The sequence below is a fragment of the Impatiens glandulifera genome, chromosome 9, assembly GCF_907164915.1.
Source record: "Impatiens glandulifera chromosome 9, dImpGla2.1, whole genome shotgun sequence".
Classification (NCBI taxonomy): Eukaryota; Viridiplantae; Streptophyta; class Magnoliopsida; order Ericales; family Balsaminaceae; genus Impatiens; species Impatiens glandulifera.
The window spans coordinates 12,344,610-12,416,698 of NC_061870.1; positions in this window are offsets into that span (position 1 = coordinate 12,344,610).

Consider the following 72,089-nt stretch of genomic DNA (forward strand, 5'->3'; position numbering starts at 1 on the left):
CATGTCTTTCGATAGGCCCCCTATGCTAGAAGGTGATGACTTTGCCAACCTTGGATGATGAGATGGAGTTCATTCTGGCCGAAGGACCGATAATCATTGATAAGGACAGAAAGGAATGGACAGCTGAAGACAGGAAAAGAAACAACCTGGACAACCATGCTAGAAACCGGATCTCCAACAGTGTGGACATAAATACGTACTGCAAGATCATAGACTGCAAAATCGCAAAGGAAACATGGGACACAGTTATTCAGATCCATGAGAGAAATGAAAGAACCAAGGAAAACAAGGTAATGGTAGCTACTCAGAAGTTTGAAAGCATCAAGATGAAGCCGGGAGAAACAATGAGAGAATACAGTGACCGGTTCACTAGTGTGTTAGATGAGCTAGCAACTCTTTCCAAGAGATATGACAACAAGGAGGTTATCATGAAAGCATTAAGATCTCTTCTAAGTGCATGGGACATAAAGACAATGGTGATGAGGGAATCAAACTGCCTAAGAAAAATGAAGCTACACGATGTATTTGAAGATCTTAAGGCATATGAGTTTGAAATAAGATCTAGGACTGAAGAAGAAGTCTCGGCCTCAACCTCAACCAGAGCATTGATCACATCCACAGAACCGGTTGCACCTGCACCGATCAGAACCGCCGAACAGTTCACAGAGGATGCCATGGCAATGCTTGCACAGAAATTTGGGAGGTTCATGAAAAGAAGCCAACCAACAAACTACAACTATGGTGATAAATCCAATGTAAGGTGTTATAACTGTAACTGTTTGGGACATTTCAAGTGGGAATGCAGAAAACCGAGGAGGGATGACCGGAAACAGGAAAACCAAAATAACCGAAATAACTATCAACAAACCGGTGAAGGAAGTGAGGTTTAGAAAGCACTGATAGCCGATGATGGAGGAAGCCTATGGGCTCACAGTGACAGTGATGATGAACTCACATGCCTTATGGCAAATGAGGAACATGTATTTCACTCTCCTTGTGAAGAATTTACTAAAGATGAGTTATACAATGCATTGAATGATATGGTAGAAGAGTATAAGAACCTACTAGCCATGTTACCTAAGCAACTCAACTTTAGAACCGACCCTATAGTACCCATTCTGACAGAACCAGAAATACCCGTTATAACCGAACCAGAGATCATAGAACCTGATGAAACCCCTACCTTAGAAACCGAGTCAGAACCTGAACCACCACTTAAGACCGAACAGTCTAGTGAATCAGCTCGAGAACTGACCGAGGAAGAAAATGCTCGACTCAAGTATAAAATGGCCGCATATAAGAGATCTAGTGACATGGTAAAGAAGATGTGTAGCTATAAGAGACATCCTTTTTGCATGTTCGGTTTAGGATACAAAAAGGATAGATCCAAAGACCAAAAACCCGCAGAGAAAGTAAGGCTCTCAAAGAATGACCTTCCTTTCATAAGTTTCATTAGAAGTTCCTTAACCGCTGAAGAGGAATTGACCGCATACTATACAGCAGAAAAACTAACCTATGTAGGTCCAACCGACTCTGAGAAGTGGCTTGACCCTGAGAAAAGAAAAGCCGACCTGCTCAAAAATAGGAGAACCAATCCTCAACCGCGTAGGACAAACCACAAGTCACCCTCATTTAAAACCTTCGTAGGAAAACCGAAGTATCCAAGACCGAGTCCCAAAAGGACGGTTAAGACCCTAGCAAAGAAAGATGTCCGGTTTGTCAAGGTCTGGATGCCGAAGGGACTAACCGCATGTGGACCCAAGTGAATGTGGGTACCAAATAGTTGTAAATATGTACATTTTGCAGAATTTAAATAGACGGCTAGGAAATTCTGAATGGTACTTGGATAGTGGTTGCTCCAGGCATATGACCGGGAACAACAACCTGCTAACCGACATCAAAATAGAAACCGGTGCACTAATCACTTTCGGTGACAACTCAAAAGGTAGAACTGTGGGCAAGAGTAAGATTGTCCATGGTAACTTAACAATTGATAATGTACTTGTTAGGATCTAGGTCGCCGCTGGTGGACCGGGGGTTGGACCGGTTAGCGGTTCTTACTCGTAGGGTGGTGGTTAATCCGGTTAGAGATTAACACCGGGGTTTCAATACTACACAACCTGTCACAAACCCTTGAACTAGGTTCAAGCGCGGAAGAGGTTTGCTTTCAAGTTGAAGCGGTACACGTGTATGATAGGCAGAGTCGGTTTCGGATGATGGAGATTTGAAGAATGGTGGGTCGGTTTCGGTTATCTGGATATTCGGTATGGTCAGTATGGAGTCGGTTTGGAGCGGTATGGTTAAGTTAGTCGGTTATGTAATGAAGCCAACAGAAAGTAAATAACACAACAGATTTTATGGATGTTCGGAGATAAAACTCCTACGTCACCCCTTCCTCTCGAAACCGCGAGAAGGATATTCACTAAGGAATACAAGTACAATTCGATCGAGACTTATTTCCTGCTCGATAACACTCTTACAATTCACACCGAAATTGTAGCACACACTTAGAATTTAGCACTTAGGCTTTCTTAGAATACCACATTGTTATCACTTGTAGTAAATGCTCTCAACGCTTCACTTGTCTAGCTTAATGTCCCACATTTACTCTTCTGCAACTGCCTCCTTTTATAGGTGAAATATGCCAACGGTCATATTTCAAAGCCTTGAATCTGATTGGCTGATCAGAGGTGCAGTGATTCAGTGTCTCAGACCTGCGGTCGTCTCCTCAGACCTGACGGTCAATCTCAGACCTGGTATCCTGTTTCAGACCTGCCGGTCTGTAAAGCAAACCTGCTGGGTTTGTCTTTTACTCAATGTAGGCACTGTCTCTTTGGACAGTTGTCTGTACTTTGAAGATTTCCTTTCTGGCTTATCCCGAAGTAGAAGGATCCGGTAGTACTGTTTTCTGCAGCCTACAGTCTTTCCTCAGACTTGCATGGATATGGAAGTATTCAGTCTGTTCCTTTGGTATCATTCTCAACAGATACCCAAAGTGTCTTCTTGTACAGGTCGGCTGCTTGACTTGGCCGAGTGTCTTTTGGTAGTGAGGTAGTCGGACTTCTTCCGGTTATTCTTGTCTTGTGGATGATCGGCTGTTTGATGGTTCCGGTTTTGAGCTTTGGCCGATCCTTTGTGCGGTCACGTTCAGAATGCTTTTGATCGGTATAGTGACTTGACCGGTTCGGTTTCTTCAGTTGGTTTTCTTTTGTTCATCCGGTCCGGTTCCTTGTTCCTGCATGGGAAGTTTGTTTAAGTTAGGTTTATTTGAACCGGTATGAATTTATCTAACAATTTCTCCCTTTTTGATTATTTTATTTAAAATTATCAAAATCATGTAAGTTTGCAACCGTAGGCCGGTTGTTTTGTTTGGCCGGTTTTTGAAAAAGACTTAGAGAATTTTTCGAAAAATTTTGAGGGAGGAGTTTTGGAAGAATCTCTATCTTTTGTCTAACAATTTCTCCCTTTTTGATTATTTTATTTAAAATTATCAAAATCATGTAGAAATGCAAAATAAGGCCGGTATTCAAAAATAACTTTATATATATTTATAGATAACCGGAAAAGACAAAGCATAAATACTAAGGCAAATAAGAAAAGGAAGGATAGTCCCTATTCCGAGTCTGTGAATTCGTAGGCGCTCTTCTTTTTCTTCGGTTGCGGTGGCGGTTGCGGTTGCCTGGTCTGTTGGGAGGATCGTGGTCTTTTAGACCGGTACCGCAGCTGTTCTTCGTCTTCGTCCTCAACTGGGTCGGCTTGCTGCGAAGTACCCGCAGTGATCGGTTCAGAGATTTCATTGAACATCTCGGCAATCTGAACTTTCTTAGGAGTCGGCCTCTTTCTTTTTGTCGGTGCTGAAGCGGAGGCGGCCACCTTCTTCTTCTTCTCGTGTTCCTTTGCAAATCCGTCCAGCCTTCGTGATTCCCTTTCCAGTCGTTCGGCATCCGCTGCAGCCTGACTGGCCACTTTCTCAGCATACCCTGGATATAAGATCTCGGCCCTTCTTATTCTTTCGGCCTCTAATTCTGCTTCGGTCAGCTGAGACGATCGCGGCGCCTCTTTATCTTTGCTGGCTTCGGCGTTCAGCTCATCCTGGATCCTTTTTGCTACTTGGGCATCAGCTTCTAGAGCCGCGGCGTCCGCATTCTCCTTAGCTTTTAGGATTTCGGCCATCTGTGCAGTAAGTGCCTTTACCTCGGCCACGAGATCTTCGTTTTTCTTTTCCAGTACCGAGACCCGGTCGATTGTCTGGTCGACCCTTTCGAAGTCCTTCTTTAAGTCTGAGGTCATAGCCTCTAGAGCTGCGGTTCGCTGAACACAATTTTCGCGCTCACCGGCCTCGACCCACAGCCCGGTGCTGAGTTCTGCTAGGCGTGCTTGATGTTGATCCATAAGCTGTTTTGTCACATCGGCGAACTGCAGGGCCGAATCAAATATTTTATTGCAACAATCCTTGAGCGGTTGAAACTTGGATACTTCGTGTGCTTGAACGCGGTCATCGATCCGCTCTGAAGTGGATGCGTCAAGCTGCTGAAGCCGGTCTTCAATCTGCCCTGATATGGACATTTCAAACTTCTTAAGTTGGTCATCAATCCTCCCCGAAACAGATGCTTCAAACTTTTGGAGCCGGTCTTCAATTTGTTCTTTAGGAGGGACCGATGCGGTGGCTTCCGGTGGTGGAGAGGGAATTGATTGCTCGGTGGGATCAGGATCGGCTCTCTCACTGGAGTCCATCAGTGCAACATTCTCATTAGGGGGTTCTAATGTGACCGCATCCTCCAAGTTCGTTACCGCAGTTTCTGAGATTGGTACCTCGACATCTTCTAAGATTTGTACTTCAACAATTTTTGAAGTTGGTATCTCAACGTCTTCTTGCATCGGTGCCTCAATATCCCTTGGTGTCTCAACTTCCTCTCTTGAAGGTGTTGGGTAGTCGACTGGAAATTCTTCGATTACCGGAACAGTATAGATCGGTACTTGCTTTTGGTTGCATATTGCTTCCAGCCGCTCTATCTCTTGACGTATTTCCAGTTTGCCTTTTTCGAGCTTTGATAATACTCGCGGTGCTACGGTAGACACCGATCCCCCTTCGGTATATTCCTCTTTAATTTTTCGGATGCGCCTCCTTAGTTTCCGAAGATGACTTCTCGGTATCAGTAGACAAGTTCGGCATTGTACCTCCTGAATGGTATTGGATTTTGTGAGGCGTAAGATCATGTCCTCTACTTCCTCCAATCTGGCGATGCAGTCCTGTTGCGGGAAGTCCGGTAGGATATCTTTATACTTTGTACTGAACCGGTACTCATGCCACTCCAAATATAAGTCTATGACGTCCTCGTCTCGCTTGTTGATGCCGTGAAAGATATTCTGGGCTAGTCTTTCGGCCTCGGCTTCGTCGGCCTCTTCCCTGTTGAAGCCTTCATCATTGGCTCCTGTATCAACCCCGTCCTCACCCTCGGTGGTCTCAAGATTAGCGTTATGTTCGGCATCGTTCGGACTTCGAGCCGAATGATCGTCGTCATGGACCGTTCCATCAACGGTCCTCTCCGTGTCGGTTTCCTCAGGGTCCCACTCCTCATCCTCTGTTTGTTGTGGTGGTTCTTCGAAAGTTATCTTTTCTTTCCTCTTTCCTCCGGTCTTTGCGTTTGCTGAGGCATCTTTTTTGCGGCTTTCTTCTTTCGGCCACCTGTGGAACTGGAGGCCGACTGCGTTCTTGGAAGAAATTGCCTCGAACGAATGATGCAACGTTTTATTAGCCCAACACCGGGATCGACGTTGAGGTTCAAGTGTAGGAAGATCTTACCGAGTTGCACGGCATATCCCCACGACCGGGTTGAATCCGGTCTCACCATGTCCATGAGGTTGCCGAAAACTGCTCTTGCCCAGTTAACCTCTTTTCCTTCCAGCAGACCGATTATCATCTTGATTTTGTCTCTGGTGAGGTTGCTGAAGTTTCCTCCCCTTGCCAGTATCGCCCTGGCGAAAACGTCACATGCCGGGATATATTCCGGCTTCAGCATATTTTTACTTCCGGATGTCGTGATTGGCACAGTGGTTGCCGATAAGAAGAGGCACGCTGTCTCAAAGGTGTCATTGTCTATTTCTGCCTTTGCATCCTGGCCGGTAGTTGGGAGACGCAAGCTCTCGGCCACCACTGCTTCGGTGATCTCGATTTGGGAGCCGCAAACCGTTGCGATGATCCTATCGTAGGAGATGATTGCGGTTTTGAAGAACTCTTCGACCGCCTCTTTGTAAATTACGTGAGGACCGTCTAGGAAATATCCCAGACCGGTTTTAATCAGCTTATCAATAACGTCCTTTGCTTCGGTCGTCCCATTCTGCCGGATTTCCTCGAAATCCACTTGAGAGTATAGTTTGAACAACGCCGAATCACGACCCATGTTGAAGAGTTTGAGAATGAGAGAAATTGGCTTCAGAGAGTTTAAGAAGCTTAGAGAGAGAAAGTGAATTTGCGTGAGAATGAAAAGTATGACCGAAGGCCCCCTTTTATAGGCACGGTTTGGAAGCCCAACCGTCCCATCATGAATGGGCGGGAATTTTCCCTCCAAAGTGAAAAGACGCCAAACTATGGGCGGTAACGTGCGAAAAGGTGGGCGGCAACTTTGAGCGGGAGATTTCCCTCCAAAACCCTTTGCCTATGTCACGCATGACACATTCCTTTCTTTGTGACCGAATGATTGATCGGTTTCTAGTTCTATTCAGATATTTTGATTGATCGGTGTTTAACAGTTTTAAGTAGATGTTATGATACCGGATAAGAACGAGGTTAAGCCGGTTACTTAAAAATGCAAAGGATAGAAAGAAACGGTCATTAAAACTGAAACGATATTTTATTAGAATGAAAACCGAAAGATAGACATTTAAGCAGTAAACACCATTCTAGAATACTTTTCCACCACCGCATCCGTATCAAGGATGTTTGAGGGGGATGCCGGCGTGCCCGGTCCGAAATCTGGCCGGTACTTGAGAATCAACTTGCTGATGTGAGGTGCATAACCGAGACCTTTCTTGGTCCGCACCATATTCCTCAAGTTTTGAAAGAGGACCGCTGACCAATTGATGGGCGTATGGTGGTAGATGTGGGTCATGATGTTGTAGGTATTCTTTGAATACCGCTGATTTGGAGATTAGCACAGAATGGACCGAGTGACAATCTCAAGAAGTAGCTGAGTACTACGACCGAGGCGGGTTTTTAACCCATGGGTTTCCACCGGATCAATGGTTGTAGAGCAGCGTAACCCATAGTAGTATTCATCAGGTCCCTCCATGGCCGGAAAATCAGAGAACCCTTCTTTGGGCAGATTGAAGAGGGTGGCAAATTCGGCTTGATGTATGATTCCTTACAGTGGTGACAATGCGATCGCCCCAGTTGCAGGCATTTCTGAAGAATTCCTTGACATCCTCAATCAGTATGGGACCGGATTCGTCGAGGAAGGATTGAAGACCGGTAACAATAAGGCTTTCAAACATGTGTTTCTTTGGATGGTCATAGTCCCATTCGGCCAAACATGAGTTGAAATCGACACTTAGAAAGTTTCCCAAAGTTCGGCTTGGCATGATTATGGTATAGAGAGAGATTCAAGAGGAATACAAGTGATTTTGGATGTGATAAAATGAGAGGAGGATGGCTCCTTATATAGGATCGGTTTTGGAGGGAAAATCTGAGCATTGATGGTCAGTTTTGTTTTATTAAGGAAAATAATCTTTTCCTTTTCAAGGTGCATGGGGAAGCGGCGGTTTGCAAAGCCCGAGGTAAGTATTTGTTGGAGAGTAACTGGATTAGTTGGAAATTAAATGTGTGGGTGGTTGGGAGTTATCTCATTAATTGGGATTGTCTCATTAAATGCATTTAACACATAAACGATATTGATTAGATAGAGACCGAAGATGGTAGAGACAATGCCGAAAATGACATACAGAAATGATGAAGTTAAGAAAAACAAAAATAAAACCGAAATAGACATGGATGAAGCCGATATGATCAAAGTTGAATTCGTTAAGGATGCATCCGGTACATGCTGCAAAACGACCAGATGCAGGAAGGAGTGACTTAGCGAGCACGGGAATTAGCATCACGAGGGGAGTTGAAATTTCTCCTCCTCCATTCTCTTTTAAACCGATCGTAGAATGAGTCGATGACTTCTCTGGTGAACACCTGACCATGGTTTAAACCTTCACCGGGACACGTTGGAACTCCAAGTTCCTCAAAAAGTCGACTTATCTGGGGAACAAAGGCCACTGACCGGGTGCCGATTATCCAAATAAGGACGTCAAACAGTACCCTAGACCAGTTGACCGGCGTTCTGGTGATGATGGCCGCCATCATGTTGAACGTTGTCGCGCAGTATGTGTTGGTGACATCTTTTCCAAAGATGCCTCTTCCTATTATGTCATTGAGAAGCTGATACTCAGCCCTCAAAAGAGATTTAGAGCCATGGTCATCAACAGGCTCATCTGACCGGGCAAGGGAGAGAGAGACCTCGGCCTTAATATCGGCCGGAGGGTTTAGGTCTGTTAGCCCTTGTTTGGGCAGATCGAAGCACCGACCGAAGTCCTGCTCGGTGAAGTCAAAGAGAATACCCCCAACCTTTGATTGGATGTGGGTATCGAAGTGGGGTGTTCCCCGGTATACCCTGGCGTTGTAGTAAAATTCCAACACTGATTCAGGGTAGATTGTTTGCCTGACATCCAGAAAATGCTGGAGGCCGGTATCTTCCAGTTGTTTGATCATCCGATACACCTCATAATGATCGGTATCGGAGCAAGATTCAAAGTCGACTTGGAGAATGTTTGGGAAGAGAGACATTTTTGCCTTAGTGATAGAGATAGTGTTTTGTTTGTGAGTGTTTTGGTGAGTGAGTGCTTCCTTTAAATACTGGTTTTGGGGCTAACCTATTGTCCGGGCATTAAATGAGATGATATGTATTAACCGCAGGATAAGAAACTTTGCATGAAATAGGCAGTTTTGCAGATCTAGGTGTCGGTCATAGGCCTGGACTGTGAAAGATATCAAAAGATCTTCACGTCTTTTTAGGCGCGACCAGGTTTACTCTGAAAAGGCAATGATGCAGAACAGATACCTTTAACCTCTGATAACTATTCCTCTTCTGTTTGAAATTCAAATAATCTGGGGTAACGTGCTTCCGAGCCGGTCAGACATCAGTTGTTCATCCCGATGCGGTTATTTGGTGCATGCACCAAGTAGCCGGTCGGTTTACTTTCTCTGATAGACTGGGCGGTTCTTCCGCAAACACCCCGAAGATTCAAAGTTCAACTTCTTAGGAAGAATTATCGGTTTGTCTGTCTGAACCGATTTCCCTTTAATTATCCTTTGGAAGGATTTGGCTAATGTCGGTTAAGCCGAGAGTAAGTCTAAATTAAGAAAACTTAGCTTCCTGCAGTGGCTTCGTGAAGATATCGGCTACTTGTTGATCGGTTGGTACGTATTCCAGCCGGATATGCTTCAGCGTGACATGCTCTCTGATGAAGTGATGTCTGATGTCGATGTGCTTGGTTCTGGAGTGGAGAACCGGATTGTAGGTGATCGCAATGGCACTTGTGTTGTCACAGAAAATCGGGGACTCTTCGGCTATAATACCGAAGTCCTTCAGCTGCTGTTGGATCCAGAGGAGTTGAGAACATCAACTTCCGGCCGCCAAGTATTCAGCCTCTGCGGTTGATGTCGCCACCGATGTCTGCTTCTTGCTGTGCCATGACACCAGTCGGTCACCTAGGAACTGACATGTTCCACTGGTGCTTTTTCTGTCGATCTTGCACCCTGCATAGTCTGCGTCTGAGTAGCTTGTTAGATTAAAGGATGAGTCTTTTGGGTACCACAGACCGACATCAGGAGTGCCCTTTAGATACTTCAGTATCCTCTTTGCGGCTGTGTAGTGGGATTGCTTTGGATTTGCTTGGAATCTTCCACACACACCAACTGCAAACAGGATGTCCGGTCTACTCGCTGTTAGATATAGCAGGGAACCGATCATGCCTCGGTATGCAATCTGATCTACCGATTGGCCCTCATCATCTCTGTCCAGTTTAATGGATGAACTCATTGGGGTGGCCGCCGAGGAGCAGGTGTCCATGCCGAATTTCTTTAGCAGCTCCTTGGTATATTTAGGTTGACTGATGAATGTTCCTTCCTTGAGTTGTTTAACCTGAAGACCTAGGAAGAAACTTAATTCTCCCATCATACTCATTTCAAATTTGTCAGTCATCATTTTTGAGAACTTGTCACAGAGCTTTGGATCAGTGGAACCGAAAATAATATCATCTACATAAATTTGAACAAGTAGGATATGTTCCTTCTTTTCAAACTTAAACAATGTCTTATCCACCGAACCGATGGTGAAATCATGTTCTAATAAGAATGCGGTTAGCGTATCATACCAGGCTCTAGGTGCTTGCTTTAGACCGTATAAAGCTTTGTTCAGCCGGTATACATGGTTTGGAAATGTAGCATTTTTGAAGTTGGGTGGCTGTTCAACGTACACTTCTTCACGTAGATCACCGTTCAGAAATGCACTTTTAACATCCATTTGAAAGACTTTGAAGTTTTTGAAAGCAGCAAATGCAAGAAAAATCCTAATGGCTTCAATCCTGGCTACAGGAGCAAATGACTCTTCAAAGTCAATGCCTTCTTCCTGTTTGTAACCTTGAGCCACTAATCTGGCTTTGTTCCTCGTGACCAAACCGTCCTCATTGAGTTTGTTTCTGAATACCCATCTTGTTCCTATGACCGATTGATCTTTCGGTCTGGGAACTAAGTACCAGACTTTACTACTCTCGAACTGGTTTAGCTCTTCTTTCATTCCCAAGATCCAATCCGGATCTGACAATGCTTCATCTATTCTTTTCGGTTCAATCTGGGATATAAAAGCAGAGTTAAAATATCCTTCCAGAAGTTGACTCCTAGTTCGAACAGGTTCTGAAGGGTCACCTATAATTTGCTCAGGAGGATGTTTACTATTTCTTCTGAGATTCAGTTCAGGGGTGTCTACCAAATTACCGGTAACTTGACCAAGGCTAGACATGTCGGTAGGTTGACCGAGATTGTCAGACCGACCGACTTCCTCGGATTGGACCGAAGTGTCAGCTTCCTGTTGTGAAACAGCTTGATCCGGCTGGGTATCAATATTACCCATTAGGTCATGGACAAACCGCCTGAAGACCGGAGTCTCATCTTCACTATCGGAATGGATATCATTATTTTCCAATCTGTTGTGTAGATCAAAGCATGAAGTAGTATTGCTCTCAACCGATTCATCGAAAACAACATGAATTGTTTCCTCCATGGTTGCAGTTCTATTATTATATACTCTATATGCTTTACTTACTGACGAGTATCCTAGCATAATGCCGGTGTCGGTCTTTGCATCGAAAGCGGTGAGTTGGGTTTTACCATTTATGTGAATGTAACATTTGCAACCGAAAATCCTTAGGTACTTGAGTTTAGGAACTCTGTTAAAATAAACCTCATATGGTGTTTTGTTGTGAAATCTGTTTATCAAAGACCGGTTTTGTGTATGGCATGCAGTATTGATAGCCTCAGCCCAAAATTTCTGAGCAATGCCGGAATCGGCTATCATAGACCGTGCGGCTTCCTTGAGAGTCCGGTTTCTTCTCTCGGCCAGGCCATTTTGTTGAGGAGTCCTAGCGCTAGACAACTCGTGTCTAATGCCGGATTCATCAAGATATGCAGTTAATGTACTATTAGTAAATTCGGTACCTCGATCACTTCGAATGCTGTTGATACGAGTTGATTTTTCATTTTGCAACCGCTTAAGAAGTGTGATCAGGTTTGATACAGTTTCACGTTTAGATGGTAGAAATATCACCCATGTATATCTAGAATAATCATCAATAACTACCATGGTGTAAAGCATACCGCCTAGGCTAATGACCTGAATTGGTCCAAATAAATCCATGTGAAGAAGATCTAGACATCGGCTAGATTGAATATTTCCATTACTCTTAAAGGATGACCTAGTTTGTTTACCCATCTGGCATGCTGAGCAGACCTTATCCTGGTTAAACACTATATCAGGAATACCTTCAACTAGCTTTTTACCGCGAATATAGTTTAAGGTTTTCATGTTTAGATGGTTTAGTCTCTTATGCCATAGCCAGGTTTGATCAGTCTTAGCTATCATGCATATAGGATGTTCGACTCTTGTTTTCCAGTCTACCTTATAAATGTTTCCTATCCTATTTCCGGTTAGTAATACAATACCTTGAGAATCCTTAACTAAGCATGCATGTTTAAGAAATTCTACCGTGTATCCGGCATCACACATCTGACTAATACTAAGTAGATTAAAACGTAGGTTTTCAACTAAGAGTACATTATCAATAGTTAGGTTACCATGGACAATCTTACCCTTGCCCACAGTTTTACCCTTTGAGTTGTCACCGAAGGTAATTAGAGCACCGGTTACTGATCTGATGTCGATTAGCAAATTGCTATTTCCGGTCATGTGCCTGGAGCAACCGCTGTCCAAGAACCATTCTGAGTTTCCTAGCCGTTTCTTTGGATCCTGCAAAATGTACATATTTACAACTGTTTGGTACCCACGTTTACTTGGGTCCACATGCGATTAGTCCCTTAGGTATCCAAACCTTGATGAACCGGACAGTTTTCTTTGCTAGGGTTTTAACTGTCCTTTTGGCACTCGGTCTCGTGTATTTCGGTTTTCCTTCAGATGACCTAAATGGAGATGGTCTTTGATTCGGTGATCTATAGTTTGACCTACGTGGCTCAGGAAAATCTTTCTTATATTTGAGGATTTCTGCTTTCCTTTTCTCAAGGTCAAGCCATGAATCGGTTGGGCCAACATAATTGTATTTTAGCTTCTCTTCCCTATAATATGCGGTTTCCTCTTCTTCGGCTGTCCAGGTGCTCTTAAGAAATTTTATAAAGGGAAGGTTTCCTTTTGTAAGCATTGCTTTCTCTATGGGTTTTCGGTCTTTGGAGCTATTCCCTGTGTATCCTAGACCACGCTTACAACGGGGATGCCTATAGTGTTTATTCATATCCTTTACTATATCGCTAGATCTTTTATAGGCGGCCATCGTATATTGAAATCGGGCATTTTCTTCCTCGGTTAGTTCTCTAGTCGGTTCACTAGGTTGTTCGATTTTAAGATCTAACTCGGTTTCTAGGGTGTGGGTATCATCAGGTTGTATGACTTCCGGTTCGGTGATGATAGGTACCTCTGGTTCTATTGGGATAGGTACTATGGGATCGGTCTTGATGTTGAGGTGTTTAGGTAACATGGTCAATAGGTTCTTATATTCTTCTACCATGTCATTCAATGCTTCATATAATTCATCTTTAGTAAATTCATCATAGGGAGAGTCAAATACCTGTTCCTCATTGGCCATGAGGCACGTGAGTTCATCGTCACTGTCACTGCGAGCCCATAGACTTCCTCCATCATCGGCTATCAGTGCTTTCGGTACCTCACTTCCTTCACCGGCTTGTTGATAATTGTTTCTGTCATTTTGATATTCCGGTTTCTGGGTGTCCCTTCTTGGTTTCCTGCACTCCCACTTAAAGTGTCCCAAACAGTTACAATTATAGCATCTTATATTGGATTTGTCACCATAGTAGTTGTTTGTCGGCTGGCTCCTTTTCATGAACCTCCCAAACTTCTGTGCGAGCATGGCCATGGCGTCCTCAGTAAACTGTTCGGCTGTTCTGATAGGTGCAGGAGCCGGTATCGGGGCAGGTGTAGGTACAGGAGCAGGTACAGTCGGTTCTGTAGATGTGATTAGTGCTCTGGTTGATGTTGAGGCTGAGACTTCCTCTTTGGTTCTAGATTTCATTTCGAACTCGTATGCCTTTAGATCTTCGAATACATCGTATAGTTTCATCTTACGTAGGCTCTTTGATTCCCTCATTACCATTGTCTTTATATCCCAGGCACTTGGAAGAGATCTCAAGGCCTTCATAACTACCTCTTTGTTCTCATACTTCTTGCCCAGAGTTGCCAGTTCATCTAACACACCAGTGAACCGGTCACTGTATTCCTTCATAGTTTCTCCTGGTTTCATTTTGATGCTTTCGAACTTCTGTGTAGCCATCATTATTTTGTTCTCCCTTGTTCTTTCATTTCCTTCAAAGATCTGGATGACCGTGTTCCATGTCTCCTTCGCAGTTTTGCAATCTCTGATCTTGCAGTATGTGTTTCTGTCTACGCTGTTGGAGATCCGATTTCTTGCATGGTTATCCAGATTGTTCCTTCTCCTATCATCAGCCGTCCATTCTTTTCTGTCTTTATCAATGACTATCGGTCCTTCGGTTAGAACGGATTCCATTTCATCATCCAAGGTGACTAGATGCAGGTGCATGCGTGCCTTCCAGTTGGCAAAGTCATCACCTTCTAGCATTGGAGGCCTATCCTGATACATGTTTGCTTGAGTATTGAAACTAACTGCTCTGATACCAATTGTTAGGATCTAGGTCGCCGCTGGTGGACCGGGGGTTGGACCGGTTAGCGGTTCTTACTCGTAGGTTGGTGGTTAATCCGGTTAGAGATTAACACCGGGGTTTCAATACTACACAACCTGTCACAAACCCTTGAACTAGGTTCAAGCGCGGAAGAGGTTTGCTTTCAAGTTGAAGCGGTACACGTGTATGATAGGCAGAGTCGGTTTCGGATGATGGAGATTTGAAGAATGGTGGGTCGGTTTCGGTTATCTGGATATTCGGTATGGTCAGTATGGAGTCGGTTTGGAGCGGTATGGTTAAGTTAGTCGGTTATGTAGTGAAGCCAACAGAAAGTAAATAACACAACATATTTTATGGATGTTCGGAGATAAAACTCCTACGTCACCCCTTCCTCTCGAAACCGCGAGAAGGATATTCACTAAGGAATACAAGTACAATTCGATCGAGACTTATTTCCTGCTCGATAACACTCTTACAATTCACACCGAAATTGTAGCACACACTTAGAATTTAGCACTTAGGCTTTCTTAGAATACCACACTGTTATCACTTGTAGTAAATGCTCTCAACGCTTCACTTGTCTAGCTTAATGTCCCACATTTACTCTTCTGCAACTGCCTCCTTTTATAGGTGAAATATGCCAACGGTCATATTTCAAAGCCTTGAATCTGATTGGCTGATCAGAGGTGCAGTGATTCAGTGTCTCAGACCTGCGGTCGTCTCCTCAGACCTGGTATCCTGTTTCAGACCTGCCGGTCTGTAAAGCAAACCTGCTGGGTTTGTCTTTTACTCAATGTAGGCACTGTCTCTTTGGACAGTTGTCTGTACTTTGAAGATTTCCTTTCTGGCTTATCCCGAAGTAGAAGGATCCGGTAGTACTGTTTTCTGCAGCCTACAGTCTTTCCTCAGACTTGCATGGATAAGGAAGTATTCAGTCTGTTCCTTTGGTATCATTCTCAACAGATACCCAAAGTGTCTTCTTGTACAGGTCGGCTGCTTGACTTGGCCGAGTGTCTTTTGGTAGTGAGGTAGCCGGACTTCTTCCGGTTATTCTTGTCTTGTGGATGATCGGCTGTTTGATGGTTCCGGTTTTGAGCTTTGGCCGATCCTTTGTGCGGTCACGTTCAGAATGCTTTTGATCGGTATAGTGACTTGACCGGTTCGGTTTCTTCAGTTGGTTTTCTTTTGTTCATCCGGTCCGGTTCCTTGTTCCTGCATGGGAAGTTTGTTTAAGTTAGGTTTATTTGAACCGGTATGAATTTATCTAACAGTACTCCTAGTTGAAAACCTACGTTTTAACTTGCTAAGTATTAGTCAAATGTGTGATGCTGGATATACGGTAGAATTTCTCAAACATGCATGCTTAGTTAAGAACTCTCAAGGTATTATACTACTAACCGGAAATAGGCTAGGAAATATCTACAAGGTAGATTGGAAAACTAAGATAGAATATCCTGTATGCATGATAGCTAAGACTAATCAAACCTGGTTGTGGCATAAAAGACTAAACCATCTGAACATGAAAACCTTAAACTATATTCGCGGTAAAAAGTTAGTCGAAGGCATTCCTGACATAGTATTTAATAAGGCTAAGGTTTGTTCAGCATGTCAAATGGGTAAACAAACTAGGTCAACCTTTAAAAGTAAAGAAAACATCCAATCTAACCGATGCCTAGATCTCCTTCACATTGATTTATTTGGACCGATTCAGGTCATCAGCCTAGGAGGTATGCTTTACACCATGGTAGTTATTGATGATTACTCTAGATTCACATGGGTAATATTCTTACCATCCAAACGTGAAACCGCATCAAACTTGATCACACTGCTTAAACGTTTGCAAAACGAAAAATCAACTCGCATTAATAGCATTAGAAGTGATAGAGGTACCGAATTCACCAATAGTATCTTAACCACATTTCTTGATGAATCCGGTATTAGACACGAGTTGTCTAGTGCTAGGACTCCTCAACAAAATGGTCTGGCAGAGAGAAGAAACCGAACTCTCAAGGAAGTCGCACGGTCCATGATAGCCGATTCGGGTATTGCTCAAAAATTTTGGGCTGAGGCTATAAATACTGCATGTTATACACAAAATCGGTCTCTGATTAACAAGTTTCACAACAAAACACCGTATGCGATATACTTTAACAGGGTTCCCAACCTTAAATATCTCAAAATTTTCGGGTGTAAATGCTACATTCATATAAATGGTAAAACCTACCTTTCTGCTTTTGATGCAAAAACCGATACTGGAATCATGTTAGGTTACTCAGCAGTGAGTAAAGCATATAGAGTGTATAAAAATAGAACTTTAACCATGGAGGAATCACTTCACGTTGTTTTCGATGAATCGGTTGAAAGTAATACCGTATCATGCTTTGATCTACACAACAGATTGGAAAATAACAATATCCATTCTGATGGTGAAGATGAAATTCCGGTTTTCAGGCGGTTTGTCCATGACCAAATGGGTAATATTGAAACCCAGCCGGATCAAGCTGTCCCACGACAGGAAGCTGACACTTCGGTTCAAACCGAGGAAATCGGTCGGTCTGACAATCCTGTTCAGCCTACCGATATGTCTAGCTTTGATCAAGTAAACGGTAATTTGGTAGACATCCCTGAACCGAATTTCAAAAGAAACACTAAACATCCTCCTGAGCAAATTATAGGTGACTCTTCAGAACCTGTTCGAACTAGGCGTCAAATTCTGGAGGAATACTTTAATTCCGCCTTTATATCCCAGATTGAGCCGAAAAGAATAGATGAAGCACTGTCAGATCCGGATTGGATCTTGGGAATGCAAGAAGAATTAAACCAGTTCGAGAGTAATAAAGTCTGGTACCTAGTCCCTAGACCGAAAGATCAACCGGTCATAGGAATAAGATGGGTATTTAGAAATAAACTCAATGAAGAAGGTTTGGTCACGAATAACAAAGCCAGATTAGTGACACAAGGTTACAAACAGGAAGAAGGCATTGATTTTGAAGAATCATTTACCCCTGTAGCTAGGATTGAAGCTATTAGGATTTTTCTAGCCTTTGCTGCATTCAAAAACTTTAAGGTTTTCCAAATGGATGTTAAAAGTGCATTTTTGAATGGTGACCTACGTGAAGAGGTGTATGTTGAACAACCACCCGGTTTCAAAAGTGCTGAATTTCCAAACCATGTATACCGGTTAAACAAAGATTTATACGGTCTAAAACAAGCACCTAGAGCCTGGTATGACACACTAACCGCATTTATGTTAAAACACGATTTCACCATCGGTTCAGTAGATAAAACGTTATTTAAATTTGAGAAGAAGGAACATATCCTACTTGTTCAAATCTATGTAGATGATATCATTTTCGGTTCAACCGATCCTAAGTTATGTGATAAATTTTCAGCTTTGATGACTAACAAGTTTGAAATGAGTATGATGGGAGAATTAAGTTTCTTCCTAGGTCTTCAGGTTAAACAACTCGAAGAAGGAACGTTCATAAGCCAACCCAAGTACACCAAGGATCTTCTAAAGAAATTTGGGATGGACACATGCTCCTCAGCAGCTACTCCAATGAGCTCATAGGTTAAATTGGACAAAGATGATGAGGGTCAATCGGTAGACCAGATTGCTTACCGGGGCATCATCGGTTCTCTTCTATACCTGACAGTAAGTAGACCGGATATTCTATTTGCAGTCGGTGTATGTGGAAGATTTCAAGCCAATCTAAAACAATCCCACTACACAGCCGCAAAGCGAATATTGAAATATCTTAAGGGCACACCGGACGTCGGCCTGTGATATCCAAAGGATTCATCCTTTAACCTAACGAGTTATTCAGATGCAGACTATGCAGGTTGTAAGATTGATAGGAAAAGCACCAGCAGAACATGCCAATTCTTAGGTGACCGGCTTGTTTCATGGCATAGAAAGAAACAAACATCAGTGGCCACATCAACCGCAGAAGCTGAATACTTGGCGGCCGGAAGCTGTTGTTCGCAACTTCTTTGGATTCAACAACAACTGAAGGACTTCGGTGTCGTAGCCGAAGAGTCTTCGATCTTCTATGACAACACAAGTGCCAAAGCAATCACCTACAATCCGGTTCTACACTCCAGAACCTAGCACATTGACATAAGGCACCACTTCATTCGGGAACATGTCATGCTGAAGCATATCCGGCTGGAATACGTACCAACATATCAACAAGTAACCGATAACTTCAGCAAGCCTCTACAGGAAGCTAAGTTCTCTCAATTCAGACTTACACTCGGCTTAACCGACATTAGTCAGATCATCCTTAAAGATGCTTAAAAAGGGAAATCGGTTCGACAGACAAAACCGGTAGTTCCTCCTAAACAGTCGGACTTCAAATTTCCCAAGGTATCTATGGAAGAACGGTCTGGTCTATCAGACAGAGTAAACCGACCGGTTATTTAGTGCATGCACCAAATAACCGCATCGGGACGAACAACTGATAACTGACCGGTTCGGAAATAGGTTATCTTAGATTATTTGAACTTCAAACAAAAGTGGAATAATTATCTGTGTTTAAACTTATATGTTCTGAAACATTTCCTTTTCAAAGTAAAATGGTCGCACCTAAAAAGACGTGAAGATTTGATATCTTTCATGGTCCAGGTCTATGACCAACATCCTAGGCTGTAGACATGCTTATTTCATGCAAAACTTTTTATCCTATGGATAATATATACTATCACATGTGATACCTGGATAATAGGGTTCTCTCCCCACTAGTATATAAGTTGAACAAACCTTAAACAAAACAATCACAAGCTGCATAACTCTTTCTCTCACTAAGACAACATGTCTCAGTTTCCAAACATCCTTCAAGTGGATTTCAACTCTGCTCAAAGCACTGAGCATTATGAAGTCTTCAAGATGATCAAATCACTTGAAGACACTGGTCTCCAACACTTTCTAGATGACAAACATGTCATCTATTCTGAGTCTGTCCTGGTGTTCTTTTATAACGCCAGGGTCTTTCGTGGAACTCCTCACTTTGACACTCACATCCAGTCAAAGGTAGGAGGAATCGTATTTGACTTTACCGAAAATGACTTTGCCAGATGCTTTAACCTGCCAAAGTAGGGGCTAACCGACCTCAACATACCGGCCGAACTAAAAGCCGAGATCTCCTTAGCCTTTGCCCGGTCAAGTCATCCAGTGGATGACCACGGTGCTAAGTCACTATTGAAAGCTGAATACCAACTTCTTAATGACGTAGTCGGTCGAGGCATCCTGGGAAGGGATGTGACCAACACGTACTGCACCGCTGCCTTCAACATGATGGCTGCTATAACTACTGGCACACCGGTCAATTGGTCGAGGGTACTGTTCGACGTCCTAGTCTGGATAATTGGTGTTCAATCAGTCGGCCTCGTTCCTCAAATAAGCTGTCTACTTCTGAAGCTTGGAGTCCCAACATGCCCCGAGGAAGGGATGAACCAAGCTCAAGTGCTAACCAAGGAAGTAACCGACTCCTTCTATGAGCGGTTTGAGAAGGCGTGGAAGAGGAGGAACCGTCACATTCACTCCAACGGTCACACCAACTCAAGCGGATATTAGGTCACTCTCTCCTACACCCGGTCATTTTGCTGCACGCACCGGGTGTATCTTTGTTCAACATCCTTATGATCATTTCGGTTTTATCTATGTTCTCTTCGGTTTAGCTTAAGTTATCTTTGGTTTCTATCGGTTACTTTTCAGTGTGTTGTTGCATGGGTCATTAATGAAAAGTAACATTTAATTAATGAAGTAACCCCCAACTACATTAGTAATCAATACCCAACTAACTTGGTTACTTTTCAACTAAAACCTACCTCGAGCTTCGCAATCAGCCTCTTCCCAATGAACTTTGGAAACATAAAGATTCTCTTCTCCAATAAGACAAAACTGACATTCAATGTTGATGTTTTCCCTCCAAAACCGGATCTATATAAAAAGACCTTTCCTAATCAAATTAACACATCTCAAATCATAAACTCCTTCTCTCTCTAATAACAAAGTTTGAATCATGCCGAGCAGAACTCTAGGAAACTTCCTAAGCATCAACTTCGATTCGTGTATGGAACATTGGGACATAGAGACAAAGGAGGTCATGTTCGAATCTCTCATTGACACCGGTCTTCGAACCTTTCTCGATGAATCCGGTCCCATACTTCTCGAGGATGTCAAGACCTTATTCAGAAGTGCTTGCATTAGAGGTAACTATATCGTCTCCACGTTGAGAGACCATACCTTCTGGCTAGATGAAGCCGAATTTGCCCAAATATTCAACTGACCCTCATAAGGGTTTTCCGACTTCCCAACCCGGGTGGGGAGTGCATCAACCGATCACGCAATGTTCTTCTCTGGAACCGATGTTCCGGTGGAAAACCATGGGTTAAAAACCCGCCTTGCTCACCACATCCAACTCCTTCTTGAGATTGTAACCCGCTCTATCATTTGTCAATCCCCGAATCAACGTTACTCCAAGAAAACATTCGACATGATGACCTATATTGTTAGCAACACGGCCATCAATTGGTCAACGGTCATCTTTCAGAACCTGAAAACCATGGTGCTAACCAAGAAAGGTCTCGGTTATGCTCTTCACATCAGTAGGATCATTCTCAAATACCGCCCAGAATTTGGACCGGGCACAACGGCATCTCCCTCGAACATTCTTGACATGGATGGGGTGGAAGAAAAGCTTTCTAGGGTAGTTATTACATAAGTTGTATCTCTCCATCTTATGTATGTCTATTTTCACACCGATCTACTTTTCGGTTTCTATCCTGTAATGTTCCTTCAATATAATTCTATTTCAGTCTAAATAACCCTGTCAACATAATAATCAGAACATCCATCTAAGTAACCGGTTAATATTGTCAAGTAACCACGTTCTTATCCGGTCAATATCAAAGTAACCGTGTCTTCGCAGTTATGCACGGTCTCAAGAGAAACCGCTTAAACTCAAAAGATTGCAAAAATTCTGCTTATTCAAATAACCGGTTAAATTTCGATAACCAAACTCTCCGGTTAAAATAAAAACACCGCAGCATCAAACGGTTTCAAAGGGGGGATTGCGTCATCAAAAACAAAAATCGAAAAATTTGGAGGGAAATTTCCCGCCCAAAGAGTTCCCGCTCAAAATTCCCGCCTCTGATTTGGCGCCCATAGTTTGCCGCCTTTTGGCTTCCCGCCCCTTGGATTACCGCCTTTTGGCTTCCCGCCCACGGTTTGCCGCCTCTTTGGCTTGGAGGGAAAATTCCCGCCGAAAGTTGATGGGACGGTTGGGTTCCCAGACTGCGCTTATAAAAAGGGTCCTTGGCCATTTCATTTTTCTCTTACGCGAAACAGCTTTCTCTCTCTAGGCTCTCAAACTCTTTCACAACGGTTATTCTCTTGTTTTCTCAAACCCTCTCAATCATCTAAGATGGGTCGTGCTTCGGCTTTATTCAAACATATCATTCAGGTGGATTTTGAGGAGATCCGACAAAACGGTTCGGTTGCGGCAAAGGAAGTTATTGCCCGGATCACCGAAGCCGGACTCGAGTATTTTCTAGGCCGTCCCTTTGTTCTCTACAGTGAAGCGGTTGAAGAATTCTTCAAAACCGCATCTCTCTCTAGCGACAAAATAACCGCAACTGTTGGCGGTAAACAATTCGAGATAACCGAAGAATCGGTTGCGGAGATCCTACGTCTTCCAACAATTGGCCGCAATGCTTCGATGGAACTAGATCCAAAAACATTCGAGGCGGCTTGCCAGATTCTCTCAACAACCAGGAAGCCGGTAAAGGTATCCGGTAAAAAGTCCTCATTGCGACCGGAATACATACCGCTTTGTGACATCTTCACAAAGTCGGTTCAAGCGAGAGGTGGAAACTTCGACAACCTCACAAAGGCTAAAATCGAAATACTTATCAGCTTACTGGAAGGCGTACACGTTAACTGGGCGAAGGAGGTTTTCCACAACCAGAAAGACATGGTGAAACCGGATTCCACCCGGTCATGGGGATACGCCATCCCTTTTGGAAAGATCATGCTCCACAACAACATCAACACCGGTCCGGGTGTTGTTCTCTCATCGAGCAAGATAATAAAATCTCGATAATTTCTGGAGAGGAAGCAGCCGACCCCCGGTTCTACAGGTGGCCGAAAGAAGAAATCTACCACCAAGACACCGGCTCCGGTAAAAGACAAGTCCGGAAGCAAGAAGGGTAAGAAACCGATAGCATTCACGGAACCGCCCTCGCAAACAAGAGATGAGGAAGAATCGGCTTCCACGTCTAACCGAACCGGCTCGCAGAAAACCGATCAAAATCCTTCGGATAGAGAAGGACCATTTGAAGAAGATCAAGCGGCTACAAGTCTTGACAATGCGGGTACAGCTGCAAGCCTTGAAAAAAACGAGGCCGGTGCAGACGGCCGTGGGGAGGAAGAGGTTACCGCTGACAACGACCAGAAGATGGCCGAAATTATAGTGCGCAGAATCCTAGAGGAAATCGAACTGCGAGTTCAAGCGACTACCGCAGTATACCGGGAATGGCACGAGTACCGATGCGACAATTTTTTCAAACACATGCTACCGGGCCTAACCGATGAACAAAGTTTCAGCAGGCTGAAGGAAATAGAAGAAACCGTTATAAGCCTCACAGACGCCAAAGATCCTAACGAAGCCATGGAACGACACGCAATCGTAAAACCGCGTGCTCGACTACAAAAGCTAACCGTACGCATACGAAAGCTTACAAAGAGGTATGTTGCGGGAACACCGGAGGCTAAATTACAGCTCTTGGTGTTAATTAAGCTTGAGATAAAGAAAGGTGAATTCACTGAAGAAATAGAGCGGCTTGAAGCGGTGCAGAGACAGCAAAACACACCGCACTCTCCGCGTCCTGAGACCGATGACGGTCAGAATCGAGGTGAAACGCCTCCTCTAGAGGATCCGGTAATAAACGAAACCGACGAAAGGACGGGGACTCCTTTCACCGGGCCACTTGAAACTGATCAACCTGGGGTTTCCGAACCAGGCGTCACAGAAGAAAGGGTCAAGTCCCTTATTCAAGAGTTTGTCGACTCAACGGTTCAACCATGGAAGAGGAAAGTCAAGAAAGTCGTGCGCCAAACACTCTTGTTCGCCGAAAAGACAAGGGATGATCTTGTAAAGGCAGAGGCCCAGATCACGGACATCGAAGCCGACTACCGGGACGACTCGGTTTTGCACAACGATCATCTTCAGCGAACCGAGGACTTGGAAGATAAGACCTCAAAGATGGTGGATGATATGGGTCGGTTTGAAAGGGAAACCGAGCAACAGATCACAAAGGTCAATGAAGACCTGGGGAGGTCAAGCAACGAAGCCGCTTCCACACTCAACAGAGTCATCAGCCTCGAGGAAAAGAACGCAAGTCTTGAGGACCGGAATACCCAACTTGAAGCAGACCTCAAGGCGCTCACCGCACAAGTAAATGAATTAATCAAGGCCAAGATTAATGTTGATACAGCGGTTGAGGAAGCAAACGCCCGAGCGGCTAAGGAAGTCCAAGATGCGCTGGACGAAGAAGCGCGGAAAGAAAAGGAGGCACCGCGTCTGGCCGAAGAAGAAATAGCCGTGCGCGAACGAATCACAACGGCTAAATATCCGGGACTTGCGAAGTCCATGGCAGCTCAAGCGGCCAAAGATGCAGAGCGGTTAAATACTGAAGGACAAAGACTCGCCGAATTTGCAAACGCTCACAAGAAGTCTAAGGCGGCTTCTTCCTCTTCGGTTCCGGCGAAACGGAAAAGGAAAACATCATCAAGGAAGGCTCAAGTAGCCGAGTTGTTGGAAAGGATCACCGAAACGGTTATTGAAACTCAACCGAACCAAGCTATGCACACCGAGGATGAAGACGAACAGCATCTCGAGCCACGGTCTACAAGACAGCGAGTTCTCAATACGGTTCCAATCAGCACGGTCGGTCAACCGCAAGCTGAAGGTTCATCTTCAAGACCGGATCAACCGGACGAGGAAGAACCGACCGATGCTATGATGAAAGACTTCACATTTTCCGAATCAGAATAGGGGCTCACTTTTCTTAATCTATGTTTATTTCGGTGTCTATATAATATTTTCCCCCTTTTCGGTTACTTCTATATATATATAAAGCTATTTTTGAAACCGGCCTATACTTGCATTCCTACATGGTTTTGATAATTTTAAATAAAATAATCAAAAAGGGAGAAATTGATAAGATAAAAGATAATAATTTTCCAAAATTTTTCTCAAAATTTTTAAATTTTTTGAAAAATTTCTCCCAACTTAGTTTCAAAAATCCGGTCAAATAAAGAACCGGCTTACGTTTGCAATCTTACATAATTTTGATAATTTTAAATAAAATAATCAAAAAGGGAGAAATTGTTAGATAAAATTAGACCGGTTCACAAAACTTAACACAAATAAACCTTCCATGCAAGAACAAAGAACCGGACCAGTCAAAGTACCCAACCGGTTTGAGAAAACCAACCGGTCAAATCATTCAACCGGTTAAGAAGCTCAACCGGTCAAGTTATTTAACCGACCTGAAACATGACCGCTCAAAAGATGGCTGGAAACACCAGACAGCTGGTCAATAACCGGAAGTCATCAGGCTAAGTCAAATGACCGACCAGCATAAGAAGATACTTCGGGTATCTGTTGAGAACGATACCAAAGGAACAGACTGAACATTTCCATATTCATACAAGTCTGAGGACAGTCTGCAGGCTGCAGAAGACCATCCTACAAGATCCTTCTACTTCAGGATAAATCAGAAAGGAAATCTTCCAAGTACAAACAACTGTCTAACCAACAGTCACCATATTGGGTAAAAGACAAACCTAGCAGGTTTGTCTTACACACTAGAAGAACAGACTGCCAAGTCTGTAAAGTTGACCGCCAGGTCTGAACAATTGACCGCCAGGTCTGAACAGTTGACCGTCAGGTCTGAATCACTGAACATCCATAAAAATCTGTCTTGTAATTTACTTTTTGCTGGTTCTACATTCTAACCGACCTGTACTAACCTACCTACACCGGCTCTAACCGATTCGTCTCAACCCAAGCCGAATCACCAAGTTACAAAAACCGACCCATCAATTCCCAAACCTGTCCTATTCAAAACCGGTTCTGCCTATCTTGTGAGTGTGCTACTTCAACCTGAAACAAACCTCTTCCGCGCTTGAACCTAGTTCAAGGGTTTGTGACAGTTTGTGTAGTATTAAACCCCAGTGTTAATCTCTAACAGGATTAATCACCACCCTGTGAGTGAGACGCGCTAACCGGCCTAACCTCGGTCCTCCAGCCGCGACCTAGATCCTAAAAAATACGTTTATACAAAATAATCGATGAACTACATAATCAAAAATGAAGCAAATATGTTCATTTTCTAACATTAGTTACCTCCTTGTTTTAACTTTCGTCGTCGATTCAGTATATATAACTATTTTTTTATCCGAATCCTGATTCTAAAATGAGAGATTCACTTTTATATTCAAACAAATACAAATAAGCAAACGAAAAAGACCAGCACCTGAAACGCTAAACCCTTCTTACCATTATCGCAGCAGTAGAAGATCGAAACTGGATAGCTTCAGAGGCGAACGAACAGAGACAACAAAGGTAGGCGAACGAGCAGAGAATAGTAATGATAAACATATTTTTCAAAATAGGCCAAAATTAAGTTCTCTCAGAAAGTTCTCTTAAAAACCGGCCATACATTACAAGTTTTGAATATTTATTCAAAATAATCAAAAAAGGAGAAATTGTTAGAAAAATTAAGTAAATTAATTTTTAAACCGGCCATACACTAAAATTTTTGAATATTTATTCTAAATAATCAAAAAGTGAGAAATTGTTAGAAAAATTAAGTAAGTTAATTTTAAATGACCAGAGAACTAAATTAATCTCAACTTTCATGTGCAGGAACAGATCAAGCCGCATAAACCAGCTGGAGACCGCATAAACCGGCTGGAGAATATACCAAAGTAATCCGACTCCAGATGATCAATTCATGATCAAGAGGAACCGGCTTCAACATCTCAACTAGACCGGCTAGCAAGAAGGTTCTTAATCCCAGCCGGACCATATTACGAGAAGATCAACCGGAAACTTCGAAATACAAGATGACGTAATATGACGAAATAAATGCTTCTTGGTAAAATGCAAGAAGATAAGATCCGGATTAGAAGCATGCAATAAAAACAATGATGATCTGCTTATACGAAGATCCGAATCAGACAGCCTGAACATGCATGTTTGACATGTGTCCAACACTGCAAGCCGCTCACGTCATGAGAACCTGACCGGTGGACGCATGCTTGCCAAGTGTCAAAAAGATAAAACGTGCACGCAATATCTTTAAACCGGCGTGGTTTCAGAATGACCAATCCTACGGAGTGAGAAGAAGATGACTGTTAGGATATCATTTACTATAAAAGGAAGACGAAGGTCTTCATTATACACGGTTCTGAAATCTTAAGAGAGAGAAAGAAATCTCACGCGCGAGCCTAAATAGCAATTCTAAATTACTAAAAGCGTTGTTGTATTGAGTTATTTGTATTACATCAGAGTAAAGTGGTGTAACCGGCGAGTAGCGAGTTAGGCTCGTCCGACATTGTGTGAGTGTTGTAACATTCAAAGTTAGTGGAGATCCTTCCCATAATCTGAGAAGAAGGGGTGACGTGGGAGGATTTGCTCCGAATATCCATAAAAAATCTTGTCTCGTGTCTTTTTCTTTATTTCCGGCTCACTCACTTAAAACCGAAACATAATCCTTAATCAAAACCGGTCTATTCATATTTCTTAACCGACTCCTTATAAATATCATCCAAACCGTTGTGTGTTGCTTCAAATTGAAATAAACATTTCCGCCCTTGAACCCGGTTCAAGAGTGTGTGACAGTTTGCGTAGTGTTGGGAACAGTTGTAGTCTCTAACCGGACTATCACCAATCAGAGTGTGTGTTGTTGAGTAAGCGGTCAACCCTTCTAAACCGGAACCCCGGTACTCCAAGGGCGATCCCGATCCTAACAAGTAGTATTAGAGCGAGATTCTTAACACTCAAGCAACCAAAGAAGATGGGAAGCATGACCCACAGCGATAGGCCACTTATGCTAAACATTGAGGAATTTAGCGGCTGGAAGGTTCAGATGTATTTACATCTGATCACGTTGGATGATGAAATGAGAACCATCCTAAAGGAAGGTCCGATAAAGATTGAAAAGGAGAAAGAAGAATGGACGACTAAAGATAGGAGAAGAAGTAACCTAGACAACCATTGCATGAGACATATTTTCAAATCTTTGGACAACAACACTTTCGAGAAAGTCATGGAGTATACAACGGGAAAAGAAGTGTGGGAAAAGTTGATCCAACTTTTTGAAGTTAGTGACCAAACAAAGGAGAACCAGAAAGAGCATAAGGCTCTAATGGCTGCTGAAATCAAGGAAAAATGGGCCGATAGCGATGTGGACGACTCATCATCCAACGAAATTGATGATAAAGTTGAAACCTTCTTCACGGCTAAGAAAGAATCTGAGGTATTTGATCTCTCCTTTGATGATTTTACCCAAGATGATCTAATTGCTGCACTAAATGACATGGTCATTAAGTATAGAAAACTATCAAGATCTCTTAATCAAACTATTTCAAAAAATAAGTCTGATAATTCAAGTTGTTCATCTCAAATCAAAGAGGTTGATGTTTCAATAAGTGAGATGTCATCTATGAATGTGAAGCTCAAGGAAGAAATTATAAGCTGCAATGATATAATTTCAAAGGATGAATTTATTTATGTAAAGCCAAATTCAAGCTGGCTGAAACCTGCGAAAAGGACAACCAGTTTGTATGGAAAGGAAAAACTTGACCAAAAGTCAAGAGATGTTTACGAAAATCATCCTTTAAAGTTAAATCATCAGCAAGTAGATATACCATACATACACACAACGAAAAATCCATCAAAATAATCAAAGTATGGATTCCCAAGGGATTAATAAGTCACGGACCCAAAGAAAAATGGGGACCAGATTTTCTATTGTTTGTGAATGTAGTTAAATCAAGAAAAAAGCTTGGAAGAGACAACATTGCATCCGGGCCGACTATTGACGAACACATCACATGAAGGGAACAAAATGAAGTGTCTAACATTCTCACAAAGCCACTTCTCGAGTCTAAGTTTTCTTCCCTTAAATATTTTAGGATTGTTAGACTACAAAATTTGAAAAAAAGTTGTTAGAAAAATAAAGTTCTCCTTAAACAAAACCGTTTTCCCAAAAATCGGCCAAACAAATATAAGCTCTTTAAAAACTGGCCAAACAAATATAAGCTCTTTAAAACTGGCCAAACAAATATAAGCTTTTTAAAAACCAGCCAAAAATTACAAGTTTTGAATATTTATTCTAAATAATTAAAAAGGGAGAAATTGTTAGAAAAATTAAGTAGATTAATTTTAAATCGGCCACACATTACAATTTTTGAATATTTATTCTAAATAATCAAAAAGGGAGAAATTGTTAGAAAATAATTGTTATAACTTATGAAAAGTTTAATGAATAGATAAATTAAGTTCAAATAAATATGTTCAACCGCTAAGTCATATCAAGTATATTAATTGGTTTAAACATAATAAGAAGATACTGTAGCGTAGTGGTAAACACTCCTGCCTGTCATACAGATGACAAGGGATCAAATCTCACTAGCAAAATATCAAAATCTCCATGTAGGTGAGATCGGCTCGGCAAATGTATACCGTTTCGGTAGTTCGACTTCGGTTCAAAGTGGAGTTTGGTCAACCGGAGATCGGTCAAACAGACATTTAATGAAAGAAGGCTCCGGTCAAACCGGATCGGTCAACCAGCACTTAATGAAGCATGGCCGGTCATAAATGAGTTCTGGTTTATTAAATGCTCCGGAAAAGGAAAAGGAGGATCATCTGACCCTTAGCTTCCATGTAGGCGAGATCGGCTCGGCAAATGTATACCGTTTCGGTAGTTCGACTTTGGTTCAAAGTGAAGTTCAGTCAACCGGCTCGGTCAAGGAGTTCAGTCAACCGGCTCAGTTATGAGATCGGTCAAACATGCATTTAATGAAAAAAGGCTCCGGTCAAACCGGATCAGTCAACCAGCACTTAATGAAGCATGGTCGGTCATAAATGAGTTCCGGTTTATTAAATGCTCTGGAAAAGGAAAAGGAGGATCATCCGACCCTTAGCTTACTTACTTTATTCTCTATGAACTTATCGTCTAAAATATCTATTGTTTTTAAGTTATCCCGGTTTATGCACTTTATTATTTTCGAAAGATTTTAGACGTAACTTATAATTTGCATTTTTGAAAATCATCTTGGTTTTGAAATTTTTCTTTGAAAAATATCAAAAAGGGAGAAATTGATAAACATATTTTTTAAAATAGGCCAAAATTAAGTTCTCTCAGAAAGTTCTCTTTAAAACCGGCCATACATTACAAGTTTTGAATATTTATTCTAAATAATCAAAAAGGGAGAAAATGTTAGAAAAATTAAGTAAATTAATTTTTAAACCGGCCATACACTACAATTTTTGAATATTTATTCTAAATATTCAAAAAGGGAGAAATTGTTAGAAAAATTAAGTAAGTTAATTTTAAACGACAAAAGAACTAATATAATCTCAACTTTCATGTGCAGGAACAGATCAAGCCGTATAAACCGGCTAGAGACCGCATAAACCGGCTAGAGAATATAACAAAGTAATCCGACTTCAGATGATCAAGTCATGATCAAGAGAAACCGGCTTCAACATCTCAACCAGACCGGCTAGCAAGAAGGTTCTTAATCCCAGCCGGACCATATTACGAGAAGATCAACCGGAAACTTCGAAATACAAGATGACGTAATATGATGAAATAGATGCTTCTTGGGAAAATGCAAGAAGATAAGATCCGGATCAGAAGTATGCAATAAAAACAATGATGATCTACTTATCCGAAGATCAGAATCAGACAACCGGAACGTGCATGTTTGACATGTGTCCAAAACTGCAAGCCGCTCACGTCATGAGAACCTGACCGGTGGACGCATGTTTGCCAAGTGTCAGACAAATGAAACGTGCATGCAATATCTCTGAAATCCTACGGAGAGAGAAGAAGATGACTGTTAGGATATCATTTACTATAAAAGGAAGACGAAAGGTCTTCATTATACACGGTTCTGAAATCTTAAGAGAGAGAAAGAAATCTCACGCGCGAGCCTAAATAGCAATTCTAAATTACTGAAAGCTTTGTTGTATTGAGTTATTTGTATTACATCAGAGTGAAGTGGTGTAACCGGTGAGTAGCGAGTTAGGCTCGTCCGACATTGTGTGAGTGTTGTAACATTCAAGTTAGTGGAGATCCTTCTCATAATCTGATAAGAAGGGGTGACGTAGGAAGATTTACTCCGAACATCCATAAAAATTCTTGTCTCGTGTCATTTCCTTTATTTCCGGCTTACCCACTTTAAAACTGAACTATTACTAACTTAAACATAATCCTTAATCAAACCGGTCTATCTATCCTCTCTAACCGATCACTTACAAATATCATCCAAAGTCTTGTGTGTTGCATCAAGCTGAAACAAACATTTCCGTCCTTGAACCCGGTTCAAGAGTCTGTGACAGTTTGCGTAGTGTTGAGAACGGTTGTAGTCTCTAACCGAACTATCACCAATCAGAGCGTGTGTTGTGTTGTAAGCGGTCAACCCTTCGAACCCGGAACCCCGGTACTCCAAGGGCGATCCCGATCCTAACAAATAGTCTATCTATCCTCTCTACCCGATCACTTACAAATATCATCCAAAGTCTTGTGTGTTGCTTGAGCTGAAACAGACATTTCCGCCCTTGAACCCGGTTCAAGAGTTTGTGACAGTTTGCGTAGTGTTGAGAACGGTTGTAGTCTCTAACTGGACTATCACCAATCAGAGCGTGTGTTGTGTTGTAAGCGGTCAACCCTTTGAAACCGGAACCCCGGTACTCCAAGGGCGACCCCGATCCTAACACGTAACCTTAGGTAGAACAGCCAGAGTCGGGCTTGAGAAACGATATTTTCAAAATACTTGCTCATAGTGAATGGATTTTTATGAGCCCATTAAGGTTTTTACAAGAATGCGTTTGTGGTTTTACATGAACTTTAGACTAAGTGAAGCATCCTTCGCTCAAGGAATGTTTTAAAAATAAGAAAACCTCGAATAGGTGAAGCAAGCTTCGCTTGTTACCGTTGGATGATTTGAAGCATGCTTCGCTCAGGAAATATTTTATATACTTCAATGTTTTAAAAATAAGTAAACCTCGAATAGGTGAAGCAAGCTTCACTTGTTACCGCTGGATCATTAGAAGCATGCTTCGCTCCAGAAATATTTTATATACTTCAATGTTTTAAAAATAAGAAAACCTCGAATAGGTGAAGCAAGCTTCGCTTGTTACCGCTAGATCATTTGAAGCATGCTTAACTCAGGAAATATATTATATAATTCAATATTTTAAAAATAAGAAAACCTCGAATAGGTGAATCAAGCTTCGATTGTCACCGCTGGATCATTTGAAACATGCTTCGCTCAGGATTTAATTATTTCAATTATAAAATAATAAATAAAAAGGTAAGAATATATATATTTATTTATTTCATTGCTAAGTATTAATGTGATATTTTACATCATCATTATTATATTCTTCATAAAGAATATTTGATCCAACTGACAATTAACTCTTTTCCACACTTGATTGCACGTCTACCCATAATCTTAATCACATTTTACTATTTCCCACACTTTTATTTATAATATAAAAATGTATTTGTCTTTAATCACTGTATATCCGTATACAGAGACTGTCGTACACATGTCAGCTGAAGAGACAAGACAAATTTTGGCGCTTCACAAGCTGACACTTGCCATATTCAATAGCTTGCTTCATTAATGCGGATTGACAATTGATGGGATATTTTCAACAAGAGAATCAAGCTTCGTTCTCTAGAGAAAGTTCTCTTTATTAAACTAACTAACAAGTGAAGCAAGCTTCGTTCTCTATAAGCATTGTAAACTAATTTTAACAAGCAAATCATGCTTCGTTCTCTAAAGAAATGTCTCTTTAATAAACTAACTAACAAGCGAAGCAAGCTTCGTTCCCTATAAGCATTGTAAACTCTTAGTGACAAGCGAAGAAAGTTTTGTTCCCTAGAATCATTGTAAATCGTAACTAACAAGTGAAACAGTCTTCGTTCTTTGTAAGCAATGTACTTACATGAACCCTTTAATGTTTTTACATTAAATCATTAGGGGTTTGACATTTGTGTATTTAGGGTTTTTCATTAGTGATTTTAGGGTTTTACATGAACGCGTTTTGAATAAAAATTCATTTAAATAAACTATAAATAACAAGCGAACCATGCTTCGTTCTTTAGCGCTGACTCACTATAATAAACTAACAAATAAATGAAGCTAGCTTCGTTCGCTTGAATCATTATAAACGGTAACTATCAAGCGAAGCAAGCTTCGTTCTATGTTTTTACAAGAGTGCATTAGGGGTTTTACATGAAGGCATTAGGGATTTTTACATTATAGTTTTAAATTAAAATGACATCCATCTTGCAATCATTCATAACGATAATGATTCAAATTATAACTTCACACCAATTGATTTTCATTTGAGTACAAAAAAAATACAAAAACATTTAATCTGTGTAGATAAATTATACATATTAGGCAACCAAAAAGCAGTTCACAAGCTAGAAGTTGTGCATAAATAAATTAAGCCATAATCTGATATATCATAGCTTGACTAATCATTCGGTCCTATCATCGCTACGACTTCTTGTTCGACGACGGGTGGAATGTATAGATGAACTACTTCGTTCACAACATTGATCTATTGATTGGGGAATTGAACTATAATAGAAAGCTCCATTATTGATGCATACTCGAGGTAAAGATCAGGAGAAATAGGAATGAAGTCCGTAGGAGGATTGTGTGCATTCCAAGGTAGGAGATTCCATAGGCCACGTTGTCGATATATGATAGCTGTACAGTAGGAGGTAGATCCCTCTAGTCCCAACACAATGATGAATGGAGAACCCCACATCTCGTACATCATATGAATAAAGAGATACCACAGAACAATGAACCGAATTGGGTGAATATCAAAAATATAATTCTCAACCCCGATTCCAACGATCCTTTGCATCTGTAGATTTGCAAAGGAAGGGTAAGGAATTGAAGGACGTGGCAACCAATGTAATTTGTCTAACAACCAGAGGTATTGAACCAAAAGTGATCCTCGATGGGAATAGTTATTTGGGTCTGAAACAAAGTCGTGAAGACCAATGAGTGTCACAACGAGTGCAAGGGAAGCCAAACATGGGGCATTTCCCATCAGTACAAGAAGTACGTCCATGAGCCTATAAGAAGGTTGTAGTCCTTTAGCCGGACACAAAAAAAGAGCAAGAACCACAAGCATGATTAGTTTGATTTGTGTGTGGCTGATGGTCCTTTCAGCTCCCTGGAAACGCCAAATGTAATCGTCTATGTGTGTCATATTGTGAAATCTATGTTGGAGGGTAAACAAAACATCGTCAAACATTGTAGAACCATAGAAGTTATGGAAAGTTTCAAATGCAAAATGAGGATTAGGATTGATAGACAAAACCATGAGTGAATGACTCCCACACATGAGGATTGAAGCGAAGTCCTCAATCGTTGGGCATATGTGCATGTCCCCAATGATAAAAGAACGAGTGTCCGTATTCCATCTACTTTAGATGTGGTTCATCAGTCCGTCGTGAACGTTTATTCGGATAAGAGGTAGAATCTCATCTACATGATAGACACCAAAAGGGATAGGGTCATTGTTGATCAGACTTAAGTATCGCTCCACCTGTTGCTGCGATAAAACTGGCATCTCTGGCTCCATCTCTGCCTCCTAATATGAGTATTACACTAAATGAATGAGGTAGTCAAAGAACCTGTTTGCTAGTAGAGATTTGGGAGGGAGAGAGTCAAAATAGAAAGAGAGAGAAAGACTAAATAAATGATCACACTAGCTAGTTCAGAGAGTGGAAGAGGCGAAATGAATCAAATTGTAGCGGGCTGTTGATAAAGTAATAAATGATTTTTCATTCATGTATTAACATCTTTACATAACTCCGGTAGGGGCGTTACATGAAAGGACTTGTGAAGTTAGAAACAGTACTTGTGAAGCTAGCTTCATTTATGAATTTAAAAACAGAACCTATGAAGCTAGCTTCGTTTATGAAATTAAAAACCCAACCGTTTGAAGCTAGATTCGTTAATGTTATAATTTCTATGAAGTTAAAATTGCTTCATAACTTATGAAGCTAGCTTCGTTTATGAATTTAAAACTGAACCTGTGAAGCTAGCTTCGTTTATGAAATTAAAAACCCAACCTTTTGAAGTTAGATTCGTTAATGTTATAATTTCTGTGAAGTTAAAATCGCTTCATAACTTGTGAAGCTAGCTTCGTTTATGAATTTAAAAACTGAACTTGTGAATCTAGCTTCATTTATGAAATTAAAAACCCAACCTTTTGAAGCTAGATTCGTTAATATTATAATTTATGTGAAGTTAAAATCGCTTCATGAAGGAATAAATATTTTCACATTCATGAAGAGATGTTTTTCAATACCTTTGTCCGGTAGTAACGATTAAAAATATGGGTACAAGAAGAGCAGAATGTGAAATATAATCATTGAAAATTATAAACATAAATAAATTATAAGTGAATAAAGTGAAAGTACACTAATTAAAATTCCATTTATATATACAACTCTCTAAAATCTATATCTGATTGACTTCTTTAAGTTAATCTTATTGACATTGTGGTCTGACATAAAAACTCTGTATAAATATTTGTTGCTCAGTGTACTCAAAGCTTCTTCGACCTTCAAAAAAATAAGAGAAAGTATAAGAAAATATATAAAAAATTGTCATAGACTAGCATATGTTTAACACTTACATTGTCGCTAGTGATGTCAATATCCCACTTCTTCATATCTCGTCTATATGTATCCATATGTCTCATTAAATATATACCACAATCGGTTTTGTTTGAACTATCTTGCCAATCAAGCTTTGGCGCCATTTTCCTATATTTTTTAATTTCTATAGCTAGTTTTACTAGGCCTAGTTTTTCCAAGACATACACAAAATTATTAATGTTGTTACATAAATTGGTATACTTGTCCTGAACTTTAACATCACGCGGACGACCGACGTTGTCTATTACTTCGATTTTGGAAAGAGACATATTGACACATACAAGAAAGAAATGGTCAGCATGGACGACCGAAAAGAATATCTGTAAAAATAATACAAAATGAATTATTTGATTTCATGGCATATAAGCATAAACGAAATTCGTTAAATGGAATTGTTATGTACATACCAGGTCAGCATTTTTTAAGTGTTCTTTTATTATTTTGAGTTCTTCATGTCTTCTTCAAGGCAAAGGCAAAATGATTTGTAATCAAACTTCATATTAATCTGCAAATAAACTCTATAGTATCAAAGTCATGAACATTGAACAATACATAGCACAAAAGCAAGCTAAGCACTTACATATGATATTGTTGAAAAAAAAATTATTCGTTTTTCATGCCTTGCAAACCTATTGAATTTGAAGTGCAAATGTATGGCCCAAGCGTTCCCCACTTCGCTCGCAACTTCTTGTTTATCTTTCATTGTTTGCAATAATTTACGGGTTATATTACCCGGAGACCCTTCGTACACTACCTCCTTGCAAAATAGATTCATTTAGAACATAACTACTTTAATATTTCAAATTTAGAAAAGCATGCTTCACTTACTTTTCATTAATGTCTTCACAAAACACAAAATCGACCAATCATTGTTCCTTGTTGGTTATTTTTTGGTCCAACTTCTTCGCAATGACTTTCATGTAAGGGGATTGAAGGTGAACCGGAATTTTTATGATCTTCCTCTTCGAATAGTCTTTAATGTTGATGCATCCCCCATCATCTTTATCTTCAGAAGATTCATCATCTTTAGAAGCTTCGAAAGGTTTGGTTTCCTCACCCTCTTCATTCCATTCACCCTTATCATTCGGTTCAACAGAGGGTGATGGACTATCTTCATTGTGCTCAACTGCATCCTCACATGGGTATTTAACTAGGGGACTATTCATTTTCAAGCCCGCACTCTCTAAAGTGTCCCCAAGTGCCTCCTTTGGAGGATCTTCCCTACTTACACAAACCTCGTCATTATTCACTTTCAAGTGTTTCATGAACCCTTCAGACTCTATTAGGTTCAGGAAACCAGCCTCAAAAATAGGCTTCGGATCGATGTTGCGTTTATCCAACTCGCCTGATAGGTAATTAAATTGTTGTGTTGTATCTTTAAAAGTTTTCAAGACTTTGGATGTTAACATCTGTAGATTATAAAAAACATACATTATTAGTCTCAAAAACAAGAAAGTATAGACAAATATGAGTCAATTTCTTCTTTCAACATACCTACTCATCGTCTTCAGGTAATTCCAATAAATTAACTGAAATCTCAGGTTTTTTATCTATTAGGCGTGCCCTTGCCCTGCCCAGCCCAAAACCACTTGTGCGAGCTTTTAACGTGGTAATCTCTAATAATGTGATGTCATCCTTGCAAGAGATAATTGGAAAAGACCTTTCATAAGGCTGACGTAAACCATTCACAAAAACACCATATAAGTAGCAAATCTAAAGTAAAGGAATGGAAAACATGTTAGTCATTATTTCATAAATATAAATCATTTATAAGAGAGAATTTATTTACCAGTAAAAGGTTAGACGTCCATCAAAATATGGATTTTTATATTTTTTTTCTTTTTATTTCCAACTTCTTACACTTTGAACCAATCGTTGTAGTGTGAAGATGGACCAGTTCAGGTTCTTTATGTTATCAACATCCATTAAGGATTTGAGAATTTTGAACCTAAATTAATAGAATACATGTGTAAGTATTCACAAATACAATTATATATATAATAGGTTTGAATACATGTTTACCTGGCTCGTGAATTTTGAACTAGACATAAAAAACTTGAGACAACAAAGACAACAAAGTCGATTTTGAAATCGTTGTCCGGTCTATCGTCGGCATTATCGTTGGATACAAGATTGGGGGCAGTTTCATTTATGCTCTTACAAACTGCCAAGACGATCTCTCGGGAGTCGGAAGTATCCACTTGCATGTTGTTGCCTTCGTTTTATGACATTTTCACAAGCAATCCTTGTAGAATAGAAGAAAACTCTAGGGTTTCAACGTTCAAAGAAAGATGTTCGCTGAGAGATAGAGAGAGAATATGAATGGTTTCTTATGAAAATGAAGAGTGAGATTTGAAGTAGGAAAAATATGTTTTAATCCTTCATAAAGTGATTTTAACTTCACAGAAATTATAACAATAACGAAGCTTGCTTTACAAGGTTGAGTTTTTAAATGTATAAACGAAGCTAGCTTCACAATCATTCCTTTTTACATGGCACCTGGGCAAAGGAGTCTTCTCTCGAAAAGCGTCTATTCATTCCTTTTTACATGACACCTAGGCAAAGGAGCCTTCGATCGAAAATATTCAATTTAATACGTTTTACATGGTGCCTGGGTGAAGGACGGTTCGCTCGAAACCAGTATATTCATTCCTTCTTACATGGCACTTGGGCGAAGTATTCTTCGCTAGATTCTCTAGACATATAAACTAACTGAAGCGAAGTATGCTTCGCTGTAAAGCGTCTCTTCGTAAATAAAATTTTTAAATTTTTTTAATATAAAAATAAGTAATTGAAGCGAAGTATGCTTCACTGAAAAACATCTCTTCATAAATTTATCAATTTTTAATTTAAAAATATTTTATTTTTGTTAATTTTTGTATTTATATACATGAGTAAGTGTTTTTACATGATAGGTAACAGTATTTTCTTAGGTGTGTTGGGGTTTTACATGAACGTTAGGGTACGTCAGGTTATTTAAATAATGGAAGTGAAGTATTCTTCGCTGCAAAACGTCTCCTCGTAAATAAAAATTTTAAAATATAAAAATAAGTAAATGAAACGAAGTATGCTTCACTGAAAAGCGTCTCTTCATAAATTTTTTAATTTTTAACATAAAAATATTTCATTTTTGTTAATTTTTTATTTACATACATGAGTAAGTGTATTTACATGATAGATAAACGGACTTTTTATTAGTGTGTTGGGGGGTTTTACATGAACGTCAGGGTATTAAAAACCTTTGATGCGAAGTATGCTTCGATCTAAAAGCATCTCTTCATTCCGTTGAACGGGGCGCCTAGGCGAAGTATGCTTCGCTTCTTACCGTTTCTCTCCATTCCGCATTACATGGAGCCTGGAGAGAAGTGAGCTTCGCTCGTAACAATATATCTTCATTCTTTTTGACTTTGAAGCTGGGGGAAGGGAGCTTTGCTCCGTACCTTATCTAGATATTCAATTAACGTCGTTTGGAGTGAACCCGGAATGAAACCCGGATTCCGGATACTCCCTCCCTTCTCTTCAACCCAGCTTCATTTATTAATATAATAATGCTTCTGCATTTTGATTGGTCCGCAATAGAGGAACACAACAATCGATAGCAGAAGATTCGGATTGATTTGAAAGCGTCAATAGTAAGTTATATATTTATGACAATTTGTATATAATATAATATGAAGTTAGTTAGATTTTAATAATTGTTTGTGATATTTTAAACATATCTTAATCTAACTACATGTTAATAATACATATAATATCCTAAATTTAAATTATTTAAATTTTCTTATATTGTTTCATTTTTTTAAGTTCAAAATTATAATATTTTCACTCCTCGATAATAATATCATTGTATATTCATTTATTCTTCTTATGGTAACTACTTTAAAATTGAAGGGAAATGATGTGAAAAGAAGACATGGAAAAGGGAAAGACAGGTTGCAATCAATTTAATTTATTAAAAAAAAAATATCTCTCTATTATTACTCCTCAGATATTTTCTTTTTTCCAAGCCAATAAAATTATTGACATATTAAGTGTTATTATTATTATTATTAAAACTAATAATAGACATATTTTCTTAATTTAGAATAATTAACATTTTTAATGATAATAAATGCTCAAACATACCACTACAATTTCTTTCTTTTTTATGATAGACTCACAATCTATTATTAATTTATTAATTTAAATAAAATATATTAATATAACATGAGAGTAACTTAAATATTTTTATTTTGTTAAAGAAATGATGACAATTTATTAGCAACATTATTGCACTTTAATTCAATTTAAGAAGTTTTAAATAATAATAAAATATCATCTTTAATTTTTTTTTTATCTATACTCATTATTTAAATTCAATTTAAATTGTTTTGTGTAGAATTTTTACATGTAACCTTCAATTCTTAAGACACAAATTTCTATCACTTAATTTGACATTTTAATTGTATCAAATAAATTTTAAAATAAAAGTTAATTGTAAAATTCTTAATGTCTCAATTTAAATTTTATTTCAATTAAATGGTTGTACATTTTAGTATAATTAAATAAATTCACATTTGTCATTTAGATAGGAGTTGACATAAATAATCATATATTATGAATAGTTCATTTCCAAAATAATAAGTTATGTAAATGTAAATTATGTATCTTAAATAATTTAAAATCTAACTAAGATTCAGTTAATGTACATTTACACAGATTTTAAAAAACAAATATTATAATTTAGAAAATTAGAAGAGATGTATGTTGACAATCTTATATTATATATTTTATTTGATAGGACATGTTATAATATTCATTTACATGATATTAATTATATTTATTTTAAAATTTAAGATATTTAAAAAGAAATGTTTTTCTATAATTTTGTTTCAAGACTTTTAAAGATTATAATTGATACTATAAACATGACTAACTAAATTTTCATAATTTGCATATGACACCCACAAATAATAATTGCACTTTGTTTTTCTATTTATGTTAATTTATTGTGTTGAATGGCTTAATTTTTTTTTATACTTAAGCTATAACTACAACGATAATTTGAATTACACATTTATAAATTAAAAATGTACAAAAAAAAAATATCTCTACACTCCTAAAAATTATGATGAAAATGAATAAAACATTGAAATATAATATCTTAATAAACCTTTATTTGCTTATTAATTAATTATTTATTCAATACATTTTCTCTTACACTTATTAAAGTTATTTATAGAATCTAAATTTAAATTACAACAGTCATATAGTTTTGATTTATTGCTTAAACTATATAATAATATTTTAACAATATTATCACAATAAAATAAGATATTGTGATAATATTATTACGATAATATTATTATACCTTATATGCATAATTATACCTTATATGCATAATTATAATTATTATTTTATATAAATACATCATTTCTATGTAAATCATAATACTATATAGAAGTATATAAATAGATAGTCATTTTAACATTATTGCTTAAATATCATATGTAGATGTATAGAGATTGATAGAAAGAGTATATATTATATTGGAGGGTTTTCTTACCTCATGCCGACATATTCGACAAGTTATCATCTTGTCATATTGTTATTGTCAATTAATTTGTCTCCGATCATTGACATTACTATCTTATGTTTAAGAGACTTTATTAATTGCCGTAGTTAAAGAGAAAAAAGATCGACATTTATAGATAAAGTTTTTCTCAAGCATTAATATATTAGAATTTCACACTTGAGACTAATACGACAAAGAAATTCAAGTGTTTCGAGGTTTAGAATATAATGAAAGTATCAATAATAAGGTATATGTTTGTGATGACTTATATAGTCTATTTATGAGTTAGTAAGATTTCACTATATTTTTGTTTGATGTTGATAACATATCAAATTAATGTATACCTTAATCTAACTAACTTATGATACCTCTATATAAACCATCGTAGACATATAACTTACTATTAATGCATATCATATCACAAACTTCAATAACTCATGTTTTTCATTGTATTCCATATTTTTTTTTCAAGTATGAGATTATTAAATTTTCACTTCTTGATAATAATATGTCTGAACTTGTGTTCCCCTTCTTATCTTAACAACTTTATTGAAACCTCTTATTTATGAAACCTGAAAATGTAAAATTATACTTTTATTAGTGAGCATTGTTATCTTCTTACAAGTCCAAAGAAAACTCACCTCACCTGTATAGATGCCATAGGAATATTTCTGCAGTTGCAGACTTACATATTGATATTGCCACTCATGTGGGAATACCTCCAAAGGCATCCCATGCTCTAATGGCCAAACAAATCAGTGATAGGGAAAATCTTGGTTTTCTTCCTGATGATTACAAAAATTACTTGCGAACGAAAAGAACAGAGACTGTAGTTTTGGGGATATAGGGGGTGTATTAGGTATTTGCACAAAAAGCAATCGAATGATCTAGGTTTTTATAATGCTCTTCAACTTGATGTGGACGATTTGATAACAAATATTTTTTGGTGTGATTCCAACATGCGATCTGATTATTCATACTTCGGAGACGTTGTTAGTTTCGAATACGACCTACAAGAAGAATAAGGAAGGTCGTCTAGTTGAGCTTTTTGTAGGTGTGAATCATCACAAACAATCTATTATTTTTGGTGCTTCTCTATTATATGATGAAACTGCTATGACTTTTGAATGGTTGTTTGAGACTTTCACCACAACTATACGTGGGCAAAAACCTAAAACCATTCTTACAGATCAAGACACGTTCATGGCTAAGGCCTTAACGTCTACATGGCCCGAAAAAAATCATTGTCTTTGTATTTGGCACATATTTCAAAATGCAGCCATACATCTAAGCTATGTGTTTCATAATTTCATAGAATTTTCAAAGGACTTTTATTCATGTATATATGATTTTGATGAAGAGATAGAGTTTCTTGAAGCTTGAATTCAAATGTTGACAAACTACGGGCTTGAAAACAATGACTGGTTGAAACGTATGTTTTGCATTAGGCGAAAGTGGGAATTAGTGTATGGACGACATATGTTTTGTGCTGATATGACGACAACACAGAGAAGTGAGAGCATGAACAGTGTGTGGAAAAGGTATTGCTCCTACAAACACAAGTTCTTAGAATTTTTCAAACACTTTGAAAGACTAATTGACGAAAGAATATATGATGTGTTAAAGGCTAATTACAAATCAATTATCAGCAAACCAAGTTTGAACTATCCAGTTTTGATCTTAAAGGATGCATGCAATGTTTACACTCCAGAGGTATTTAAGTGCTTTGAACAACAATGGTTTATGTCGCATGATTGTGGTGTAAAATGTTAGAGGATGTCGACACACACAAAAAATATAAAGTAACCCTCACACTATGAGATACTCTCATACAGTTACAGTTCATAAGAATGATGATAATATCGAGTGTAGCTGCTGTAAATTTGAATTTGGCAGGATTTTATGTGCTCACATTTTAAAGAATTTCACGACGATTGACGTGTTGAAGATTCTGTATTGATCATAACATTCTTTGTCCCAGAGAAATGTAAAAATTATGAAAAGACAGTTTTCAGTGAAGCATGCTTCGCTTCTGTATCGAGCGAAACATTCTTCGTCCCGGAGCAATGTACAAATTATGGAAAGACAGTTTTCAGTGAAGCATGCTTCGCTTCTGTATCAAGCGAAACATTCTTCGCTCAAGAGCAATGTAAAAATCATGCAAAGATAGTTTTCAGTGAAGCATGCTTCGCTTCTCTATCGTGCGAAACATTCTTCGTCTAGGAGCAATGTAAAAGTTATGGAAAGATAGTTTTTAGTGAATCATGCTTCGCTTCTGTATCGAGTGAAACATTCTTCGTCCAAGAGCAATGAAAAAATTATGGAAACACAATTTTTAGTGAAGCATGCTTCGCTTCTGTATCGAGCAAAACATTCTTCGTCCAGTAAAACAATTTGAATGTAAAAATTATGAATTTGAATGTTCATGTCTTGAAAACAAATTAATTAATAAATAAAATTTCATTTAAAACAATCTGTATACATTTTCATTCATGTAAAAATGTCAAGTAAAATTATTTTAAAATTTTAATTTCACAATCTTATACATTTTCAAATTCATCCATTGAGCCATTAATTGCAGTCCTCATAGAACTTTGTCCTTATTTTGTTTAGATCTGACCCAATGATACGCCAACTATATATCATCCTCAAGGTCTTTATTTGTGTGCGCACTGATTTTTTAACGCCGAAGCCCCTTATCCAACCCTTAATTTTACCTTCATATGACTCCGTGTGTCTCATGCAATAAACCCCACAATCATTGAAATTCTTGGCATCCTTCCATGACAATTTCAAACATTTTATTCCCAAATTTCCATACTTTATACAAAGAACGGGGTCTACGTCGTTCATATATTGTTTAAAATAGCCATCCTGGTACATAATGAATAAAATGATGTAAGGTAAATAAGACCAAAAATTAATTGTGATTGAACATGTTAAAAAGCAAATTTTAGTGAATTACTAAAATTAGGACATTCTTATATCTTCTCTCGGAGGGCGATTGTATCACCTTCCTGTTGTCAATTACTTGAATTTCATTTTTTATGATGTTATAGAAAACCAAGTAAAAATGGGAGTCATCAATGATTGGGAAAAACATTTGCAAATATAATTAAAGAAAATAAGATTGCATAGAGGTGTACATGTTATTATATGATATAACAACGAGAGATTTACTTACAAGGACCACATTAAAGAGGTCTAGTTTCTAAACGTTGAAATATCGAGATTCACGACAGAATATCAAATCGAATTGCTCTTTCGAATTAATCCCATTTGCAAAAAAAGCTTGTTCACAGCATAATCTCTATTATAATACTAAAAACATAATTGATAAACAATAGTGTTGGTATAACTTACGGTGATCACGGTTGTGAAGAAAATCTTATTGTGTGTATGTTTTACTTTTCTGCTACAATTTTCCTTCAATATATACGACAAAATATCAACAATCATAATGTCTACCTAGTGTTGATCATCCATTGAAAGCATGTCCGCGCACGTCAAGTGGAGAGTGAGTTTATCAGTAAAAAATAACATATCACTACATAAGACCATAAAACATGTTTCAAAATGAGGTACAAAGTACATTTTTTCAGAATAAATAAGAATGTAGAGGAAACATTACCTTTTTTTCAAGTCTTTTAACAAATATGAACCCCACAAATATCTTCTAAATATTTGAAATTTACTTGACATCCCTAAACATTTTATCGTAATAGGGGGTATTCAATACTGGGGGTAATTTTAATCCTTCAAGCCATTCCTTCATTCGTTCATCATTATTTGGTAGACGAGAAAATGTCGGTTTAAGTGGTGGTGTAGAGATGCATTGTTCTTCAGTTTTTACTATCGACAATAAAGGAGAGTTGTTGTTGGTTTCGGTGTTTATAACCTCTCTTAACTAATCGGTTTTCAAATTTTGGGGGAGTTTATGCACAAATTTAAAGCCTTTGATGGTCCATCATCTGTTTGTTGATAAATTTTGGTAGGAGACAAGGCTTCGATTGTTGGGATAATGGTGTTTATGTTGTCTTGGTTTGTGGTTGTAATGATGTTCTTGTTTGCTTCTATTGTGGGAGTAATGGTGTTCTTGTTAGCTTGGTTTGTGGTAGTAATGATATTCTTGTTAGCTTCTGTTGTGGAAGTATTGGTTTTGTTGTTTGCTTGGGTTGTTGGAGTAATGATGTTCTTGTTGGATTCGATATTGGGAGTAATGATGTTCTTGTTGGCTTGGATTGTGGGAGGATGTTCTTATTCTCTTGGTTGGTGATGTTTTGTCTGGTCTAAGCTCCTTTCTAAGCCTTCCCTCGGGATTGAATTGTAGTTTACGACCGTGGTAAATGGTTCAAAAGCAGATTGTACAAGTTCAATTGCGTTAATGTGGTGCATCTTATATAGATATTTAGCACCTCGTGCCAATGCTTCTGAAGCGGCCGCAACCTTCCTCAAACATGATGCAAGATTGGATGTATAGTCACTCCTAGAATGCTAGTATGAGACTTAACATTTTGGTCATGTGGAGGCTGCTCATTCCTAGGATTCTGATTTTGGTCATTCAAAGCTTGTTCAAGTGGAGGCTGCTCATTCGTGGGCAACTCAGTCTTAGGATTGTCATCCCTAACTTGTTCTAGTGGAGGATCCACAGTTTCTTGAATCAGTGGCTGCTCATTTGGAATGGCTATGCGAGTAATGACCCTACCATGTCCAAACCCTCCATGGGCAACCTAATAACCAATCCTGTCGTACATCTTCTGGTCATTCCATCATCCCAAAATAGGGAAAGTCCTTAAATCTTACTGTTTATCTAGTACTCAACAACCCGGTCCAAATAACACAACTGATATACTAGCATAGTTTAAATATATATTACGTTAAACTAAATGAAAAATTAATAAGCTACAACCTACATCAAATAAATTTCTACACTCACCAAATGAAACGTTAGTGGTCCATGGAAATATGATATCTTTTTTTCTTCCAACTTATAAACACTTTCAACAAGTCCATCTAAAGTAAACTTACACCAGTTGTAATCTTTAATTTTAGATACATCTTGTAGGGATTTCAATATTTTGAATCTGTATAAAAAACAGAGAGGCTCAAATCATTTTACATGATAGTGAAGTGGGCTTCAAACCAAGACCAACTGATTTTACAAGAAGGTCGAAATTAAATTACAGAATTACTACTAGGTAGTTTGGGTATACATGCACTATGGATTTTGCGAAGTCCACAAAAAAACTGGATACAACAAACACAACGAAGTCCATCTTAAAGTTACTGTCTCCGGCTGTATTTTGTAGAATTTTCTTCGACATTATATGGGTCGAAGGACCTCCACTGTTCCTGAATCTCCATCTCCTTCTCCATGCCCGGAGATTGTCCTTGTACTCCTTGTCTTCCATGCGAATTCCAACACACTCTACGATTTCTAATTCCCCTATAAGGATGTTCAATGCACATTGAAAATCCTCTTCATCAATCTGAATATCCTCTCCACTATGTAAAACGATGCTCCTCCTTCTAGGATTTAAGAGACTCACAATGCACCGTGAGAATTCCAGTGGGCTGATATGCACAGTGAAAGAAGTGAAACAAATCATATATTCCTCACAACATACTTTTGTTCTTTGGATAACCTGTTAACTAGGTAGTGAAGAACCGATGGAGAGGTTCTTCTCTTAAAACCAACATCAGGATCACGAGCCTTTTTTTTTCTTAACTTGTTTCTCAATAAGTTCTTCATTAGCAGTTGTCGCAAGTATGTCCAATGGTGTCGAGGGAGTACTTGATGCCTCATCTTTTCTTTTATTTTGTTTAACCCTACATTAATATGTGTGTAATACATTTATACAAAATAATCGATGAGCTACATAATCAGAAATGAAGCAAATATGTTTATTTTCTAACATTAGTATACTTACCTCCTTGTTTTAACTTCCGTCGTCAATTCTGTATATGTAACTATTTTTTTTATCCGAATCTTGATTCTAAAATGAGAGATTCACTTTTAGATTCAAACAAATACAAATAAGAAAATGAAAAAGACCAGCACCTGAAACCCTAAACCCTTCTTACCATTATCGCAGCAGCAGAAGATCGAAACCGGATAGCTTCAAAGGCGATCTAACAGAGACAACAGAGGTAGGAGAACGAGCAGAGAATAGTAACCTTAGGGTAGAACGACCAGAGTCGGGCTTGAGAAACGATATTTTCAAAATACTTGCTCAGAGTGAATGGATTTTTACAAGAATGCATTTGTAGTTTTACATGAACTTTAGACTAAGTGAAGCATCCTTCGCTCAGGGAATGTATTAAAAATAAGAAAACCTCGAATAGGTGAAGCAAGCTTTGCTTGTTACCGTTGGATCATTTGAAGCATGTTTCGCTCAGGAAATATTTTACTTCAATGTTTTAAAAATAAGAAAACCTAGAATAGGTGAATCAAGCTTCACTTGTTACCGCTGGATCATTTGAAGCATGCTTCGCTCCGGAAATATTTTATATACTTCAATGTTTTAAAAATAAGAAAACCTCGAATAGGTGAAGCAAGCTTCGCTTGTTACCACTGGATCATTTGAAGCATGCTTCGCTCAGGAAATATATTATATAATTCAATATTAAAAATAAGAAAACCTCGAATAGGTGAATCAAGCTTCGATTGTTACCGCTGGATCATTTGAAGCATGCTTCGCTCAGGATTTAATTATGTCAATTATAAAATAATGAATAAAAAGGTAAGAATATATATATTTATTTGTTTCATTGCTAAGTATTAATGTGATATTTCACATCATCATCATTATATTCTTCATAGTGAATATTTGATCCAACTCACAATTTACTCTTATCCACACTTGATTGCACGTCTACCCATAATCTTAATCACATTTCAATATTTCCCACACTTTTATTTATAATATAAAGATGTATTTGTCTTTAATCACTGTATATCCGTATACAGAGACTGCCATACACATGTCAGCTGCAGGGACAAGACAAATTTTGGCGCTTCATAAGCCGACACTTGCCATATTCAATAGCTTGCTTCATTAATGCGGATTGACAATTGATGGGATATTTTCAACAAGAGAATCAAGCTTTGTTCTCTAAAGAAAGTTCTCTTTAATAAACTGACTAACAAGTGAAGCAAACTTCGTTCTCTATAAGCATTGTAAACTAATTTTAACAAGCAAATCATGCTTCGTTCTCTAGAGAAAGGTCTCTTTAATAAACTAACTAACAAGCGAAGCAAGCTTCGTTCCCTATAAGAATTGTAAACTCCTAGTAACAAGCGAAGCAAGTTTCGTTCCCTAGAATCATTGTAAACCGTAACTAACAAGTGAAACGGTCTTCGTTCTTTGTAAGCAATGTGCTTACATGAACCCTTTAATGTTTTTACATTTAATTATTATGGTTTGACATTAGTGTATTTAGGGTTTATCATTAGTGATTTTAGGGTTTTACATGAACGTGTTTTGAATAAAAATTAATTTAAATAAACTATAAATAACAAGCGAAGCATGCTTCGTTCTCTAGCGCTGACTCACTATAATAAACTAACAAATAAACGAAGCTAGCTTCGTTCGCTTGAATCATTATAAACGGTAACTATCAAGCGAAGCAAGCTTCGTTCTATGTTTTTACAAAAGTGCATTAGAGGTTTTACATGAATGCATTAGGGGTTTTTACATTATAGTTTTAAATTAAAATGACATCCATCTTGCAATCATTCATAACGATAATGATTCAAATTATAACTTCACAACAATTGATTTTCATTTGAGTACAAAAAAATACAAAAACATTTAATCTGTGTAGATAAATTATACAAATTAGGCAACCAAAAAGCATTTCACAAGCTAGAAGTTGTATATAAATAAGTTAAGCCCTAATCTGATACATCAAAGCTTGACTAATCATTCGTTCCTATCATCGCTACGACATCTTGTTCGATGACGAGTGGAATGTATAGTTGAACTACTTGGTTCACAACATTGATCCATCGATTGGGGAATTGAACTATAATAGAAAGCTCCATTATTGATGCGTACTCACGGTAAAGATTAGGAGAAATATGCATCAAGTCCGTAGGAGGATTGAGTGCATTCCAAGGTAGGGGATTCCGTAGGCCACGTTGTCGATATATGATAGCTGTACAGTAGGAGGTTGATCCCTCTAATCCCAACACAATGATGAATAGAGAACCCCACATCTCGTACATCATGTGAATAAAGAGATACCACAAAACAATGAACCAAATTGGGTGAATATCAAAAATATAATTCTCAACCCCGATTCCAGCAGTCCTTTGCAACTGTAGATTTGGAAAGGAAGGGTAAGGAAGTGAAGGACGGGGCAACCAATGCAATTTGTCTAACAACCAGAGGTATAGAACCAGAAGTGATCCACGGCGGGAATAGTTATTTGGGTCTGAAACAAAGTCGTGAAGACCAAGGAGTCTCTTAGCGAGTACAAGGCCAGCCAAACATGGGGCATTTCCCATCAGTGCAAGAACTACGTCCATGAGCCTATCAGAAGGTCGTAGTCCTTTAGACGGACACAAAAAAAAGAGCAAGAACCACCACCATGAGTAGTTTGATTTGTGTGTGGCTGATGGTACTTTCAGCTCCCTAGAAACGCCAAATGTAATCGTCTATGTGTGTCATATTGTGAAATTCATGTCGGAGGGTAAACAAAACAGAGTCAAACATTGTACAACGATAGAAGTTATAGAAAGTTTCAAATGCAAAATGAGGATTAGGATTGATAGACAAAACCATGAGTGAAATGTGTGTCATATTGTGAAATTCATGTCGGAGGGTAAACAAAACAGCGTCAAACATTGTACAACGATAGAAGTTATAGAAAGTTTCAAATGCAAAATGAGGATTAGGATTGATAGACAAAACCATGAGTGAATGACTCCCACACTTGAGAATTGAAGAGAAGTCCTCAATCGTTGGGCATATGTGCATGTCCCCAATGATAAAAGAACGAGTGTCTGTATTCCATCTACTTTAGATGTGGGCCATCAGTCCGTCATGAACGTTTATTCGGATAAGAGGTAGAATGTCATCTACATGATAGACACCAAAAGGGATAGGGTCATCGTTGATCAGACTTAAGTATCACTCCAACTGTTGCTGCGATAAAACTGGCATCTTTGGCTCCATCTCTGCCTCCTAATATGACTATTACACTAAATGAATGAAGAGAATGAATGAGGTAGTCAAAGAACCTGTTTGCTAGTAGAGATTTGGGAGTGAAAGAGTCAAAACAGAAAGAGAGAGACTAAATAGATGATGACACTACCTAGTTCAGAGAGTGGAAGAAGCGAAATGAATCAAATTGTAGTGTCAGTTGATAAAGTAATAAATGATAGTTGATAAAGTAATAAACGATTTTTTATTCATGTATTAACATCTTTACATAACTCCGGTAGGGGCATTACATGAAAGGACTTTTGAAGTTAGAAACAGTACTTGTGAAACTAGCTTCGTTTATGAATTTAAAAACTGAACTTGTGAAACTAGCTTTGTTTATGAAATTAAAAACTCAACCGTTTGAAACTAGATTCGTTAATGTTATAATTTCTATGAAGTTAAAATCACTTAATAACTTGTGAAGCTAGCTTCGTTTATGAATTTAAAACTGAACCTGTGAAGCTAGCTTCACTTATGAAATTAAAAACCCAACCTTTTGAAGATAGATTCGTTAATGTTATAATTTCTGTGAAGTTAAAATCGCTTCATAACTTGTGAATGTAGCTTCGTTTATGAATTTAAAAACTAAACTTGTGAATCTAGCTTCGTTTATGAAATTAAAAACCCAACCTTTTGAAGCTAGATTCGTTAATGTTATGATTTCTGTGAAGTTAAAATCGCTTCATGAAGGAAAAAATATTTTCACATTCATGAAGAGATGTTTTTCAATACATTTGTCCGGTAGTAACGATTAAAAATATGTGTACAAGAAGAGCAGAAGGTGAAATATAATCATTGAAAATTATAAACATAAATAAATTATAAGTGCATAAAGTGAAAATACACTAATTAAAATTCCATTTATATATACAACTCTCTAAAATCTATATCTGATTGACTTCTTTAAATTAATCTTATTGACATTGTGGTCTGACATAAGAACACTGTATAAATATTTGTTGCTCAGTGTACTCAAAGCTTCTTCGACCTTCAAAAGAACAAGAGAAAGTATAAGAAAATATATAAAAAATTGTCATAGACTAGCATATGTTTAACACTTACATTGTCGCTAGTGATGTCAATATCCCACTTCTTCATATCTCCTCTATATGTTTCCATATGTCTCATTAAATATATACCACAGTCGGTTTTGTTTGAACTATCTTGCCAATCCAGCTTTGGCGTTATTTTCCTATATTTTTTAATTTCTACAGCTAGTTTTACTAGGCCTAGTTTTTCCAAGAAAGACACAAAATTATTAATGTTGTTACTCAAATTGGTATACTTGTCCCGAACTTTAACATCACGCGGACGACCGACGTTGTCTATTACTTCGATTTTGGAAAGAGACATATTGACACATACAAGAAAGAAATGGTCAGCATGGACGACCGATAGGAATATCTGTAAAAATAATACAAACATGAATTATTTGATTTCATTGCTTATAAGCTTAAATGAAATTCGTTACTTAGAATTGTTATGTACATACCAGGTCAGCACTTTTTAGGTGTTCTTCTATTATTTTGAGTTCTTCATGTCTTCTTCAAGGCAAAGGCAAAATGAGTTGTAATCAAACTTCAAATTAATCTGCAAATAAACTCTATAGTATCAAAGTCATGAACATTGAACAATACATAGCACAAAATCAAGCTAAGCACTTACATATGATATTGTTGAAAAACAAATTATTCGTTTTTCATGCCTTGCAAACCTATTGAATTTGAAGTGCAAATGTATGGCCCAAGCGTCCACCACTTCGCTCACAACTTCTTGTTTATCTTTCATTGTTTGCAATAATTTACGGGTTATATTACTCGGAGACCCTTCGTACAGTACCTCCTTGCAAAATAGATTCATTTAGAACATAACTACTTTAATATTTCAAATTTAAAAAAGCATGCTTCACTTAATTTTCATCAAGGTCTTCACAAAACACAAAATCGACCAATCTCCGTTCCTTGTTGGTTATTTTTTGGTCCAACTTCTTCGCAACGACTTTCATGTAAGGGAATTGAAGATGAACCAGAATTTTTGTGATCTTCCTCTTCGAATAGTCTTTAATGTTGACACATCCCCCATCATCTTTATCTTTAGAATATTCATCATCTTTAGAAGCTTCGAAAGCTTTGGTTTCCTCACCATCTTCATTCCGTTCATCCTTATCATTCCGTTCAACAGTGGGTGATGGACTATCTTCATTGTGCTCAACTGCATCCTCACATGGATATTTAACTAGGGACTATTCATTTTCAAGCCCACACTCTCTAAAGTGTCCCCAAGTGCCTCCTTTGGAGGATCTTCCCTACTTACACAAACCTCATCATTATTCACTTTCAAGTATTTCATGAACCCTTCAGACTCTGTTAGGTTTAGGAAACCAGCCTAAAAAATAGGCTTCAGATCGATGTTGCGTTTCTCCAACTCGTCTGATAGTTAATTAAGTTATTGTGTTGTATCTTTAAAAGTTTGTAAGACTTTGGATGTTAACATCTGTAGATTATAAAAAACATACATTATTAGTCTCAAAATCAAGAAAGTATAGACAAATGTGAGTCAATTTATTCTTTCAACATTATTAGAAATTTTACATGTAACCTTCAATTCTTAAGACACAAATTTCTATCACTTAATTTGACATTTTAATTGCATCAAATAAATTTTAAATTAAAAGTTAATTGTAAAATTATTAATGTCTCAATTTAAATTTTATTTGAATTAAATGGTTGTAAATTTAGTATAATTAAATAAATTCACATTTGTCATTTAGACAGGAGTTGGCATAAATAATCAATATTATGAATAGTTCATTTCCAAAATAATAAGTTATGTAAATGTAAATTATGTATCTTAAATAATTTAATAATTTAAAATCTAACTAAGATTTAATTAATGTACATTTACACAGATTTTAAGAAACAAATATTATAATTTAGAAAATTAGAAGAGATGTATGTTGACAATCTTATATTATATATTTTATTTGATAGGACATGTTATAATATTCATTTACATTTACATGATATAAATTATATTTATTTCAAAATTTAAGATATTTTAAAAGAAATGTTTTTCACTAATTTGGTTTCAAGACTTTTAAAGATTATAATTAATACTATAAACATGACTAATTAAATTTTCATATATTGCATGTGACACTCACAAATAATAATTGTACTTTGTTTTTCTATTTATGTTAATTTATTGTGTTGAATGGCTTAATTTTTTTTATACTTAAGCTATAACTATAACGATAATTTGAATTACACTTTTCTAAATTAAAAATGTACAAAAAAATATATATATCTACACTCCTAAAAATAATGATGAAAATGAATAAAACATTGACATATAAATATCTTAATAAACCTTTATTTGCCTATTAAATAATTATTTATTCAATACATTTTCTCTCACACTTATTAAAGTTATTTATAGAATCTAAATTTAAATTACAATACCTATATAGTTTTGATTTATTTCTTAAACTATATAATAATATTTTAACAATTTTATCACAATAAAATAAAATATTGTTATAATATTATTACGATAATATTATTATACCTTATATGCATAATTATACCTTATATGCATAATTAAAATTATTATTTTCTATAAATACATCATTTCTATGTAAATCATAATACTATATAGAAGTATATAAATAGAGAGTCATTTTCACATTATTCCTCACTCTCAAATATTTTCGAATCTTCATCATATTCACAGGTAAATAATTTCAATTTTATTGCTTAAATGACATATGTAGATGTATAGAGATTGATAGAAAGAGTATATATTATATTGGATGGTCTTCTTACCTCTTGCCGACATATTCGACAAGTTATCATCTTGCCATATTGTTATTGTCAATTAATTTGTCTCCGTTCATTGATATTAATATCTTATGTTTAAGAGACTTTATTAATTGCAGTAGTTAAAGAGAAAAAAGATCGACATTTATAGATAATGTTTTTATCAAGCGTTAATATATTAGAATTTCACACTTGAGACTGATACGAAAAAGAAATTCAAGTGTTTCGAGGTAAGTGTTTAGAATATGATGAAAGTATCAATAATTAGGTATATGTTTGTGATGGCTTATATAGTCTATTTATGAGTGAGTAAGATTTTGCTATATTTGTGTTTGATGTTGATAACATTTTAAATTCATGTATACCTTAATCTAACTAACTTATGATACCTCTATATAAATCATCATAGACATATAACTTACTATTAATGCATATCATATCACAAACTTCAATAACTCATGTTTTTCATTGTATTCCATATTTTTTTTCAAGTATGAGATTATTAAATTTTCAATTCTTGATAATAATATGTCTGAACTTGTGTTCCCCTTCTTATCTTAACCACTATATTGAAACCTTTTATTTATGAAACCTGAAAATGTAAAATTATACTAAAATTAAAGAAATTTGACAATTGTGTTATTTTCTCTTTAAATGATAAATCACACTTCATTGATCTATTAAATTTCAAATATCACAATAAAATGTTAAATTCATTAGAAAATTTGTTTAGTGTATATGACATGAATGTTAATAATAAATATTCCAAAATATACTCAATCAACCTAAAACAAAATCACAAATATTTGTGATCAACAAAAAAATCATGATTATAGATTTATATTAAGGGTTCAATTATATTGCTAGTTCAGTTATCTGATTTTACAGTACATGTCAAGGGTTATATTTTGTATGCAATTGATGATTTGATAAATTTGGAAAATGGTTAAAAACATATTCACAAAAATACTACATTACAATACATGTTATATATATTATCTTTGAGTGGTCTATTATCGATAGAATCATTAATATAAATAAACAGCTCTTGAAAATCTTTGAAATTAACTACTTTTCAAAAAGTATCACACATTAATAAGAATATCTACAATAAATTCATTTTCAAATAAACCATTCTATCTACATATTTGCAAAAGTTGGAAGCTTTGTTCCATTGTATTTGAGATTTAAATCTTTTGTTTTCTTTTGGATTGTCATCATTTTTAATCTAATTGACAATGATCTTCAACATATTTATCATCATTCCAATAAAAATAACCTCTTTTAAATGAACTTATTACCATTAATAATGAGAAAAGGTGTAAGTATGATGGATTTTTAATAGTCTTTTGTGTTGGCTAAGAACTAAATAAAGGGTAGTTCTCTTTCTCATGAGAGGTCTACAACTTACTTATTTATTATTTATTGATGGTTCCCTCCAATTTTCTAGATCTCTAAAACTAAGTTGCTACATTGGTTGGTTGGACATGACACAAAATTGGAAAGTTAATGTTTCCTATAACAAAGGTTTGTTTAAAAGAGTTATTTAAATTCACAAACAATCTTAAAGAATGATATTCGAGAAAATTACAAATTTATAGTGAGGTAATTCCTCATCCCACTATCCTATTCATTGGTGTAAATTATCCAGATTTAGAGATTTTTATATTTGTTGATGGTTCCTCCAATGGGTAGATCGCTAACAAAAATTGTTATGTTTTTCATTTAACTTAATATATTTTATGTTATATTGAAGTTTTTTATCAGTTTGTATTATAATAGTTAGGGAATTCCTTGATCATATATATACAATTTTAAGATTTAAGATCTCTGCGATTGGTCATCCAAACTTTTGCATATCAAAATTTACCGAACATGTTTGTTGCAAACCTCCTACGTATGAGTTAGTGTATCGAGGAGTGAAGACTCAATGAAGAGCAACACATTTGGTTTGAGATGAAAGGAGAAGAAATTGTCATAATTTACAGATTTCACTCAACAATCACATATTTTAGAGATGAAGTTTGTATTAAATTAATCCAGGGTGAGGAGTCACATGAGGCATAAACTGTTAGAATTATCTCCTTCTCCACGCCCTAAGATTATCCTTGTACTCCTGGTCGTTCGTGCGAATTCCAACACACTCTACGATTTCTAATTCCCCTCTATGGATGTTCAATACACATTGAACATCGTCGTCATCAATCTAAATCTCCTCTCCACTATGTAGGACGATGCTCCTCTTTCTGGGATTGAAGAGACTCACAATGCACTGTGAGAATTCTAGTGGGCATTTTGATATGCCTAGTGAACTAAATCCTATGTCCCTCACAACATTCTTTTGTTCTTTGGATAACCTGTTAACCAGGTAGTGAAGGCCCGATTGAGAGGTTCTGCTCTTAAAATCAACATCTGTATCACGAGTCTTTCTTCTTTTTTTCTTAACTTGTTTCTTAATAAGTTCTTCATTAGCAACTATCGCTAGTATGTCCAATGGTGTCGAGGGCGTACTTGATGCCTAGGCTTTTCTTTTATTTTGTTTAACCCAAATTAGCATGTGTGTAATACGTTTATACAGAGGTAGGCGAACGAGCAGAGAAGAGTAACCTGGAGGTAGAACGGCAAGAGTCGGGCTTGAGAAATTATATTTTCAAAATACTTGCTTAGAGTGAATGGATTTACATGATGCCGTTTAGGTTTTTACCAGAATGCGTTGGTGGTTTTACATTAACTTTAGATTGAGTGAAACATTCTTTGCTCAGGAAATCTTTTATATAATTCAATATTTTAAAAATAAAAGAAACTCGAATAGGTGAAGAAAGCTTCGCTTGTTATCGCGTATGCACGTCACATTTAGAGATTCTTTGAGAGTTTAACATTTATTTACGTGTGGAAAAGAGTTTTTAAGACAACTATGTACCACAGCACCCCAATGTCTCTACTAGTTAAACTTGATTATTTTTTAAAAATGTCTCTACTAGTTAAACTTGATTATTTTTTAAATTTCTTAAGACTTACATTTTAGATCATATTTTTATGCTACCCTAAGATTAAATAAGCCACAAACTACATAAAAAAAGTAACAAAACTAAAAATAGACCTAAATTTAGAGCAAGGCTGAAATATATAAAAAAAAATAAATACAGAGGGACTATGGTTAGCCTTCACGGTCGAAAAAACTATCATCGGTCAAAAACCGAACCAAACTCGATCAGACGATGGAGTTGGCGTGATTCTAGCGGGGCTTGTTTCCTTGGTCCTAGGTAGCAGAAGGTTCCATTCCTCGGTTGGAAGTCCTAGCGGGCAACAACCTTCAGCCCTTGGTCCTAAGGTGTAGTGGTTTCGATTCTATGATCATAAGTATAAAACAGGTTTCTATTAGGTGCAAAAATCAGCATTTTTGACTACTCGATTTGGTGTAGGATTGGGCATCCTTCCCCTCTATCGGGTGCAAGAATCAGCAGCAAAAGAGCTCTCTTGATCGTAAGAGCCATGAAAAACCGTCAGCCCATTGTCATAGTTAACGGGTGAAAATGCATGGCTAAAAGTCTGATGAATGCTCGATCGGGTGAGAAAAAGAGTAGTCCGTGACTAAGAAAAATTAGCCACAAGCGTTGGAAATCTTAACCAGCTACTAAGATTCTTGGCCGGGTGAAGACCCAGCACAAACAGGCCTATCAAGGAGTGTTCTCCCTCGATCAAAAGTGACGAAAACATAGTTATGGCTAAGTTTCTCGGTCGGGTGACAAACCTGTAGCAGACATATGTATTTCCTCAAACCTATGCATCGGTAAAGGAGAGAACATGTTTACTCGGTCGGGTGAAAACCAGCAGCGAGCCCAATGTATGTTTTCTCGGTTTGAAATACCGGTAAATATAGCTAGACGTAGAGTCTGGCTAGTTTTCACAATCAGACGCACGTCGCAACATCTAGGAGCGTTAGAAACATCGGGAAGGTGTTAGCTTAATTGCGCGCTGGAAATCCTCGGTCCAGCTGACATCCACGCTCGCTCCAGGATACATTTTTCTTATTCAGATGTTTTTATGTGCCTGCAGGTCCGCTTCTTCAGTCCTAAGCTCTGCTACAGTAGAATGATTGACTGTTTTCCAATTTTCTAACTTAGATCATGGTGTTCTTATTAGGTGGACAAGATTGGCCCTAAATTTAATGAAACTTTAGATAATGGTTAGTAAGACACATAAAAAAATAATATTGAAGAAAATCCTAAATCTAAGATCAAAATAAATAATCAACGACAGCAGATGTATATTTTTTTTTGGGTTGAAGTTTTTTTAGAATGATTTTCGGCCAAACGTTCAAAATGTTTTATTATACGCTTTTAGCCTCGAAGAATCCAAACTCAAATATGAATTGAAAGTTTTTGACCGACACCATCAAGACACCATCAAATGGTTATTTCAAGGACCGAGTTTGAGTTTAAGAGTGTTTTGGATCAAGAAAACCATGTTTTCATATTGTTTTTTAATTTTTTGTGATATATATATATATATATATATAAATATTTATTTATTGATTAAGGAAAAGACAAAACAATTTAAAGAAGAATAAAGAAGCTCACATGGAAAGTGCTTTCTTGATAAAGGAATGCTAGCTGAAATTCCCTAGGCAAGAATCTTGTGACCTCCAAACTAGAGGTATTCTTGCTAGGATTTTTTTTAATCTAAATTGGCAACCTAGGGGCATGAAAGAATGATAAAGTTGTGTTTCGAATTCTGCAGCCTAGGGGCATAAAAAAAATGAAAAGAAGTGTGTCGAATTATGCAGCCTAGGGGCGTAAAAAGAATGAAAAGAAGTGTGTCCTCATAGTGATCTAAGGTGTTGTTTAAAAGAATGAAACTTAGATTCTTTCACACATGTATAGCACTTTGTGTGTCACTAAACACCACAAACCTGTCTTGTGTAATGCCTATTTCTTTCAACAATACTTTCATCCATCTCATTTCCTTACAACATTCAATAATGGAAATATATTTAGTTTATGTAGTAGACAAAGCAACACATTTTTGTAGACGAGACTGCCATGATATAGCTCCTCCTCCAAAAGTAAACAAATACCCTGAAGTTGATCTCATTGTATCAATATCACCACTCATATCTGAATCAGAAAATCCTTCAACATGTGGCTTTCCAGTACCATAACACAAAGCCTATTTGGAGGTCCCTCGAAGATATTGTTGGGTTTTGTTTGGGCTCCCAACTATGAAAAAGGCCCAATAGGGTTCAAGTTCACTTTTAATTCATTAAGGGTATTATAGTATTTAAGGGGTTATGTTATAACATAATTGCTCTAGTATTTAAAGAGCGACAACCGTCATTAAGGAGTATAAGTCAAAAATTAAAAGAGAAGAAGAAAGAAAAAAATCTTGTAGCAAATTTTCGCCTACAGCCGCGTAGGTTCATCAAACTCACGATCAGAGATTCAAACGGAGTTTTTTTGGGACTTAAAGGTTCTTCCTAATTTAAGTTTTTATTTGACTTGTTTAGGACCAAAAAGTTGTATCTTTTTGGGTATGTCCTTTTATCTTTCTGCGGTATTAAATGGTTGTTATACTTATAACTTAACTTTCCGAGTTCTTGATTCAAGAAATGTGTTCTTGATTGATGTGACCGAGTATAGAATTCTTTAATCAAGCGAAGTGGATATAATGTGATAAGAGAATTCGAGGTTAAAGAGAGAAGAAACCAGGGTGAGAAGAGAATACTACTAGAATATACCTAATAGTCCAAGAAAGAGGTTCAAGGCCGAGAGAATAACTTAGATTAACAACTTTCACAAGCTTCAAATTCATACCCAAAAACTGGGGTGGGCATCAGCATTTAAAGCGGCTGAATTACCCAAGAGTAGTCGGTTACAAACTTGTTACAACAACTTGTAGAATTAACAGAATTCGGTTTGAGAGAAATATAACAGAAGAGAAGCAAAACAGAATTATTAAGTAAAAGACATAACCTGGCCCATATGCACACTAAGACCGAGAAAAGGGTGCTGCAAATATTTTAGGACTGAGGCCTTGGTGAGCAGATCCTAACATAATCTCCCCCTTCAAAGTTCGTCGCCCTCGACGAAAAGAACGTGGACTGGCCACTCCGCCAATGTGAGGAATTTATGTGCACCCACCTCACCTTCTTATTTAAACCTCTTATTTATGAAACCTGAAAATGTAAAATTATACTTTTATTAGTGAGCATTGTTATCTTCTTACAAGTCCAAAGAAAACTCACCTCACCTGTATAGATGCCATAGGAATATTTCTGCAGTTGCAGACTTACATATTGATATTGCCACTCATGTGGGAATACCTCCAAAGGCATCCCATGCTCTAATGGCCAAACAAATCGGTGATAGGGAAAATCTTGGTTTTCTTCCTGATGATTACAAAAATTACTTGCGAACGAAAAGAACAGAGACTGTAGTTTTGGGGATATAGGGGGTGTATTAGGTATTTGCACAAAAAGCAATCGAATGATCTAGGTTTTTATAATGCTCTTCAACTTGATGTGGACGATTTGATAACAAATATTTTTTGGTGTGATTCCAACATGCGATCTGATTATTCATACTTCGGAGACGTTGTTAGTTTCGAATACGACCTACAAGAAGAATAAGGAAGGTCGTCTAGTTGAGCTTTTTGTAGGTGTGAATCATCACAAACAATCTATTATTTTTGGTGCTTCTCTATTATATGATGAAACTGCTATGACTTTTGAATGGTTGTTTGAGACTTTCACCACAACTATACGTGGGCAAAAACCTAAAACCATTCTTACAGATCAAGACACGTTCATGGCTAAGGCCTTAACGTCTACATGGCCCGAAAAAAATCATTGTCTTTGTATTTGGCACATATTTCAAAATGCAGCCATACATCTAAGCTATGTGTTTCATAATTTCATAGAATTTTCAAAGGACTTTTATTCATGTATATATGATTTTGATGAAGAGATAGAGTTTCTTGAAGCTTGAATTCAAATGTTGACAAACTACGGGCTTGAAAACAATGACTGGTTGAAACGTATGTTTTGCATTAGGCGAAAGTGGGAATTAGTGTATGGACGACATATGTTTTGTGCTGATATGACGACAACACAGAGAAGTGAGAGCATGAACAGTGTGTGGAAAAGGTATTGCTCCTACAAACACAAGTTCTTAGAATTTTTCAAACACTTTGAAAGACTAATTGACGAAAGAATATATGATGTGTTAAAGGCTAATTACAAATCAATTATCAGCAAACCAAGTTTGAACTATCCAGTTTTGATCTTAAAGGATGCATGCAATGTTTACACTCCAGAGGTATTTAAGTGCTTTGAACAACAATGGTTTATGTCGCATGATTGTGGTGTAAAATGTTAGAGGATGTCGACACACACAAAAAATATAAAGTAACCCTCACACTATGAGATACTCTCATACAGTTACAGTTCATAAGAATGATGATAATATCGAGTGTAGCTGCTGTAAATTTGAATTTGGCAGGATTTTATGTGCTCACATTTTAAAGAATTTCACGACGATTGACGTGTTGAAGATTCTGTATTGATCATAACATTCTTTGTCCCAGAGAAATGTAAAAATTATGAAAAGACAGTTTTCAGTGAAGCATGCTTCGCTTCTGTATCGAGCGAAACATTCTTCGTCCCGGAGCAATGTACAAATTATGGAAAGACAGTTTTCAGTGAAGCATGCTTCGCTTCTGTATCAAGCGAAACATTCTTCGCTCAAGAGCAATGTAAAAATCATGCAAAGATAGTTTTCAGTGAAGCATGCTTTGCTTCTCTATCGTGCGAAACATTCTTCGTCTAGGAGCAATGTAAAAGTTATGGAAAGATAGTTTTTAGTGAATCATGCTTCGCTTCTGTATCGAGTGAAACATTCTTCGTCCAAGAGCAATGAAAAAATTATGGAAACACAATTTTTAGTGAAGCATGCTTCGCTTCTGTATCGAGCAAAACATTCTTCGTCCAGTAAAACAATTTGAATGTAAAAATTATGAATTTGAATGTTCATGTCTTGAAAACAAATTAATTAATAAATAAAATTTCATTTAAAACAATCTGTATACATTTTCATTCATGTAAAAATGTCAAGTAAAATTATTTTAAAATTTTAATTTCACAATCTTATACATTTTCAAATTCATCCATTGAGCCATTAATTGCAGTCCTCATAGAACTTTGTCCTTATTTTGTTTAGATCTGACCCAATGATACGCCAACTATATATCATCCTCAAGGTCTTTATTTGTGTGCGCACTGATTTTTTAACGCCGAAGCCCCTTATCCAACCCTTAATTTTACCTTCATATGACTCCGTGTGTCTCATGCAATAAACCCCACAATCATTGAAATTCTTGGCATCCTTCCATGACAATTTCAAACATTTTATTCCCAAATTTCCATACTTTATACAAAGAACGGGGTCTACGTCGTTCATATATTGTTTAAAATAGCCATCCTGGTACATAATGAACAAAATGATGTAAGGTAAATAAGACCAAAAATTAATTGTGATTGAACATGTTAAAAAGCAAATTTTAGTGAATTACTAAAATTAGGACATTCTTATATCTTCTCTCGGAGGGCGATTGTATCACCTTCCTGTTGTCAATTACTTGAATTTCATTTTTTATGATGTTATAGAAAACCAAGTAAAAATGGGAGTCATCAATGATTGGGAAAAACATTTGCAAATATAATTAAAGAAAATAAGATTGCATAGAGGTGTACATGTTATTATATGATATAACAACGAGAGATTTACTTACAAGGACCACATTCAAGAGGTCTAGTTTCTAAACGTTGAAATATCGAGATTCACGACAGAATATCAAATCGAATTGCTCTTTCGAATTAATCCCATTTGCAAAAAAAGCTTGTTCACAGCATAATCTCTATTATAATACTAAAAACATAATTGATAAACAATAGTGTTGGTATAACTTACGGTGATCACGGTTGTGAAGAAAATCTTATTGTGTGTATGTTTTACTTTTCTGCTACAAATGTCCTTCAATATATACGACAAAATATCAACAATCATAATGTCTACCTAGTGTTGATCATCCATTGAAAGCATGTCCGCGCACGTCAAGTGGAGAGTGAGTTTATCAGTAAAAAATAACATATCACTACATAAGACCATAAAACATGTTTCAGAATGAGGTACAAAGTACATTTTTTCAGAATAAATAAGAATGTAGAGGAAACATTACCTTTTTTTCAAGTCTTTTAACAAATATGAACCCCACAAATATCTTCTAAATATTTGAAATTTACTTGACATCCCTAAACATTTTATCGTAATAGGGGGTATTCAATACTGGGGGTAATTTTAATCCTTCAAGCCATTCCTTCATTCGTTCATCATTATTTGGTAGACGAGAAAATGTCGGTTTAAGTGGTGGTGTACTGATGCATTGTTCTTCAGTTTTTACTATCGACAATAAAGGAGAGTTGTTGTTGGTTTCGGTGTTTATAACCTCTCTTAACTAATCGGTTTTCAAATTTTGGGGGAGTTTATGCACAAATTTAAAGCTTTTGATGGTCCATCATCTGTTTGTTGATAAATTTTGGTAGGAGACAAGGCTTCGATTGTTGGGATAATGGTGTTTATGTTGTCTTGGTTTGTGGTTGTAATGATGTTCTTGTTTGCTTCTATTGTGGGAGTAATGGTGTTCTTGTTAGCTTGGTTTGTGGTAGTAATGATATTCTTGTTAGCTTCTGTTGTGGAAGTATTGGTTTTGTTGTTTGCTTGGGTTGTTGGAGTAATGATGTTCTTGTTGGATTCGATATTGGGAGTAATGATGTTCTTGTTGGCTTGGATTGTGGGAGGATGTTCTTATTCTCTTGGTTGGTGATGTTTTGTCTGGTCTAAGCTCCTTTCTAAGCCTTCCCTCGGGATTGAATTGTAGTTTACGACCGTGGTAAATGGTTCAAAAGCAGATTGTACAAGTTCAATTGCGTTAATGTGGTGCATCTTATATAGATATTTAGCACCTCGTGCCAATGCTTCTGAAGCGGCCGCAACCTTCCTCAAACATGATGCAAGATTGGATGTATAGTCACTCCTAGAATGCTAGTATGAGACTTAACATTTTGGTCATGTGGAGGCTGCTCATTCCTAGGATTCTGATTTTGGTCATTCAAAGCTTGTTCAAGTGGAGGCTGCTCATTCGTGGGCAACTCAGTCTTAGGATTGTCATCCCTAACTTGTTCTAGTGGAGGATCCACAGTTTCTTGAATCAGTGGCTGCTCATTTGGAATGGCTATGCGAGTAATGACCCTACCATGTCCAAACCCTCCATGGGCAACCTAATAACCAATCCTGTCGTACATCTTCTGGTCATTCCATCATCCCAAAATAGGGAAAGTCCTTAAATCTTACTGTTTATCTAGTACTCAACAACCCGGTCCAAATAACACAACTGATATACTAGCATAGTTTAAATATATATTACGTTAAACTAAATGAAAAATTAATAAGCTACAACCTACATCAAATAAATTTCTACACTCACCAAATGAAACGTTAGTGGTCCATGGAAATATGATATCTTTTTTTCTTCCAACTTATAAACACTTTCAACAAGTCCATCTAAAGTAAACTTACACCAGTTGTAATCTTTAATTTTAGATACATCTTGTAGGGATTTCAATATTTTGAATCTGTATAAAAAACAGAGAGGCTCAAATCATTTTACATGATAGTGAAGTGGGCTTCAAACCAAGACCAACTGATTTTACAAGAAGGTCGAAATTAAATTACAGAATTACTACTAGGTAGTTTGGGTATACATGCACTATGGATTTTGCGAAGTCCACAAAAAAACTGGATACAACAAACACAACGAAGTCCATCTTAAAGTTACTGTCTCCGGCTGTATTTTGTAGAATTTTCTTCGACATTATATGGGTCGAAGGACCTCCACTGTTCCTGAATCTCCATCTCCTTCTCCATGCCCGGAGATTGTCCTTGTACTCCTTGTCTTCCATGCGAATTCCAACACACTCTACGATTTCTAATTCCCCTATAAGGATGTTCAATGCACATTGAAAATCCTCTTCATCAATCTGAATATCCTCTCCACTATGTAAAACGATGCTCCTCCTTCTAGGATTTAAGAGACTCACAATGCACCGTGAGAATTCCAGTGGGCTGATATGCACAGTGAAAGAAGTGAACCAAATCATATATTCCTCACAACATACTTTTGTTCTTTGGATAACCTGTTAACTAGGTAGTGAAGAACCGATGGAGAGGTTCTTCTCTTAAAACCAACATCAGGATCACGAGCCTTTTTTTCTTAACTTGTTTCTCAATAAGTTCTTCATTAGCAGTTGTCGCAAGTATGTCCAATGGTGTCGAGGGAGTACTTGATGCCTCATCTTTTCTTTTATTTTGTTTAACCCTACATTAATATGTGTGTAATACATTTATACAAAATAATCGATGAGCTACATAATCAGAAATGAAGCAAATATGTTTATTTTCTAACATTAGTATACTTACCTCCTTGTTTTAACTTCCGTCGTCAATTCTATATATGTAACTATTTTTTTTATCCGAATCTTGATTCTAAAATGAGAGATTCACTTTTAGATTCAAACAAATACAAATAAGAAAATGAAAAAGACCAGCACCTGAAACCCTAAACCCTTCTTACCATTATCGCAGCAGCAGAAGATCGAAACCGGATAGCTTCAAAGGCGATCTAACAGAGACAACAGAGGTAGGAGAACGAGCAGAGAATAGTAACCTTAGGGTAGAACGACCAGAGTCGGGCTTGAGAAACGATATTTTCAAAATACTTGCTCAGAGTGAATGGATTTTTACAAGAATGCATTTGTAGTTTTACATGAACTTTAGACTAAGTGAAGCATCCTTCGCTCAGGGAATGTATTAAAAATAAGAAAACCTCGAATAGGTGAAGCAAGCTTTGCTTGTTACCGTTGGATCATTTGAAGCATGTTTCGCTCAGGAAATATTTTACTTCAATGTTTTAAAAATAAGAAAACCTAGAATAGGTGAATCAAGCTTCACTTGTTACCGCTGGATCATTTGAAGCATGCTTCGCTCCGGAAATATTTTATATACTTCAATGTTTTAAAAATAAGAAAACCTCGAATAGGTGAAGCAAGCTTCGCTTGTTACCACTGGATCATTTGAAGCATGCTTCGCTCAGGAAATATATTATATAATTCAATATTAAAAATAAGAAAACCTCGAATAGGTGAATCAAGCTTTGATTGTTACCGCTGGATCATTTGAAGCATGCTTCGCTCAGGATTTAATTATGTCAATTATAAAATAATGAATAAAAAGGTAAGAATATATATATTTATTTGTTTCATTGCTAAGTATTAATGTGATATTTCACATCATCATCATTATATTCTTCATAATGAATATTTGATCCAACTCACAATTTACTCTTATCCACACTTGATTGCACGTCTACCCATAATCTTAATCACATTTCAATATTTCCCACACTTTTATTTATAATATAAAGATGTATTTGTCTTTAATCACTGTATATCCGTATACAGAGACTGCCATACACATGTCAGCTGCAGGGACAAGACAAATTTTGGCGCTTCATAAGCCGACACTTGCCATATTCAATAGCTTGCTTCATTAATGCGGATTGACAATTGATGGGATATTTTCAACAAGAGAATCAAGCTTTGTTCTCTAAAGAAAGTTCTCTTTAATAAACTGACTAACAAGTGAAGCAAACTTCGTTCTCTATAAGCATTGTAAACTAATTTTAACAAGCAAATCATGCTTCGTTCTCTAGAGAAAGGTCTCTTTAATAAACTAACTAACAAGCGAAGCAAGCTTCGTTCCCTATAAGAATTGTAAACTCTTAGTAACAAGCGAAGCAAGTTTCGTTCCCTAGAATCATTGTAAACTGTAACTAACAAGTGAAACGGTCTTCGTTCTTTGTAAGCAATGTGCTTACATGAACCCTTTAATGTTTTTACATTTAATTATTATGGTTTGACATTAGTGTATTTAGGGTTTATCATTAGTGATTTTAGGGTTTTACATGAACGTGTTTTGAATAAAAATTAATTTAAATAAACTATAAATAACAAGCGAAGCATGCTTCGTTCTCTAGCGCTGACTCACTATAATAAACTAACAAATAAACGAAGCTAGCTTCGTTCGCTTGAATCATTATAAACGGTAACTATCAAGCGAAGCAAGCTTCGTTCTATGTTTTTACAAAAGTGCATTAGAGGTTTTACATGAATGCATTAGGGGTTTTTACATTATAGTTTTAAATTAAAATGACATCCATCTTGCAATCATTCATAACGATAATGATTCAAATTATAACTTCACAACAATTGATTTTCATTTGAGTACAAAAAAATACAAAAACATTTAATCTGTGTAGATAAATTATACAAATTAGGCAACCAAAAAGCATTTCACAAGCTAGAAGTTGTATATAAATAAGTTAAGCCCTAATCTGATACATCAAACTTGACTAATCATTCGTTCCTATCATCGCTACGACATCTTGTTCGATGACGAGTGGAATGTATAGTTGAACTACTTGGTTCACAACATTGATCCATCGATTGGGGAATTGAACTATAATAGAAAGCTCCATTATTGATGCGTACTCACGGTAAAGATTAGGAGAAATATGCATCAAGTCCGTAGGAGGATTGAGTGCATTCCAAGGTAGGGGATTCCGTAGGCCACGTTGTCGATATATGATAGCTGTACAGTAGGAGGTTGATCCCTCTAATCCCAACACAATGATGAATAGAGAACCCCACATCTCGTACATCATGTGAATAAAGAGATACCACAAAACAATGAACCAAATTGGGTGAATATCAAAAATATAATTCTCAACCCCGATTCCAGCAGTCCTTTGCAACTGTAGATTTGGAAAGGAAGGGTAAGGAAGTGAAGGACGGGGCAACCAATGCAATTTGTCTAACAACCAGAGATATAGAACCAGAAGTGATCCACGGCGGGAATAGTTATTTGGGTCTGAAACAAAGTCGTGAAGACCAAGGAGTCTCTTAGCGAGTACAAGGCCAGCCAAACATGGGGCATTTCCCATCAGTGCAAGAACTACGTCCATGAGCCTATCAGAAGGTCGTAGTCCTTTAGACGGACACAAAAAAAAGAGCAAGAACCACCAGCATGAGTAGTTTGATTTGTGTGTGGCTGATGGTACTTTCAGCTCCCTAGAAACGCCAAATGTAATCGTCTATGTGTGTCATATTGTGAAATTCATGTCGGAGGGTAAACAAAACAGAGTCAAACATTGTACAACGATAGAAGTTATAGAAAGTTTCAAATGCAAAATGAGGATTAGGATTGATAGACAAAACCATGAGTGAAATGTGTGTCATATTGTGAAATTCATGTCGGAGGGTAAACAAAACAGCGTCAAACATTGTACAACGATAGAAGTTATAGAAAGTTTCAAATGCAAAATGAGGATTAGGATTGATAGACAAAACCATGAGTGAATGACTCCCACACTTGAGAATTGAAGAGAAGTCCTCAATCGTTGGGCATATGTGCATGTCCCCAATGATAAAAGAACGAGTGTCTGTATTCCATCTACTTTAGATGTGGGCCATCAGTCCGTCATGAACGTTTATTCGGATAAGAGGTAGAATGTCATCTACATGATAGACACCAAAAGGGATAGGGTCATCGTTGATCAGACTTAAGTATCACTCCAACTGTTGCTGCGATAAAACTGGCATCTTTGGCTCCATCTCTGCCTCCTAATATGAGTATTACACTAAATGAATGAAGAGAATGAATGAGGTAGTCAAAGAACCTGTTTGCTAGTAGAGATTTGGGAGTGAAAGAGTCAAAACAGAAAGAGAGAGACTAAATAGATGATGACACTACCTAGTTCAGAGAGTGGAAGAAGCGAAATGAATCAAATTGTAGTGTCAGTTGATAAAGTAATAAATGATAGTTGATAAAGTAATAAACGATTTTTCATTCATGTATTAACATCTTTACATAACTCCGGTAGGGGCATTACATGAAAGGACTTTTGAAGTTAGAAACAGTACTTGTGAAGCTAGCTTCGTTTATGAATTTAAAAACTGAACTTGTGAAACTAGCTTTGTTTATGAAATTAAAAACTCAACCGTTTGAAGCTAGATTCGTTAATGTTATAATTTCTATGAAGTTAAAATCACTTAATAACTTGTGAAGCTAGCTTCGTTTATGAATTTAAAACTGAACCTGTGAAGCTAGCTTCACTTATGAAATTAAAAACCCAACCTTTTGAAGATAGATTCGTTAATGTTATAATTTCTGTGAAGTTAAAATCGCTTCATAACTTGTGAATGTAGCTTCGTTTATGAATTTAAAAACTAAACTTGTGAATCTAGCTTCGTTTATGAAATTAAAAACCCAACCTTTTGAAGCTAGATTCGTTAATGTTATGATTTCTGTGAAGTTAAAATCGCTTCATGAAGGAAAAAATATTTTCACATTCATGAAGAGATGTTTTTCAATACCTTTGTCCGGTAGTAACGATTAAAAATATGTGTACAAGAAGAGCAGAAGGTGAAATATAATCATTGAAAATTATAAACATAAATAAATTATAAGTGCATAAAGTGAAAATACACTAATTAAAATTCCATTTATATATACAACTCTCTAAAATCTATATCTGATTGACTTCTTTAAATTAATCTTATTGACATTGTGGTCTGACATAAGAACACTGTATAAATATTTGTTGCTCAGTGTACTCAAAGCTTCTTCGACCTTCAAAAGAACAAGAGAAAGTATAAGAAAATATATAAAAAATTGTCATAGACTAGCATATGTTTAACACTTACATTGTCGCTAGTGATGTCAATATCCCACTTCTTCATATCTCCTCTATATGTTTCCATATGTCTCATTAAATATATACCACAGTCGGTTTTGTTTGAACTATCTTGCCAATCCAGCTTTGGCGTTATTTTCCTATATTTTTTAATTTTTACAGCTAGTTTTACTAGGCCTAGTTTTTCCAAGAAAGACACAAAATTATTAATTTTGTTACTCAAATTGGTATACTTGTCCCGAACTTTAACATCACGCGGACGACCGACGTTGTCTATTACTTCGATTTTGGAAAGAGACATATTGACACATACAAGAAAGAAATGGTCAGCATGGACGACCGATAGGAATATCTGTAAAAATAATACAAACATGAATTATTTGATTTCATTGCTTATAAGCTTAAATGAAATTCGTTACTTAGAATTGTTATGTACATACCAGGTCAGCACTTTTTAGGTGTTCTTCTATTATTTTGAGTTCTTCATGTCTTCTTCAAGGCAAAGGCAAAATGAGTTGTAATCAAACTTCAAATTAATCTGCAAATAAACTCTATAGTATCAAAGTCATGAACATTGAACAATACATAGCACAAAATCAAGCTAAGCACTTACATATGATATTGTTGAAAAACAAATTATTCGTTTTTCATGCCTTGCAAACCTATTGAATTTGAAGTGCAAATGTATGGCCCAAGCGTCCACCACTTCGCTCACAACTTCTTGTTTATCTTTCATTGTTTGCAATAATTTACGGGTTATATTACTCGGAGACCCTTCGTACAGTACCTCCTTGCAAAATAGATTCATTTAGAACATAACTACTTTAATATTTCAAATTTAAAAAAGCATGCTTCACTTACTTTTCATCAAGGTCTTCACAAAACACAAAATCGACCAATCTCCGTTCCTTGTTGGTTATTTTTTGGTCCAACTTCTTCGCAACGACTTTCATGTAAGGGAATTGAAGATGAACCAAAATTTTTGTGATCTTCCTCTTCGAATAGTCTTTAATGTTGACACATCCCCCATCATCTTTATCTTTAGAATATTCATCATCTTTAGAAGCTTCGAAAGCTTTGGTTTCCTCACCATCTTCATTCCGTTCATCCTTATCATTCCGTTCAACAGTGGGTGATGGACTATCTTCATTGTGCTCAACTGCATCCTCACATGGATATTTAACTAGGGACTATTCATTTTCAAGCCCACACTCTCTAAAGTGTCCTCAAGTGCCTCCTTTGGAGGATCTTCCCTACTTACACAAACCTCATCATTATTCACTTTCAAGTATTTCATGAACCCTTCAGACTCTGTTAGGTTTAGGAAACCAGCCTAAAAAATAGGCTTCAGATCGATGTTGCGTTTCTCCAACTCGTCTGATAGTTAATTAAGTTATTGTGTTGTATCTTTAAAAGTTTGTAAGACTTTGGATGTTAACATCTGTAGATTATAAAAAACATACATTATTAGTCTCAAAATCAAGAAAGTATAGACAAATGTGAGTCAATTTATTCTTTCAACATTATTAGAAATTTTACATGTAACCTTCAATTCTTAAGACACAAATTTCTATCACTTAATTTGACATTTTAATTGCATCAAATAAATTTTAAATTAAAAGTTAATTGTAAAATTCTTAATGTCTCAATTTAAATTTTATTTGAATTAAATGGTTGTAAATTTAGTATAATTAAATAAATTCACATTTGTCATTTAGACAGGAGTTGGCATAAATAATCAATATTATGAATAGTTCATTTCCAAAATAATAAGTTATGTAAATGTAAATTATGTATCTTAAATAATTTAATAATTTAAAATCTAACTAAGATTTAATTAATGTACATTTACACAGATTTTAAGAAACAAATATTATAATTTAGAAAATTAGAAGAGATGTATGTTGACAATCTTATATTATATATTTTATTTGATAGGACATGTTATAATATTCATTTACATTTACATGATATAAATTATATTTATTTCAAAATTTAAGATATTTTAAAAGAAATGTTTTTCACTAATTTGGTTTCAAGACTTTTAAAGATTATAATTAATACTATAAACATGACTAATTAAATTTTCATATATTGCATGTGACACTCACAAATAATAATTGTACTTTGTTTTTCTATTTATGTTAATTTAT